The sequence below is a fragment of the Sceloporus occidentalis genome, unplaced genomic scaffold, assembly GCF_023333645.1.
Source record: "Sceloporus occidentalis isolate IW3139 unplaced genomic scaffold, rSceOcc1.0.p SCAF_416, whole genome shotgun sequence".
Classification (NCBI taxonomy): domain Eukaryota; kingdom Metazoa; phylum Chordata; class Lepidosauria; order Squamata; family Phrynosomatidae; genus Sceloporus; species Sceloporus occidentalis.
This window is the reverse complement of record NW_028317396.1, coordinates 231,207-301,501: the sequence shown is the minus strand read 5'-3', so window position 1 is coordinate 301,501 and position 70,295 is coordinate 231,207. Positions and strand designations below refer to the sequence as shown.

Sequence of the window (70,295 nt, the reverse complement as noted above, 5' to 3'; positions counted from 1 at the left end):
CGCCAACATGTCGTCCGGAGTAATTGTATCCACTTATTTTGTTTATTATTTGCAGTCTGAGTACTAAAAGTTTAAGAAATTCTATAATACGTAATACATAAAATGTATAGCATTAACGTATTACGCTTAGTGAAATTATATATATATATATATATATATATATATATATATATATAATATACATACACACACATATATACTTGGTGTAAACTTGCACATACCTGACTTGAGTTAAGCTTTTGGAGCCGATATCCTGGCAGGAATGCTGGATTCCAGCAATTAAATAAGGAATAAACTTGTGGATGGATCCCTTGTCCTGCACAGCACCGGACACACCTTGGGCTACTTTGATTTTATCCGCCTCGCTGTAGAAGATGGGGAAGAGTCCATAAATACTTAGTACTCACTCTGTACCCACACAGGTATTGCGCATGTTAATAGGCTCAGGAGTATACCTGGGGTGAATTTCAGCGGGTGAAGCAGTTACTACCTTAACCAGAAGTTGGGCGTCCGTACTGGTTTTTGAGACGACTCAAACGCTAAAGACTGGAATTCAAGAGCACAAAAGGAGACGCACCTGAAATATCTCTTTTGGCTGCTCACGTTTTTGTCCATGGCGTCCAGAGATCCCATGCCGCGGTATTTCTTTAGTCGGATGCCGTCGGAGAAGAAGTATTCGCCTGGGGCTTCAGAGGTGGCAGCCAGCAGGGAACCCATCATGACTGAAAGCCAAAGACCCATCAAGTTAACATCACACTTAAGAGCTCAAGGGATTATTACAAAGACGCCAGCTGCAGTTGAATTATTGAAATAATAAATATATATTTAAAAGCTTTTCTTGCTGCCGAATCGATGACGGGTTAGATGGTTACCTGTGGAGGCACCGAGGGCCAGGGCTTTCGCGATGTGTCCAACAGACTGAATTCCCCCATCTGCTATCACAGGAACACCAAATCTTCTGGCGTACTCCGAGACTTTGTAGACGGCCGTAGCCTGAGGTCGGCCACATGCCAGCACTGCAGCAGAAACACAAAACAGGACATTTACATCGAGGCAACAAAGCGGCCAACACTCAGCGTAAAAAAAACATAGAAAAAGATAAATTAAGCAGGTATTTTATATCTAAAATTCAGTCCGCCTCTTGGCCTGATGCAGCCGCGCGAACCGGTTTCACGTGTTGCTGGATTTAATTCCAGACAAGTGTTATCGATGTACGCGCGCGATCACAGCCGTCAGGAGGGTGGGTGCTATACCCTGTTATAACGCTATTATAACGGTGTCCCTAAAGGTTACACACACCGTACTCGGGTCACATTTTTGTAATCAGGTGTTAAAAGTTCCGTCATCAATTCTAGGTTTTAAGAACTAGGATCCCGACATTTAAAACACAACTGTGGAAAGTAGATCACGTCTACTCCACGCGGTGCCGGTAGTAACACGCGAAGCACAGATCACGATACCGGTTCCCGCTCGGTGATCAGAACAGAGCACACGAAAAAGGGTATTCAGAACTCCCACAGAGTCTCCAAGAACCGCACGCGATATTACCCACGAGACCCTTACTCACCTTAATAACACATTTAGATCGGTATATACAGGTGTCTTATCTTTGCATATAATGAAAGGTTTCCCTGCAGAAACGCAGTATAACATGCTTTACAAATCAAGGGAAATTATCATACCCTTCCAAAAAAAATGTTTCTTTCTTTTTATTTTCTTTAAATTACGTATATGAGTATACTTTACACAAATACAGATTATATACAGAATTCTTTGCAGTTCCAGAGTTAAAATGACCATTTATAAAGAAGGTCTGGGAAACCAAAAAAAAAAAAGGTTTCCTTCACCATCTCTTTCGCTCCGTTCATTTTGTTGGCCTCTGTTATGGCAAAATCCAACACATCGTCGCGTCGTTCTGGCGCTCTAAGGTCCTGCTGCGATGCTAGCAACAAAAAATGGCCAGTGGGTCTTCAGCGAAAGGCACGTGATGTCCGATGGCGTGAAAAGTAATCGTGATAATTTCCCTTTACGGAAGCACAAAAGAGGTCATGCAGCGTTAGTAATCCAAACACAATCTCAGTGCTCGGTGGCCAAACTCTGGAGCAAAAAACACTGCATATTCCTTGATTTTGGGGCTCCGGGTGGGTGAGCAGGCAAAGATCAAACCACATATCAGTGATAAATAGCCTAAAACTTTAGGACCCCAGAAGGGTCCGTCAGGGCAGTCATTAAAGAGATGGTCTCACTGTTTAAAGGGATTTGACACCAAAAACAAGTGTTTCTATCCCGCTGCCTCAGCAGAACAGCAAGCAGTGTATAGATCAATACAAAGGATCAGTGTGATTTTTACCTGGCATTCTATGTACATTAAATGCTATGCCAGGGGATGCACACCGACATCACAAAGACACAAAACGTAATAAAAATTTGAAGAAAAAAAAATGTTTATGTCGGCTCTTGCTTTGACCTATACATTCACTCGCAACCCTGCTCCAGCAAACTATAGAACGTATTAATGTGATTTACGATGAGCAGCCCTGCTGCGGAGTATAAAGGCTAGAAGTTGACTGAGTTTATATTTAGAGATGTGAAGAGACCAGCCCTTTGTATGAGGATCTGTGGCGGCAGCTGCTGCTCCGGGGTATATCATTTCATAGCGTCATGAATTCCCAGAGGCACGTGCCCAACGCTTAAAACCGTGCACACACGTCCCAAAAAAAGCAGGGTTCAGAACAAAAAAAAAAGACTGAGAAGCTTTGGCATTTTTTAAAGAAATTGAACCTAGTCGATGAAATGCCCACCAATGACTAACAAGAAGTCATACGGTACGTCTGCTGGATTACAACTCTGATCACCCCCGGCCATCAGCTGGTGTGGATGAGCAGTGTTTTTGACTCAAAAAGAGATAAGAGATACACGCAGCAGACATCTCAATCTGGTTATTGTTTGTGATCTGCTGCAGGGGGCTTCATCTGTTCCAGCCAAGGGCCATTTTTAAAAAGGACAAAATAAAGGATAATAGTGTTTCTAAACTAGAAAAAAAATCCCAGTATCCTCTTAAAACATTGGTTTCCGTATGTCAGGCTTGCGGCTGGCCCAACGCCCGTTGCCAGTAAAAGACCTTTTGCTCAGGAGTATTCTAGATCCTATTCTAGATAGGAAACAATTAAGAAGAAAGCCACTAATGAGCAGCTGAGGTTGGTGGGTTTTGTCATCTAGAACCCTGCTTTCGCATTAGGCCGCCCCCCCCCGCCTCCACAAACACGTAGCCGGCTTCCCAAAGCCCCCAAACCCCGAGTGCAATCTACATCTACCGTACTCAGACAAGCAGGACGGCGCGGCCTCTGGGGACATGACTGGGGCATCGTGACTTACTATAACTGCCCGTCACATTAGAAGGGCATTTGGGGCTGTGAGACTTTAGGTCTGGAGGAATCATGGGTGCCGCTAAACGGAAAAATAAAAATAAATAAAATAAAAACATTCATTTAAAAGGCTGCGCCCAGACGCGCTTCCGCAGAGAAGACAGCGATTTCCACACCTTGTCTCTGAAAGACCCCCCCGGACAAACGCTTTTGGATCAAATCAGGGTTTTTTTGGATCATATTGACGCCTATAAAGGCAGGCGTTCCGGCTTTAGAATTTAAACCAACATTTATTACTTTAAATTCTATCTTTCAAAGTAACTTTAAAAGTCAGCTGCCACAATAAAACAATGAGCTGAAATAATCCGAAAATACAGACTTTGAGATGTCTCACCAAAATATGCTTAAAATTTACTGTACAAAACTAGAACGTCGAGCGGAGCTGCGCATTACCTTCCTGCGTTATGCAGATCGAGCCGCTCCCCATCCCCACTCTCAAGGCGTCAGCGCCTGCGTCGATCAGGTTCTTTGCTTGCGCGGCCGTCACCACTGCAAAAAAGGAAACAAAAGGCAGAACTTAGAGGGGAACTTTATTCCTTTATAAAATAAAAAAAAACGCACACAGCTCGTCACTCGGTGTAAATATTTACCCTAAAAGTTTGCATCACGAAAGGTTAGACTAGTGGCAGCCTGTGGCAGGGTCAGCATTATCAGAGCAGTTTCCTGCCATGAAATTCCTTCCTTTCCCCCTCTTTCATTTAAAAGTAAGGGACTATTTTACCATAGAGAAGCTAAGATCTTTATCTCCGAACAACTTAGGTGAGAGATGACTTAAGGGGGAGGAAAATCGTTGGCTGTTCCATAGGTGTAAATCATCTATATAGAACGCACATAACGCGAGTCTTTCTAATAGTAAAGAGCAGAGAGCTGTCGCCTGCCCCGAGTCTGTGTTTGGTACCAGAACGATAGTGGAATTGGACACCAAGAATCGGCTCTGGCTCCGGGTCAAGCGCGCGTCCGTCAGCCATAACCCGCATTCCATTTCCGAGCGTGTGCGTGTCACGGATCGCTATGTCCTTGAACACGGCTCCTATTTATAGCAAGGACTTCCCGTCTCGGCTAACAGTCGTGTAAAATCTTTGCTGCGGTTTAATACGTAATCCCGCATTTACTTTGTTTACTTTTAGACAATTGGAATCACTTCGCGGAAGGAACGATTGGGCTCGCCGCCGCTCCTGCGGACTCCTAAAGACAGCCCCTATCTCAATTCACATTGAATTATTACCATTTCCGGCAATGACCTGCAGATCAGCGTACTTCTCTTTGATGTACTTTATCATGTCTATCTGGAAAATGGAGTTTCCTTGAGAAGAATCCTGAAACGACGTGAAAAGACATACATTTAGTGTACGGATACCACGGACACGGAGCACACGGTCTCAGATTACAGGGTAATGTGATAGCGGGAACACAGATCTGTTATCCTGGCAACTCTGCAAGATTCTCCTCTAAACAGAGTGCGGCTCTCCACGCGTCCCAAACCCGTTCCAAGTATTCTATTTGTAATTTTGCAAGCGTGTGTATAGGTCAAGAGCGGGGGAGGGATAAACCAAAGATTCTGTTCCTTCATAACCTACACATTGTGCTATGGAACGGGGATAAGTCAGGTGGTACCGTGTAATATCTTAAAACGAGATACGCAGTCACCAAAATTAAAACAAGTTTCTCTTGATCTATACATCTATACATAACTCTGTTAATAATATATAAATCATTTGTATAGAAAGTGTTTTGACCACCATTTTTGCACATGAATAGTTACGATGCTCAGAGTAAAGATGACCCCATTAGCAGTTAGTCAAACTCTCATCATCTTTAGCAAACAAGGACACGAATGGCTAATTGGCCAAAAAAAGCAACTGCTCTGGCACGTTAAACATGTATCATCAATATGCATTTTTTTGTCTATTAAAAGCTCTGGAATTGGAACGGAAGCCTTTGTTTCAGTCGATTTTTGAGTCGTAATGCTACTTCTTTAAAATCCGGAGTGCGCTTGTTCAGTGTGAACACCATACTGCGAGTTTAATAGGAATGACAGCAAGTAAAACTCACAAGAACGACAGCATCCACGCCGGACTGCACCAGGAGGTCCAGACGGTACTTGTCATCTTCGTGGGTGCCGATGGCTGCCCCACACAGCAGCTGCTTCTTGGCGTCCTTAGAGGCGAGCGGATAATCCCTGTTTTTCTTCAAATCGGTACGAGCGATAATTGCTACCAGTTCATCGTTCTCATTAACGATGGGTAACTTGCCTTAACAACAAAAATGTCAGTCGGTGTATATAAATATAAATACACACACACACACATATATATATATATATATATATATACAGAAACGCAACTGTTCAAAAGTTTGGGGTCACTCAACTGTTTTCATGAAAAACAAGGACATTTCTGGCTGTAACATAATTACAAAAGGGTGATAAAGGGCCATTGGAACACAGGAGTGATGGGAGTGATAAAGGGCCATTGGCACACAGGAGTGATGGGAGTGATAAAGGGCCTCTGTACGCCTATGAAAAGATTCCATTTTAAAGTCCTCCATTTTCAGATACTAGTCACAATTACAACATTAACCCTGTCTGCGCCGGATTTCTGATCCATTTCATGTTATTTTAAACTACTTGAATTCTACAGGGCCCCAAAAGTTACCTTTTTTACTCCTCTGCAAAATTTCATTGGCTTCTTTCAAAGTGACCCCAGCTGGAGCTACGACAAGATCCTCCCGTCTGGTCATGATCTACAAGGGCGGGGAGAGAAAGTTTCATATAAATTTATAAAACAGAACTACTAAAAATAATAATATAAAAAAACTTTAATTACAAACCGGAAAAAAACACAATTAAAACATTTCACTTACTTCGCTAAGCAGCTGATCGTGTTCCTCGGCTGTTAAGAAATCGATGTCTCTGGATGAAATGATTCCTGCCAGCTTGCTCCCCATCTTCCCATTGTCTGTGATGGGGATCCCACAGAAGCCATGACGGGCTTTGGCCTCAAACACATCTCGGACTCTGTGTTTAGGACTTAAGACCACCGGGTCTGTGATGAATCCCTGCTCGTATTTCTGCGGAGAATTTTTTTTTTAAATGAGTTCCTGGGTTACGTTGGGTTAAGTAGACGGCATCTACCACTTTCTGCGGCAAGAAGAGGGTATTCAATACTCTTACCTTCACTTTCCGAACTTCATTTGCCTGAAATTCCGGAGTGCAGTTATGATGAATAACACCGATACCACCTGTAAGCTAAACGAAAAAGAAACTTCTTTAAGATTTGGACTTGGCAGAAAAAGAGAAAAAAAAAAAAAAGACAATGGGGGGGGGGGTTGCCACTTAAAAAATGATTGACGCACAGCGGCATTCTAAAAACACAGTTTTTATCTTCCTAGAACTTTCTCTATATGACTTTTGCTCGTTTTCAGTAGCGTGGATTCAGGAGTAATTATGAGGATTGTAGAATACAAATTTCCTGCTCAGATGAGTGCAAGGGGAAAATACTTCCCCCATTTGGCTTATTTAAAAAAAACAAACAACCCAAACATTTAGATCCTTTATCTCTTGGTAAATTTAGATACTTGCACAGCACAGAAAAAAAGTAATGTTCCGCTATGTAAAATGATTCCGGTCTGAGGGGCTTGCGATACCCCTTCCAGCAATAAAGGGTCTTACTGACAATCATTCTTCATGTTAAGGTCTTACCGCCATTGCAATGGCCATATTAGCTTCTGATACAGTATCCATCGGGGAGGACACTAACGGGGTCTTTAAGGTTATCTTCTTGGTGAGCGCAGAGGTGAGGTCCTTAAAAACATAGAAATGGGACAAAGCCAATGAATCTGTAAGTAGAAAGTCTCTGTATGGTAAATGGTAATTTCATAAAAAAATATATTTTATTTCTTGTTAGATACAGATTCTCACAAACATACAATCCCTGGAGAAGACATTTTTACAATCTGCTTACAGATACAAACATTTAAAAACTTGTCACCACCAAAGGGAGAGGGGGGGTCAGCTCAGTAAATAATAAAGAAAAAATTCCAGGATAAATATTTTTAACTCACCACTTGATCTGCCGTGAAGTCTATGTACCCGGGGAGAATGAGGAAGTCACTAAATAAACGCAAAAAAAATAAAAGAAAATTAGCATTATTTTTCAGAATTATCAGCATTAAAAAAGTAAACTTGGTGATTAATTTGCGTTGTTGAATTAAATGAATAATACAAAATTTTGAACTTTTTGTCCATACAAGTAGAAAACGTACAGATTAGAAAACGTTTACATGTAATGTTTTTCTACTCACTTATACGCATAGTATAAGCAGAAGGAAGAGGGGGGGGGGGTGATAGAAACATTTAAATGGATTTGAACAAAGTACAGGATGGAACTTCCGATCTCAAAAGAGGAGCAATGTTAGAACAAGAGGATAAAATCTAAACCCAGAGGGTTTGATGGAATATAAGTTTTACTTTACAGAGAGGGTGGTAGATAAATGGAAAAGCCTCCCAGTAGAAGTGGAAGAGGGTAATACAGTGAGGGAATTTAAATATGTACGGGATAGGCATATGGTATGTTTAAGTCACACGCGCTATATTATACGTTATCGTCCGCACAGTGGCCGGAAACAAAGGAATATTATATCCCGATAGGCTTTGAACGATACAGTTTCTGTTATTAGCCCCAAACAATTCCAGGTGTCGGCTCTCTGAAGTACATTCCCTGGCGCGCGTTTAATGTGTGTTTAGAGCCTTTAGTTCCGATTCATGATATTTTACAAACAGAAATCCTAGAATAAATGGATTCATTTTTTAGTTATTTTAAAACGCGCCACAATCGTCTCCGCTCGTATCCATGGAGCGATTGAGTAAAGATCTCTTTTACGGTTTCTTTCTGACGTGCTTTCCTAACCCAGATTAGCGTTTAGCGAAGTCAATTATTTTGTTTCATAGACGTTTTTGTTTTATTATGAAATACTTCCTTTTATTAAAGCAAATCAGGACACCGTCCGAATGTTTAACCCATTAATTCCATGCAGCTAGTGACCTGCTGTGGGCAATATTCCTCGAGTAGTTGATGAATAAAAATATATTAAAGAAAGAAAAAAAAAAAAAGGGATCATTAGATTTTTACTTGGAAAGTAAAATCCTGCTGGGGCAGACAGTCTTGAGTGGGGCTTTTTAACAGCAGGAGGACAGTTTGGGATACGGATACGGTTTGTCAGGCCCGGGACCCAACGTCAGTCACGTAAATTCATCGCATCCCGTGATTCCGCGTGGCTTCTGCAGAACACCGACCTATAGCATTAACTTGTCTAGTTTGATGCCAAAAGTCCATTTATGATTAACGCTCTGCCGGCTTTGTCACCGCTCAGGTGTCATTTTAACAAGAGGACCATTCAGCTGGCAAACGCGGTGGGGGAGACCACATTAGATCTGTCAGAAATCGGTCAGCACCGCAACGCTTTGGGACAGGAAGACAACCAGCGCCCTCCAAATAAAAGAGATTTGAATAAGAAAAACATATGCAAAGTATATGTTAACAGCTATGTAAACCAGGGGTGTAGCGCCCCATTTTAATACTTCATATATTTTACTAGGCATGACAGGAGCCCCCAAAATAGACTTGACACAAGTACTTCCTAGGTCACTGCAGCATACCCATTGTACAGCGCTATGGAATATGATGGCGCTGTATACAACCATATAATATGACACTAAAAGGAATCGCTGCCACACAGTCTTTATTATAAGGAAGTCCCTGAATTAAAATGCTCCATCAAGCAGTGTAAGCAGTTCAGAAAATTCTAGGCGACAGCCTGTGGCAGAGTCAGCAATATCCCCATCCTATCAAAGCTGTCTTAGCCAATCAACGATCAGCCACACACTATGTGAAGATATAATGGGGAGGGATAACTCACTCAGTTATAAAGCGGTTAAAAATCCCTTCACCATGGAGCATCCGTTCGCTTTGGTTTAACAGGACTTCTAATCAGTTATTTGGGGTAAATTAATACAAGATGTAGGATTTGGTAAAGAACAGAGAATTATTGCATTAGACTCCCCTTAAAACCTTTGACGTCACACGGTGTGCAGTTAATATCGGGGTTCAGCTAATCATTCGTGTCCAAAGACAAAGTAACATTAAAGGTCATTTAAATCAAAGTGTCTCCGGCTGGGCAGACGAGCAGATACATTGTAACGGAGTCATAACAGATAGAGCGCTTTATTCAACGGGGCGACAGGTGAAGGTCATGCAGGGAAGGGGCTGAAAATAAGACGGAGGCTAATGATAGCTAATGCAGCAAGCCCTCGTGTCTGCCTGAGATTCAGAGGAGTTGTTGTCCAACAAACCGTAGAGGCGCTGTTGCCCAGCACCGGACACGACGATCTAGAACTATCCTCCAGGAGATGATGCCCCGGGGACGTTTTCCCAGCACCCCCCAACTCACTTGTAGGTGAGTCCTTCGCCGGCCCCGAAGAGCTGCTGAGCTGTAAGACCATCATCAGGGACATAGCTGGTCCCCCCGCTGATCAGGTAATCTGCCATTGGGGAACGCTTTATAAGGAAGCCGGTTGCACGAGGTGAGCGGGCAGGGAGCAGGAGGAAGGCGCCTGATCAGAAAGCACGAGTGTCAGCTTCCTCCCACCCCTGCCGGATCCGAGCCTTCCCCGACAAGAGGCCAAACCTCCCGGCGCGCCTGCCATTTAAAGGGCAAGGAAGCGCCGCCCACGCTGACCTCATAATCTGGCGCCAGCACATGTGCGCGCTCTGGGTGCATGCGCCTGGGGACAGGGGAACTGGGGAAGCAGAAATAGCATCGTTCCAAAGCCAGTAAATGAGTTCGCTTCCCTGATCGCTGGGGGGAAATGGGAATTTCTGCCCTGTCAATGATACCTGTAACTACCTGCATTGATTAAAGGGTCCCAAAGCCCCTACTTATATGCCAACACTCCCTGCTTTCTTTACACGGAACCTGTATACATGCACTGAATATATATATCGTCACCATGTTATTGATCATAAACTGCTTAGGGAGGCATAGCAACATCTTAATGCGTTTTCCAAAGTTAGGCATATTGATTAATAGAAACTCACTCTAAACGTCAATAGTAAGGAACTCGAAATGCAACTTTACTATTCTCTATACTTGATTTATATTTATCATATGAACCTGATGACTTAATCAGAACTGTAAAAACAAATAGTATGCTTAACTTTTACTTCCTCTATTAAAAAAAAAAGTGATTTATAATTATCACAGCACAATCTTTCACTGGTTGACATATTTTAATATGGTGAAATGATCGCACCTGAAAACTCTGCCTCCCTAAAAATCTACACTTTCTTTATACTAAAAGCCAGACAGGGAATTGCAGAAACATTTTCCAATAACATGCCTGGAAAGCGATTCAAAAATGATTTGTCTAAAAAAGGGGACAAAAAGAGATTTGTAATATTTTTTTCCAAAATTCCCTTAAAACGCTTGCTGTTTCTCTACAGGTAATACATTACCTCATTTCTTATGGTTTCTAGTGAGTTAGCTTTTTATAAGTCAGTTCTCCTTATCTCCTGTTGTCTGATAGCAGGCTAGATCCATTTGTCTGCACTTGTCAAGTAGTTGAGAACGATCCACTCTATGGAGTCCGTTCACTGGCGTTAATAAAATAGTTCTCATTTAAACCTCTTTTTAGCTCATAGTGTGAAACATTATAAACTAACATAATTAATGTTTACCGTCAGAGACTTGCTGTCCCTTCCACACTAATTCACATTAAGTGTAAAACGTGAAGTCCTGCAGGAAGGGGGCAAACACTAGGGGCACAAAAACCGTCTACAATAATTCGGAAAGTACACTTAATAGAATATTCCACGAGTGAAACAAAACATGTTCTAATATATAATTATGTCAAAATAAAAATATATGTTAAAATTAGGGTATACAAAAGGGGATCAAAGATTTCTAAAGGATGTTAATACAGACCTATGACCCCAGCTGAATGGATGACAGGTCTGTTTAAGTATAATCGGATATAGAAATTGCACTACTTTGTGCACAGAACAAATATTTTTTTCAGCTTTTCTGGGAGCGCATGATCGGTGCAGATTCACTAATGCGATACAGCTAGAAAAAAAAATATATAATTTTAGCTAAAGTCATCAAAAGATATCAAATCGACTTGGGTTAAAAATGTATTGTATGGATAAGCTGCTTTTTGTCTCTGAAATAGTTTATATCTGTGTGCCAACACAATGCAGACTCGAACACAAAGCTTAAAATGGCTAAATCTATCAGTATATTTGGAAGCCCAAGAAACTGGATGTTTTTGCTCTGTTGAAATAAAAAATAAACCCAAAGTTGTGCCATTATTATTCAGGTAATATTAAATGTGTTATTAAAGGGTTGTCGCATTTTTATAAAATTGTTGCAAGTGTCCCTGAGACAGGTCTGCACAACCAGTGCTGTTTGTCTTCTTAATACCCAACACTTAAAAATTGGTTACGAGCCTGAAATAAAAACACCATTCTCGCATGTTAAAAAGAGGTGCTTGTCATTCTTAATAAAACAAGGAGCATAAGAACAATGGCGAAATATTGAGATATGTGCAGCAGATACACAAGTTTATATTACAGGATATTTACATAGGCTCACATGTCCGCAGTTTAAGGCCTTGACATCTGGGCCACAAAAGAAAACAAAATGCGATATTCAGGTTAACGTGAATCATTGTTTCTGAAACATGTCTATATATTTATATATATATGTAACTGTATAAAACTAGGGAACTGGTAACGAAAAACAGAAGAAAACTTTGTATATATGGTAGCCAAAGAAATGGATAGTTCCCTTCATAGAAAGTCCATTCAATGTTCCTTCAAAGCATATGGAGTCTGCCCAAAAGCTTCTCACTTGTGAAATGTTTCTACCCACCCCCCACGCTTAAAGAATTTAAAAAAGGTCTTCAAGTACCAATTTAGTCTTATAATCTGGAACTCCAAAATCTTTGAATAATTTTTTTTTTTTTTTTTTTTTTTAAGATGCACATTATGGTTGTTTTTCTCTTATACTTTATTTTAAACATAAGAAGCCTAAAAGGGGCTCCATAACTACACCAATAATAATAATTATAATAAAATAAAAAAAAAAAGGTAGGCATCTTCTTTAGTGTAAAAGTCTGTACAGGATTCCTTTTACATATCACATGTGGCTGGAAATAATTTAGTGCATGTTGCTGGCACTTGCAACCACAATGGCTTCTTGGATTTCTCGGATGATCAGAATTCGGGTCAACATCTGTTCCATTTGCTCTCTGCTGATTGGTTGAGTAGAGTACCAGATTGGGCTGTTAGGGGCCACTACGGGCTCTGGGGTTAAGTAAAATGTGTCGTTTCGACCTTTCACACTCTGCGGGCTGAAAAGAAAAAAGAAAATGTAAGACATTGCTATAAGTAGATGTGCTGCAGCCAGACGCTTTGCGTATTCAAGTAACAAAGCATTCTCTAAATTTATTAAATCCAGAAATTTAGGACCGGATAGTGAATTGTCTGTGCAGGTCTGGCAACCAAAAGCATTGGTTTTAACCAAAACCACTAAAGCGTTTTCTGGAGATTTTGACAATATTGGATCCTAATATAGTATACCGAAGTGAAGGAGCTGAAACACAACTCTCCTATCAATTCTCTTTGCAAAGTAAACTACAGAATACCTTACGTACCATTTGAAGAGGTAGAAATCATACAGTTTAATGGGACATCTCAATGGATTTTCCGGATTCTCAGTCTGTTCTGCATACATATCATCTGTGACTGGAATACCTGAAAGATTTGAGGATGACCAAGTCAAAGGAGACATAGTAGGCCTGTTTTACAGATACTTATATAATATTATATATTGATAGGTGGCCATGTATTTATGTCTAATTCACCTCAATCTAAAGTGATCAACCTTTCTTGACATCCTTCATTTATTCTTAAAATCTTCATCCTTCCAACATTAAAAATCTCAGCAATATGCTTTGTTTCAGGGTTTATTATTTGCACCATGAGGAAACCGAACAAACGGCACCATTTGGAATGGTCTGTTTCTTGAACTCCAGAACATCGTAGGAATACATACCTTTCTGCTGCCCTCCTTGAGAAATGCCAAGTGCTTTCAGGTACCGGATACTCGTGCTCTTATCTTTTGGGTTGGAAGGATTCTTTTTTGTTTGCCTTAGTACTTTAGAAAAGGCTAATTTCATGTGCTGGTCGACTGTCTTTAACAAAAAATACCTGTTGGGGCAAACCAATATTACGACAGCTTGTTTGCTGGGTGCATGTAATAGCTTTAATAGTTTAAAAGTCTTAGTAAATGTCATACATAAAGCGTTGTCATTCTACATTTTTAATTATGAGCAACTTACTTTGTGTTAAAAAACATAAGTGTCGTGAGTAGTGTTGCAGGAGAGTGTGCCCCAAGCTGCTTGCACTCCCAGAGCATCTCTTCAGTTACATGACTGGGGATAACGTATCCTGAAAACAAACGCACATACAAGTTTGAATACCACCACGAGCCCCCAGGAACTCCACATTACAAGATTAGTGTCAGAATATATATTTATATATATTTTTTTTAATTGGGCTGGGTTTCGTAATACCTTTTGAAGCAGTATGCTGAAGTATATTTTGGATGCTATGTAAATACATTAAATATATATTGGAGTTTTCATTTTCCGCCTATACTGTTATATTTATGCTTACCAAGAGACGTAACTCGTGGCTGAAAGTTCTTGAGAACTACGTGAAGCCACTCCGAGAACTTCATGTAGTACGTGTCTGAGAATATGTCATCGACTCTTCCGTTCTCAAAAAGGTACTAAAACATAAAGGAAGATTGTGTATATATATATATGTTTGCAACAGTAAGACATTCAATGTAACATTCCTGGTAAGGAGTAACTCTGTTTTAAAACAGTGAGTATCAAAAAGCATGATTGACAAACTCAGTTATAATTGACTTCTATATTGTAAGCAGGCCCATTTTTACCTGATGTATTGTGTTGTCTTAGTCCGTCAATTCTAGTTTAGTCAAACTATTTTGAATCCGTACACAATTTCAAGTTTTTACATCATTGCGCAGAATGAAATCCAATTGTAAGATCCATGCAAAATGTTCACATTCCTTCTTATTTTTGAGAACCCCAGGTCATGCTAACCGGTTTACAAAGATACCCTATCAGATATATCTAGTGACATGATAGAGAGTATGTTTTCTCACCTTTTGAATGCAAAGAAAAATATAATAAAGTATGTCTGGATCATACAGTTCCCCTTCTGAATTCCGACATTCCTTCGTCATGAGACACAATCCATAATTTAATTCAGCAACTGCGGAGGATATCAGATCCTCCTGAAACCGCAGCAACTGACGCCCTGAAACGATAATATTTCCAAGTATAAAGATTGAGATAATTCCCCTCTCAGCTATAATTGACTGCTGCACCCTGATACGGGGACTAACATATCTTAATTTCTACCCAGTGATATATATGGTTTTTTTCATGAGTTACTGATGGTATTGTTTATTAAGGGAAATAATCATACTTCCTATGGGTGCTAATCTGTTGTGAGAATCTTTTTCCAGCTCAGCATTCTTGGTCTGTGCCCAGTTCTTCCACACCTCAAGCCCCTCTTCTGGTTTCAAGGTATTGGGAAGCATTATTTCAGGGGAAGGTTGGGGTTGCTGCTCAACCTCTGTAACCTGAACTGCTTGAGCCTGCGAAGACAGAAAACCAAATACATATAATTTGTGACTCATTACCAGAGAGATATTTTTGCTCTTAAAATATTGCCTGAACTGCATCATAGTCTGGACAACTAATGCTGACCTTGAAAGTATTTTCAACATTTCCCAAATCCCAAACTGGAATGTTTCTGTATGAGTAGAGGGGGATTAATTACCATGTCCGAGTCTAATGTGACAAATCAGTAGAGATATCCCTAAAACCATGAGGTACACAGAAGACTGCACTATTGAGGTTCAACTGGATATTCTAAAATGTAGCTGCTCTTATACTTTGCTTATCGTGCATAATTAGAAAGGTAACAAATACACAAACTGTAGTCAAATCAAAGAACACACTTTGGAGAACCGTTACCAATTAATCTGACTATAATAATCTATAATCTCCCGATAATATAGTGTAAGGGTCAGAAAACCTCATATCTCAGTCATCAAACTATCAAAAGGCACTTGGATTAAAGCCTGTACGCAAGATATTGTTGCTGGACACATTTGTGTGAAAATTAGGAGCCAGACGGGCAAATCTGAGAGCCACCTTGATGTTTTTTTACGTGCCAGGAAGAGATCAATATGAAATGGCACAAAAAGTTAGGAGCCAGTCCTAAAAATCTAAGAGCCATGGATTCATGTCTCCTGGCATTTGTCTTAATTTTTAACTGAATTTGAACATAAGGAAATTACTAAATTAACCATCTTAATATATATAGTCAGTTAAAAGGCTGGGCAGGTATACACTGTATGCATTGCTCCAGGATTTCACGGGAATATTACAGCAAGTAATTAGTACCCAGCGTGCCACCTCGTAATCAGGGCAGGGCAAGCTAAAGACATGATGACATGCATCTTAGCTCGCACCTCCGGGAATCTATTTTCAAGCCCTATATTTGCATAAAATAATAAAGAAAATTCACAAAGGAGAATTACAGAGAACAGATTCAGCCATGTTTATTTGAATATTGGTGAGGGTACCCAAAACAATGGTTTTTTTGAGGGCATTCTAAAATCTACACTATTAGGAGTCACCCAAACGTGCTAAATTTTCATGGCCTTCCCTGTACCTATTTGTCTGTTGCTGGTGGCAAAGTCCCCTGTGCACCTTCAACATACCCCCAACATTTCAGGTGACTAAACCGCAACACCTCTGTTGTGGCGCTGGGTACACTTACATTACCCTTTGCGATGTAGTGAGCCAACGCCATGATACATACTGTGGCGCTCCTTTTCTCTACATTGCGAAGTGGCAATGTGAGCTACAATCAAGGTCTGTGCTGCAACTGCATATCAGCTTATATTAATCAGTAGGACATGAGGCATGCTCCAAGACACAAATGCTGTTACACAGCATGAATGTCATTTGTCAATAACACGTCATTGCAACCTGGCTTGAATTATTAAACACTGTGCCAAATTATTTATTTAAGTAAGCCCAAGGTTTTCCTGAAGATTGTGGAAGCTGAAGTTCTAAAAAAAGTGAAGAGCTATAGGTTTTCTGCCTCGCTACAGGCAGTGATTTTTGCAACACATCCAATCTCAGAGTAGCGTACCCAGTGATGTATTTTGTCACATGTGCACAGAATCAAGGCCAAGAGCAGAAGGCGCAACACAAAGCAGCCTCAATGTAGTTCGGTGTTCACTCTTACAGTACAGGCATTGCTGGAATACAAGGATCCACAACTGCAGAGCTTTAAGAATTTTATATAGCCATGATTCCTAATGTTTTGTGCTATTTTATATTGCTCTTGGTGGGTATTACTTGCCCTCAGACCTAAAAATATCAAGCTGGCTCACAGATTTCTCAGTCCTAACTTCTACAGCCCAAGCATGCACAGCCAGTTTAACAACCGTCATCTCTCTCATGTGACAGGTTACCTGCAACTGCTGCTGATGTTGCTGCTGCTGAACTTGCTCGTGTAATGTTGCCTGCTGCTGTGGGTCCCATATGTGGACAGTCTGTGCTGTATTCTGGTAGGCCCCGGCCACAGCCTGTACTGCCACTGGAATGTGAATATTCCCATTCATGAATTGGGCAGGGAACAGGGAGTTTGCCAAAGTCTGAACCGCCTCCTCATGAGCATTTTTGGCCATTTTGTCTTTGTCATCCTCTAACTTTACAGCTGCCACAGTGGTGGGAGAGCCGGTTACATGGACGGCATTGTAAGCCTCTTGAGGGATAGCGATGTGGGTGATGTTCTGCTGTTGCAGATCACTGCGGGCATTAGCAGAATAAACCGGGATGGTCCATGTCTCTCCTGTTGGGCTTGTAATGGTCCCAGCAGCACCATAAAGGTGAGCACTGTCCACAGTCAGCAAGTCTGGCCTCAGGGACACATAACTTTGCTGCTGCCCCTGGGGAATAGCCAGGACAGCAGCAACTGGTTGGCCTGATATTGCATACGACAAAGTGATGGGCATGTCCACTTTACGTTTCTTAACCGGTTGGAGGACGCTGGAGGAGCTGGATCGACGTTCTCCTTCCCTCGGGGAGCCTTGCTGGGTAGGTGGGGGTGACAGTGCTCCTGTTGCAGATATCTGTATGCCACTGCCAACGGACTGTGATGCAACCAGCTGTGCCTGGATTTGCTGGTGCTGGATATGTTCATCCTGGATGTCGGAAGCCTGGATCTGCTGGCCAGCCTGAACGTGCTGCACTTGGATCTGTAACTGGGAGTTAGAAAGTTGCTGAGAGGGGCTGGGGGTCTGCAGGGACTGAGTCTGTAGTGACTGCGCCGATTGTGGAGTTTGCGACTGTGCAGAGCCCTGGATCGGTACTTGAACTTGGATCGACTGATCATTAGATGTATGAACACTGAGCTGTGGAGAGAGCTGCTGGGGAGACTGTTGTACCTGCACAAAACAAAGCGGCACTTAATAGAATACAGAGCAGATATTTACATCCAGCATTCTGACGCTACCTAGATCTAAAACTCTAAAAACAAAAGCTACATTCTATTGTGTTTAAAGAGGAAACAAAATCCCTTTATGGTGTCACTGCCACAAGACACTGAAAAACTAAGTACAACAGAAGCGGAAATTTCCGAAAAGGAGAAGAAAGAAGAAGGGGAAAAAAGGACAGACAGAACTGGTAATGCTATTAAACACTGAGGACCGACAACGGCAACTCCCCCAGACCAGTAACTTGCTGCAATATTTTCCAAACCTGAAAACGCGTCAGGAATAAACAAGCCCTGTTCCAGGTCACAAAATTAGAATATTTATTCATTAACAAATTAAGGACCGAAACACATTAATGTTAATTTGTATTCTGTCTCGTAAAATGATGAAGCAATTCCTCATTAGGATCTTAAGTTACAGTCCTCGGGCTTCAATGACACACGTAATGTCTGTCTTCATTTGTACTTCAATTTTTACGATTACTGTAATATGAGCTTTATGATATGTTTTCCAGACCCTTTTACGCCACATTGAGCAAATTTGCAGGTTTTCATTATTTTGAACAACATATTGTTATGACAAAAAAAAACAAAAAAACACAATTAACTGCCACTAAATGTATTTAAACAGGATAGTCAACTCTCATCCCCCACCACCTAATTTTAAACATAGAAAAGTAACTATAAGCTGCATTTATTTCTAGGTTTCACCAGACATGTGTCTCTAAGTGACTCAATAAAATATGTTATGATTATAGTATTTATGGTCTGTTTCCTTCCTGATGTCACAGATTCAATCCAACCACAAAATGTAATTGTAATGAGGACATACCACACAGTACACTTGTCTAAAGGCTGAGATATCTACTTCAGGTAAGGATATAGTTTTGGGATCTACGGGGCACCCTCCTGGCTCCACAGAAGGCTGGACTGCGAAAGCCCCCGTCAGAAAGCTAAACCACAGGCCACCCCTAAAATGAAACCCTGAAAAGGATTAGCCTCAGAAACATGGCCAGACTGATCAATGTTTTTCAGAGAGAAAGAAATACCCCATGGGCATAGAAGGAAAATGCCCACGAACCCTTTATGAAAATTTATATAAATACTTAACATATCCCAACAAATGGGGTAATATATAACATGTAACATATAACATGCTTATTTAGCAAATAAAGCAATTTATGTCTACAAACCCCCATTTTCAACACAAATTTTAAAATGTCAACTGGTCATGATTATAAACAGTATTCTTATTTTCATCTTTTTGGGAGCGACCCACATTTGTTTGGGTATACATCAGCACTTCTAGTCTGTACAGGGGAAACTAACCAACAAATCTTCTGAAATACCAGAGTCCTGGGACCCCTCAGGGGAGAGGCTGATTCGATTCAGTTGAGGGCAAGTGCTGAGAGGATTCCAAGGCCTTGTAAGTGCTTCAAGAATCTGAAAGCGACAATGGAAACTCAGCCACTAACATCTCTACTGCATTGAACTAAACAAAAGTAAAACTTTTGGGCATACTAAAATATTCTCACAGAAGTTTGGTGTAAATGTAAGCCCAATCTCCCTCCGATGAGTAATAAAAAAAAAAAAAAGGGCCACGGCTCTGTGTATTATGCCGTTGCGTTACAGAAGTAGAGAAAAAAAAAAAATAAAAAAATCACCGTGCCTTGGCTCATGAAAAAACTATGTTGAAAGTCAAGTGGAAAAATATCATACAGTTCCAACCACAGTCTCCAGGCGGTTTCCATTTCTGTAATGTTTCAGAGAAGCTGATGTATCATCAATTATTTTGTTATTTTAAGTAATAAATAAACAAATAGAAAAAAATAAATTTGACGTCAGCTATACCACTGCTAGCGATGCTGAAGGTGGTCAAATGGAAGCCCTGTGCAGATATAAGCCCTTTGTACCCGACACAGGACCTTACTGTGGTTTAAGTAATAAGAGGGAAAACTGTGCCGGGTAAAAGCCATGTGCAAGTCAGACCTTTAAGATGGTTTTGTGGGCAGCATCCTCTGCATTATATCAATACATATAGTACAACACTGGGCAATGCACATCAGACAGTGATTATCATATTGCTCTGATTTCACTCTATAAACACGAAGGATGGTCAGCTGTACCTGCTGCTGTTGCTGCTGTATCTGCTGCTCCTGCTGTTGCTGCACACTTGAAGTAACCGGACAGGCTAGTTCCAGCAAGGACCCCGCCACTTCGGTGCTGTCTGTATAAATGCAGTTACCCCCCTGCTGATAGACCATAGTCGTGGTGGGAGGCTGATGGAATTCTTGCAACGCATCAGGGCCCTTGGAAGCCAAGGAGTCCAGGAATTCCTTCATCCTGTGCTGGGGAACCGTCCGCGCCTTCATCCGGACATATTCTTCGAACGAAATGGTGTTCTCTAGAGAATTATTCATAGCGTAAAATCTGTACAGAAGAGGAAGATGGGATTTCATGACTGAGATCCTCAATTAACAAATTATCAGATTTCTTAACGAATGACAGCGAAACGCAGAGGAAATTACACATAGAACTCTATATATACACAACATGTCTCTCTAAAACTATGCATAGAATCAGGACGCTATTATTTGGTACTAGCGTGGTTATAAATATCTTAATTTTCCAAGGCAAGAGAGAAAAAAATTATAAAAATCAGCAGATTCTACAGCTAAAAATTGTCAACCAAGATGAAGGGAACTATGTTAACTTATAGTTAACATAATTCCCTACATTTTGGTTGTATAATATAATGTAGCTATAATTTTGTTAAGCAATTATGTGTTTCAAGAATGAGATGTAGCTTAATGCCAGTGTGTTCACAGGTCAGACGAGGTTATGTAGTGTCACAGATAAAAAACAAAACCGATTTAATGTGAACGTTAAGACAATGTATCTGTACTGAATGACATCTGCTGGTTTATGAACGGGTTAACCGTATGTTAGGGACAGCCCGTAGCCTCCTGCTGAACCCGGGGCTCCCTCCTTGTCAGGGAATCCCTTGCCTCAGAGGCGTCTGAGCTCTCAGGAGCGAGTCTGGAGCGCAGGGCCGTTACTACAATGGAGGCTCGTGCACAAAACAGCAGGAAAGGAGGAGGGACCGAGAGCAGCCTGAGCACGCGGGATACACCAGGTACGGGGCCAGATCCCGCAATAACTGCATGTGAAGAGCATGCCAACAAGCTGCACGCCACCTCCTGCTTCAGGTGATGCTTTTGGCACATGTTCCAATACACAATACATTAGCCATGGAATCCAACACAAATATTAATTGATTTATAGAGCGCCATCATATCCCACAGCGCTGTAAGACAGGTAAAGAGGACATAAACAGGGTACAACATGAACATTTTATGAAAAGCTAGAGGGGCCTGCTGAAGGAGCTTACAAACTAGAAGGAATTACACATTAATCTGGCGCATTTAATGTATTCATAGTGTGTATTTTAATGTAACCTGTATACTGAGTGTGTTACTAATGCAGTGGGAAGTTCACTGCCTGGAGCAAATTATACAGGTGTATATAAATGTAATAATATTACATTAATAAGGTGTACACACACAGACAGAATGTACAGACACACAAAATATTAAGTCTTAATACATAAAATACAACTCATGTATAAAGAGATATATATATATATATATATATATATATATATATTAGACACACAATGAGCAACGCGGAGCTGTCACTGACATGTCACGGATCTGTCAGCTCTTATCTCTGTCTGGTGCGCGCTCCCGCTAAACCATTTCTTTCTCTCATTTACCTCAGGGCCCTTCCCACTACTGCGGGAGCGCGCTCCCGGGAAACAGCACTACACGCGGCGGCGCGCCCCCCTACCCCAATCACGTGAACTCGTGGCCTCTGAGAAAGGGGAAACCCGTTTCTTAATACATCTTTGTACAAATATATGTAAAAAAAAAAAATAAAACTGCCCGTGAACGCGCCTCACCCTGGTGACAGCGCAACCCGCATATGGTGGAAGAGACGCCTCCCACCAAACCACAGGGCCAGGAGTCAACCCCCCCCCAAGAAAGAAACATCGGGGGCGCGCTGCAAGTGACGTGTCGCGGACAGGTAAATATCGCGCTTTCCCGCTTTTTCAATAAAGCGGAGTGGGGCGGGGGCGCGCGCACGCTCCCCGTCCCTGTCAGGAGGGAGAGGGCCGGAGCGCGCACGGGACTGATTTTTAAGGGTAATCTCGCTCTCTCCATAAACTACTGGGGAGCCCCCGGTTTCTGTGTCCTGTTCCAAGGGCTGCGGCCTCGCCTGCATCACTCACCCCGTGCTGGCGCTAATGCCGCTGCTCCGCCCGCTCGTCGCCCGCAGGCAAGCTCTCCCCGGTTCGGCCTTGCCGTTTCCTCCGCCACCTCAAACCACGAAAGCCGGATCCTACCGATCTAACTCCGTGTCCGGCTTCGGCTTCCTTGGAGACTTCCTGTTTTCTCTTTATTAACGATTCTTCCTTTTTTTCCTGGATAGATTATTTTCGCCTCACAGCTCCCTGGGCGCCATCTTACATTCAGACACCGTCAGCCAATCGCGGCCCCGTTGCCCAGACTCGCGAGAACCCGTCTGCCAAATCCCGCGAGGCTTGGGGCGGCCCCTGGGTCCACTTAAAGGGGACACACAGCAGTGAGCTGGGCTTCTACTGGAAGGAGGGGGCCGCTCGGGCCTCTATAGCATTTCCTTTATGATCATATTTTGTGTCCTAAAGCTTAAATCATACATTCTGGTCACGTTTGGGGGTCTCTGATGTTTAGGGGAGCTGCAGTTTGTAATGTACACAACATTTTGCCTATACATTTCCCTAGCCTATGTATAGGCAAACAGCTCCCTGAAAACCTTTACTTCTATGCTATTATAACTATCGTTGTGCTCTTATAGAGCGCCAACATAGTCTGTAGCGCTGCAGACAAGGCAAAGAACATTAAAACTGACAACGTACATAATCATCAATAACATGTAACCCATGGAAGACGTACCGATGAAGAGGGCCCTGTTCTTGGGAGCTTACAATCTATTAAATGCCACAGATATGGCTTTTCTAATAAAACAGAATCTTTGGGGCATAAAATCATTTGACGCAGATCTATAGGTTAATGTTAATTCATTTTGTCCCTGATTTTACTATTACGGATGCCGTTGCAAGTAAAGGACCGCTTTAGTACATCCAATTTGAACCTGTTGCCATAACAACTTAAAGCTATCGCTAAAAAAAAACCATTGGAGCTATGGTTTTGATGAGCTCTTTGGTTATAATGCGAGGCGGGTATAAATCCTGTGTTTTTGTAAATTACTCCACTGTGGCCCCAAGCTAATGTCATACATCTGCTTACGGGGGCCGGCGTCCAGCCCAGAGCCCCACCTGGCGGCCAGTCCAGAGCTGTGGGCCTTGCGTTGTGAAATGCGTCGGCGACCAGCCTTCCAGCACAGAATGATGGTGGAGGCTGGCGAAGGTAACTAAACGCGTGAGGTTCATTTGAGTTTAAAGGGTTCTAGTGCACTCCAGGATAAAGCTGCAACAAACTCAATGCATATTTTATTTATCTTACAATACGGCGTGTGACAGATCACCCCTCTGGCCACAATTTAATCAGTATATCGCTCTCCTCTCTCTCCCTCCTATTTCTGTTTCCTCTACCACTGCAAAGCATGTGACTGCCTTTAACCCCTTCAAATCTAGTGCAATCTGTAAAATAGAAGAAGGGACGTGGCCATTGGGACTGTGGGCCTGATTCTGAATTGTGCCACCCCTGGCTTTGCCCCAAAGACTGGCACACAGTGAAATACCCCCCCCTGCCTAGCAATCTGCACTCCCCTGGCACCCAGAGACAGCAGGGACAGGGCAGCTTTAACACATCCATGTGCTGCTTTACTACCTCCCACTAGACACAGCAACACTTCTTCTTAAGGTGGCCCCGAGCATGTGGCTGCACCCAACGCTGCTGGCAGGGGCTGTCCACCTTAAATATAAAGTGGGTCAGGATGATCGCCACGTTGATGAAGGTGTGTGTCACATAAGGAGTCCTCTCACCCTAGAGCTGTGTGATTGTGCGAGGCTGGCACAGAACTCCTCCCGTTCCACCTTAAACACAGACTTGAGTAGCTGGTAAGTCAGAGATCACTTGCTGTGTTTGTATACAATGGGGAAAAATGTGCTGCACTTTAAAGCTACAGAGCCAGGATTTCCCAGTGACCTCCCAGCACCCAGGCTGATCAGAGCATGGGCAGGAAATGGTTACTGCAGACTGAGCACTTAACTCTTCCAGTGCCGAAGGCCTGAGCTATAGGATCAAAACATTCACTTTATTAGACCTTTAAACATACGTGCCATCAGTCCTGTATTTTTTATTTTTTTTTAATACTTTGCTTTACACGTTCGCTGCCAAAGAGATTTGTGAAGATAAATATACGAGATAACATGAATTTTAATATTAGATTAACATATTTCTCTTTTTTTATAAATTAAAACATTTTTTTTACATGTGCCTGTTGTCAAGGTGGTGTACAATTCTATGTATGTGTAAATACATCATCGGGACCGTTTCTGTTCAATAAATATAAAAAAAAAACAGAACCTGCCAGCAAATCGGCCCCCGTCAGTCGTTGGTCTTGTCTTAGATTCAGGAGCCGTATGTTTTCCGACTTCCAACTCATTTCAGGATGTGATTGAAAGAACGGCACCTCGTCTTATTGGAACTCAAGCTGAAGAAAAGATCCTTCCTAGAGTTTACGAGGCATTTCAGGAAGAGCTAAACCGTCCAGAAGCTGCTCGAACTCTCAACACGAACAGGAGAACATGACTCGACGACGCCGGACTCGACGGGATCGTAACCACTGGCGGGATCGGTCAGTTATAGTTTATTAAATGCCATCATGTTGTAACTCAAGACACGGTGAATAGACCGGTCCAACTACACTTATCCTTCTGTTACTTTGTTTCAAAAACGAAATATTATTTATGGTTCATAAAAAATGATGCTGAATCGATACATTTCTCAGTTTATATATTTGATGTCCTGTAAAATAATTATGCTGCTGTTGATACGGCTGAGAACGATTCTACATTAAGTGAAGCGCATGAGAGCTTCCGGTCTTCCCGTGGCAGGTTCACGCGTTGCCCCCGTGGTTTGTAGGCAGACTCCTAGCTTGAATTGGGGTTAAAGTGTCACAAAGCGAGATCCCAAAAAAGCCAAAGCACCTTCTATGAAAATTATATATATCATATATATATATATGTGAAGCCCAAAGGCCGTTCGTGTTCGGTGATGTGGGAACTGGTGTTTGAGCCCTTTTTTTTGCCATGATTAACCCTTTTAAATGATTTTGTAATTACTTCAGGGGTAAGGGAAAGCAGTCAAAGTAGGCTATTTATCAGATAGCAGCATCTCATCTAACGATAAGAAGTAACTGATCGACAACCGGAAAGGCCCGGCATAAAAAAAAAAAACAAAGGATGAAAAGTGGACAAAGTAACACGGGAACGGCTGCTGAAATCCCAAGAAACACTTTACGTTTCAAACTTTGAGTCGACTTCTTCCGGTGGAGATCCGGACATCACCTCCATGGTCCGACGTAACATCGGTGACCTAAAGGTATCGTGAGTGCGTAACTGGGAGAAGGCGAGTTACATCAATCTATTTACGGCTTCGAGAGCCAATTGTTTAGAATGTGAAAACGCATCATACTCTATGTAATACAACAACAACCCCGGTTACCTAGTGGTTAATCAGGCGCAGAAAAGGCCAACGGCTGGGGAACGGTTGTTAATTCCGCTTACTTCCCGAGACAGGGCTACAGCGACGGCTGATTTTACGGAACTTCTCAAAAGCGGTTTAATGGTCAGGACTCGGCGCCTGTATACACGCAATAAAAAGCCAGTATTTTATCGCAAATTAAACAACCGTCAGCCCCTGTCTGCTTCCAATGAGGTTTCAGATTATTAGGGGCTCATTTGGGATATATACACGAACTTCTCCACCACAATGAATTAAGAAAGTGCTTTTTAATATAACAATCCCCTGGAGGGGATCAGACATAATACTGATGTGTTTACGTCGCTGGTTAAATGACGTCTTCATGGCCTCTTGCCACATTTTATCCAAGGAGTGAGCGAAAGCAATCGGATTAAATAAATGCATCGTTTATTATTTTCCATTGAACGCAAGAGAAAAATGACGTTCTCAAACAAGCCCTTTTTTGGGGTTTAAGGCAAGCGGCTGATTTTGGGTTTCCATGAAGCGTCTTTTGCGTACTTCTGATTTAATGCTTTTAGTGCCAGAGGGGTGTGCGTATCTCTCTCTGGCACTCAAGGGCAACAAGTCTTAGCTGCCCCCTGAGGTGACGGGGCAGACAGGAAGGTGGCTCTGGCATTCTTCACACCTTCCCCGGGTCTTCCTTCAACGTCACGGTCCTGTTGAATACAATCTGTAAAACAAAAAACAGGCCAGGTTTAAGTAAACAGCAAGAACCAGGACTATCCAAAAGGCCCTAATAAAAACAACTTCACTGTAGGGACTGGCGAAGGAGGATTAACATTCGGGACCTCAGAGACCACTATCTGAAAAAGAGACCTATGAGGTTGGAAAGCTAATGGAGCTTCACGCCTTTTTCTACGCTGGCCCAATAAAAGATATCACCTTCATTTAAGACTCGTGCCATCATGCCATGCGCTATTCTGAGATCAAGAGAACCAGACTGAAACCATACATCCAGCTCAACCCCATCTGCAAAAGTTAGTTGGGATCAGCGAGTAACAGACGAGTCTGCGGCTTTAAGGAATTGGAATCCTGCTGCACACTTTCCCAGTTTGATATAAAAGTCTGACCTTTCATTACCACGGAAAATCTTAAATGATTTACCATGAAAGGATTAGCATGAGATTAGAATCTACAGCCCAAGACACTTTGTCCGCATTAAACTAACGGCGACCAAGAACAGATCTGAAATCTCAGCTTCTGAAGGCCGTTGAGCCGCAAACCTACGGGGCCAGAAAGCGGAAGAAGTGTAGAAACGCGATCCGTGAAGCAGAGAACACACTGACCTTGTCCTGAGCGCTGTCTGGATCTACAGAGAAATAGCCGATTCTCTCAAACTGGAATTTATCAAAGACGGCCGCGTTCTTCACAGATTGATCCACAAAGGCATTCGGGATCGTCGTCATGGAATTCTACGGGAAAACAAAATGAGAATTAAAAACGTGGGTTCTGGAGTCCCTTTACAGAGAGGCATGAACTTTGCGTTATACGGGGCCGACTCATGCAGAAGAAACTAACCAAGATTGGCCCTTGTCAAGGCATAGAGTTTTATCAGGGTATTTGGTTTATTCACCAGACAAGAAGACCTTCATCTGAGATATATATATATATATATATATATATATATATTATATACACCACCCCAACAGGGCTTTATCTGAGATATAAAGATATAGATATACATATTTATATATATATATATTATTATCTAGCCTTACTGACATGTTTACCAATTCTATAGAACACCAAAGTTCTCAGAACATAGGGGAATATAATAACTTACAGGGTTCAAATCACTTAAAAATCCTCCAGGTACTTCAGAAGGATCCTCTGGGCTTTTGTGAAGGAATCTGGAAGGAGACACGTTTGTGTTATCAGGGTAGGAGGCTTCTGAGAAATATTTTAAAGGTCATACTTTTCATACTGCGGAGCTGCAAAACGGCACAACGAATTCTGGTGAATCAGTTCTATAATTAAAATAGATGCCGGAGTAAATTAAAAAGGAACTTATTAGGATTTTACTGTCTTTATAAACTCAGCCGTGGTTTTAAGAAAGGAAGCAGACGAGTCGTGTGATGGGCTGATAGGGGGCAACAAACAGGAGCAGCGTAGCCATGAGATGTATATTTCTGCAGACTCTATACCATGCTGTCACGTAGTTCTCATGCGTGTTGCGAATGCCATGATGAGTCTGCGAGAGCTGAGCGACACTCAGGACAGGGAGTTTTCCCCCACGTCATAGTTTGCGGTTGCGCGGCGGATACTCACAGTCTATCGTACAGACGCACTTCGCACCGCAGGGGGTCGGAGACCCAGTGTATAAAGGCTTTGGGCTTCTCTGCAGCTTCGGATTTCGTGCAAGTGACTTCCAGCTCCACAACGTTACCGCTTTGGTCCTACGGCAAAGAAAAGTGCAGACATGCGTGACAGAGGCCCAAGAGCAAGCATGCAACATATTCAACCACAGCATTAAATGGACAGTAGGGGGTAGCTGGATTAGACACTAATATACGTCTAGCACCAAGAGCAGAGAAGGCGATGCTCCATTCATAATGGAAGACTTCCAACATGGGGGGGCATGAACGGCGATCCCCTGCGTCGTTCACAGCGATCCAGTCTGCCGCTGCTGATCACACCGCCGCTTTCTTCAAGACGTTCCATGACCTCACGATAGGTTTTTGGGCAACATTTTTAATGACGGCTTGGAACACCATGAGCGTTTTAACAGGTTAATAATAAAAACTATAAAAACTTGCGCCACACCAGATACTAAGGACTTTGTATTCTAGTTTCAGCTCTCAGTAATGACCTAGAAACGCTCCTCCGTGTCGGTTAGCAGATGCTATTAAGTAGGACAGTCTGCAGTCTTACCTTCACGATGTTCTGCACGGAGATGACATACCCAGCATGGCGAAGACCGACAGGCTGATCCGGGGTGAGACGCTTGTATCCTTTCTCCATCACCTACGGATACAGTTATTGTTCACGTGTCTTCATTTAAAATAAACAGAACGTGGGGGGGCGCTGCATGTCTAATTAGGCTGATCATCGGCATCTAAAACGCTCACCTCTCTGAAGTCGGTTTGCTCGATATACAGAGTGGAAGAGAACGGAACCGTGTGGAATCCTTTCGATTCATCTGCTGGGAAATTTGGTACAGAGACGTCAATTGCCTGTTGGGATACATAGAAAGTCTGGGTTTAACGACCACCAAAGTCCACACATGGCTTTACTTTCTTTTTTAACCAGACACGGGGGGCACGACATTAAAACCAACTCTGTACCTTATGGGGAAACTCACCTTTTCTGCGGGGAAATTGGTTATGGTGACCTTCAGAGGTTCCAAGACAGCCATGATTCGGGGGGCTTTTTCATTTAGTACCTCTCTGACACACGCCTCCAGCAAGTGTGGCTCCATTGTAGTCTGGGCGACCGTCACCCCAACCTACGAGCAGATAGACGGGCATTAGTAAAAGCCATTTGTGTGAGCAAAGTCCTCATAACGCGAGTATCGGGGAATGTGTGAGCTTACTGATCGCGGTTACTTAAGAGTCCCGGCACTCTGGAAACTCGCTGACCCTTTCTAGCACCGCTTGTCTCTGCAGCTACACGGACCAACCGCGGAGGGGTTTCAGAGATGCAAAACAATTCGCCACACTTTACAAAACTATCGTAACGTTGATTTCGGAAAGCTTTCAGCCTACAGCGTTACACGGCGTTGGTCAGACTCGTTATAAGAAGTCAGACACCTGAGGGAAGTTCTTACCCTCGCACAGAAGTTGTTTATGGCTTCAGGTGGAAATCCTCTCCGTCTCAGAGCAGTTAACGTGAAGAGGCGAGGGTCGTCCCAGTCCCTAAAGTAGAACAACATCATTATTAAAACGCTTGGCAGACGTGCAGGTTCCGAGAAGGTTAACGTAAGGACGCATCATAAAAAAAAAACATGCAATAATGCATTATTTAATTATTATTTCTATATAAATCTCAGTGTCCGTTGTGTCATTTAAGATCTACGCGTACACTCAACGCTTCTGTTTAACAACTTAAGTTTTAAATTCCCAGCTCAACTAGGCATTCTTGATGCCGAACAAGAAGAACATGAATGCACAGGCAAAGCCCATCACATATTGAGCTTCTGTGGATTGTAAAACACACCGAAGTCTTCTAGATTGGCAAAAACTGAGTGCATACCCCAGCTTGAGTTATAAGAAGTTCCGTGTTTTAGAATGGTAAGAAAAACGGAAATTTTTTACTCACCGTAAATTCCTTTTTCCTTAATACAGTGGCAGTACGAGTGGGTAAAGTCCTTTCCATAGGGACAAGCTGAATCTAAAGAAATAAAAACAATTAAATGCCCCGGAGCCCCTCCTCCTTACCCATAAAGCCGGGGCCGACCGGAGGAAGCCAGTAAGTAACAAGACAGACACAAAATTGCTTGCCAAAAAAATAATTTATTCTATCATAAGAAGGGAGGGAAACCAGTACTGCCACTGTATTAAGGAAAAAGGAATTTACGGTGAGTACAAAATTTCCGTTTTTCCTGGCATACAGAGGCAGTACGAGTGGGATGTAGCAAGATCCCAGAACTGGGGGGGCACATATCAGGAGACCACCGCCTGGAGCACCTTACGCCCAAAATCCGCCGCAGAGGAGGAGAAGATGTCTAGCCGATAATGGTGAATGAAGGTGGAGAATGAGGACCAGGTAGCAGCCTTACAAATGTCCTCAGGCGAAGCTGCAGCCTTTTCTGCCCAGGAGGCCGCCATGGCCCTTGTGGAATGGGCCCTAATGGGCCATTGTAGAGTGAGACCAGAGGAGTGGTAGGCCATACGGATGGCGTCCACCAGCCATCTGGAAATAGAAGATTTGGAGGCCGCTCTACCGGCAGACCGCCCAAAAAAATTGACAAAAAGATGGTCTGAGGAACGGATGGAGGAGGTCCGAGCAATATTAATCTCCAAAGCCCTTTTGACGTCTAACGTGTGCCAAACCAATTCCTCAGGAGAGGAAGGACACGGAAAAAAAGTAGGAAGAACCAAGGGCTGACTAATACTGGTCCTGGAAATTACTTTAGGGAGAAACGAAGGTTTAACATGTAGAACAACTATATCATCATGAAAAACTGTGAACTCCGGAGAGGAAGACAGAGCCTGGATCTCCCCAACTCTCCTAGCCGAGGTAATAGCCACAAGAAAAACCGTTTTCAGCGAGAGAAGCTTCATGGATACTTCCTCCAGAGGTTCTAAGGGCAGTGAACATAAAGCCCGAAGCACAACGGAAAGATCCCATGATGGAAACAAAGACCTCCTAGGAGGACGTCGAATAGTGGCGGCCTTAAAGAATGTGAGAGGCCAGATCAGAAAGAAAAAAATGACTAAGGGACGAGATTTGCCCTTTAAGGGTCGAGACACTAAGGCCCAAAGACAGACCCTCCTGTAAAAAACGAATGACGGAGTTGATGGACGGAGGAAAAATCGTAAGGTGCCTGGTGGAGCACCACAGGAGGAATTTGGTCCACACCCGGAAATAAATCCTGGACGTTGAACTTCTGACCGATGTCAACAAAAAGTCTGAGATGTCGTCGTCCAAACCTTGGTTACTCAATATCAGCCTTGCAACAGCCAGGCTGTCAGACGGAACACCTGAAGAAGTTCCGGGCGAAGGTTGACGTTCTCCAGAAGCTGTGGTGAAATTGGCAGCTCCCAATAGGTGATGGTCAACTGCTTGAGGAGGACAAACCAACACCTGTTGGGCCAGTACGGAAGGATGGCCAAGACCCTGGCCTTGTCGTAGCGAACTTTTAGAAGGACGCGAGGAATCAAAGCCACTGGCGGGAAGATGTAGGCCAACCGGAAATTCCAAACCATGGAAAGACCGTCCAGAAAATGAGGCAAATCCCATCTGTTGAGGGACGCGAACACCGGGACCTTGTGGTTTTTTCGAGTCGCCATCAAATCCACATCCGGGAGACCGAAGCGTGCCACCAAAGTGGAGAAGGTTTGTGGGGTCAAGGACCATTCTGTCTGTGACCATTTTGCCCTGCTTAAATCGTCCACGATTAAATTGTAGCGGCCTCTGATATGGGTTGCTGAAATATCCGTCAAATGAAGTTGGGACCACTCCATAATTACTGCACACAGGATCTGAAGACTCCGTGTCCGCGTTCCACCTTGTTTGTTGAGATATGCGACGGCCGTTGCGTTGTCTGATTGGATTTTTACCGCCTGACCCTCTATGAAGGGCCTGAAGGCCAGGAGAGCCTGAAGAACTGCCTTTAGCTCTTGGAAATTTGATGAGCGGACAGCATCTACTGGAGCCCAATCTCCCCTTCGAAAAAGGGAACCCAAATGGGCTCCCCATCCTCGGCCGGAGGCATCTGTGGTGATAATTATCCAATTTCTGGGTCGGAAAGAAAGCCCTCTGCCGAGATGGGACGACTGTTTCCACCAATTCAATTGGGAGAGGACCTGGGCACTTATTGCGAAGGAAGTGTCTAGATCTTCTTCTTGCTTGGACCAGTTTGAGAGAATCTGCCACTGCAAGGGACGAAGCTGACACCTTGACCAAGGTACCGCCGGGATGGCAGCGGTTAGCAGACCCAGGACGCTCATAGCCTTCCTGACAGAGCAAGTTGGACCTCTTTGCAGTGTTGAGATCTCTTGTTTTATCTTGAGCCGCTTGGAACGCGGGAGATAAACGCAAAGGGACATGGAGTCCACCAAAAACCCTAAGAAAAGAGTCCTGGAAGCAGGAATGAGGCAAGATTTTTGCTTGTTTATTAACCAGCCGTGTTGTTCCAGGAACTTCATAGTTGTGGAAAGGTCTAATAAAAGCTTCTCCAGGGAGGACGCCATGATAAGCCAATCGTCCAGGTAAGGAATGATCGAAATATTCTGTTCTCTGAGGTGAGCTGTCAAAGGACAAAGGATCTTTGTGAAAACCCTTGGGGCTGATGCCAGACCGAATGGAAGGGCCTTGAATTGAAAATGATGCACCCTCTGATTGACCCGCAAGGCAAACCTCAGAAACTTCCTGGACGCCTCGGCTATCGGGACATGAAGATATGCGTCTTTCAGGTCTAAGGTGACCATAAAATCTCCCTCCTTTAGCACCTGTGTGACTGAGGTGATACTCTCCATCCGAAAATGCTGGTAGGGGATACAGCGGTTTACAGACTTTAGGTCCAGAACCGGACGCAGGGAGCCATCCGGCTTCGGCACTAGAAACAACCGGGAATAGACTCCTTTGAATTTTTGGTGAACAGGAACCTTTTCTATAACTCCCTTTCCCAAAAGCTTCATGCTTTCTGAAAAAAGCGTCAAATTCTTTTTTACCAAGGGGTAAGACAAAATCAGGAACTGGTGGACCGGGGGAGGAAAAAACTCTATCCTGTAACCCTCCGAAACAATCCGACGAATCCACGGATTTTGGGTGGTCTGCTCTAGTGGATTGGAAAAAGGGCCTCGGGTTCCTATATGGATATCTGCGGTTCCACCTTGGTCTTCTATCCTGAGGTAAGGCTCTTTTCGTATCCGAAATCTGCTTAATAAGATCTTCCAAAGGAGCACCAAACAACTTCTTACTCTCTAAAGGTAAGTCACAGAGCGCAGATTTAGAAGCGGAATCAGCCGTCCAGGACCGTAACCACAGGGCTCTGCGAGATACCGAAGACAAAGCCATGTTCTTGGCTGATAGCTTAAGGGATTCCTGAGCCGAATCCACAAAAAAACTGTTAGAAAGCTTTAAGTTCTTAAACAGCCTATTAATCTCAGAATCAGAATCATCCGCAAGACGATCTTGCAACACTTGAAGCCAAATGTGCTGGGCCCTAGCCACTGCTGCACCGGACACCGCCACTTTACATTGGGCTCCTGCCGCCTGGAAAATACGCCTGCATGAAGTCTCTGCCCTCCTGTCCATAGGGTCTTTGAACCCAGACACCTCACCAATAGGGAGAGTAGTCTTTTTGGAGAGTTGTGCCACTTGTACGTCCACTTTGGGGGGATCCTCCCAGGAATATTCCCCTTGAAGCCTGAACAGCTGCTTAAATTGCTTTGAAATAAAAGCTCGCCTTCCAGGGTGCTTCCATTCCCTGGCAATAAGGTCATCCACCTTAGGAAGTACAGGAAAACCTTTAACTCTTCCTACATCATCTTCTAGGAGCATACGAGTCACCTCTTTGGTGAACTTGCGCAGGTCATGGGAGGGAAAAACCATTTCATCCTCCGAACTATCACTTGATGATGAATTAGAGGACCTGGAAATCTCACCCGAGGAAAGGTCTGATTGAGAGAAAGATCTCGATCTTTTGCGCTTGTGTGTAGAACCAATCTTGACCTGAGTTTGAGCTGCCGAGAATTGAAAAGCCTCAAATGTCTGAGCCAAATTTTCCTGAAACCACCCAAGGAAAGATTGCAGGTCTTTACGCTTCTCAGAAGCAAGCTGTTCAGCAGAGCAGGCGTTGCACAATTTTTTTCTGCAGCCATCAGGCAGTGGAGTAGAACACTCAGAACATGTTAAATGTTTAGCTTTGGAAGTGGCTTTTTTGGGAGCGGAAGCAGGTCTTTTATCCTTATCCGGATTCTCTGATGGGACCGGACTAGACATCTGATAAAAAGAAAAAAAGCGTATTAAAAGAAATTTTTTTTTTTTATTTTTTTTTAGGAGGGAAGAGGATAGGAAAAAGCCAAGATAAAGAAATATCTTACCTTAACCACCTCTGAACCGTGTGGGGGGGCTGGTGACACGGCTGCACTGTACTGACGAAAGCTCCAGCAGTCAGACAGGCAAAGCGCTTATCTGCAATTTTTAAAATTGCCGCCCTCCGGAAGATCCGACTCGCGCATGCTCAGTAGAGCGATCGGATCTTCAGTGGAACGCAACGACACCCGGGCGTGCGTTCCACCAGACTGCGCATGCTCCCACTTCCTAGTACACAAAAGGAAGACAAAAATACATCCTCCGTAACGCGAACCGCTACGGAGGGAAGACCTCTCTCTGCTCACCACCCGGGGAGCAATCGGAGGCTCACGAAACCCCCAGGCAGCAACCCGTGCGCCTCACCAGCAACTGAAGATGCCGGACTCCTGTCCGGACCGACGATTCAACCTGTCCGTCCCTGAAAGGGACAAGAAAAGAACTGGCTTCCTCCGGTCGGCCCCGGCTTTATGGGTAAGGAGGAGGGGCTCCGGGGCATTTAATTGTTTTTATTTCTTTAGATTCAGCTTGTCCCTACGGAAAGGACATTACCCACTCGTACTGCCACTGTATGCCAGGAAAACTATATATTTATTATGTATGTTTGTTTGTGTGGTGTGATCAGAGTCGTGTTCCCATTAACGAGAACGGTCTCCTTTTATCTTGTCGCACCTGACAGCCCCCGTTTCCACCAGCTTGATGATCTTCCGCTTTGACACCACCGTATAGTGCAGGTTGAGACGTCCGTATTCCCACTGCACGGGGCAGTAAACATCGAGCGCATTGCAGAGCCAGAAATACGACGACCGCCTGCGGAGACAAACGTGTCCCCGTAACAAAGGCAACGTAAGAAATGCACCCCCCCCCCAAGCGCGGATCTGCCCCCCCATCCTACAGCGTTAAGTTATTCTCACCTGGCCTGGAACTCCTTGGTGCACAAAGAATGCGTAATGTGTTCAATCGAATCACACAGGCAGTGGGTATAGTCATAGGTGGGGTATATACACCTGCAAAGAGAATTCCGAAAAACACACTTTATACAGAGATCCGACTCATTTATTGCCAAACGCAACCAACAGGAATAATATTAGTATAGCAAACACCCCAAAACCCAAAAAGTCTGTGCGAGACGTGAAATAGAACAGAAGGCGCGGGAAGTCTCTGCTCTTTGGAAATCTCAGACACTTTGCTCTGGCATCTCTTCTTGTCTCGGAATCTATGAAAGGAGGATTCCGAGGGGTTTCAGAAATGCCGAAAAGAATTGATGAGCCAGACATTAAATATCTCGCAGGCTGTAGGAAGCCGTTTAGCCGATGGGTTGATACTAAATGTGCGCAGGAAAAAACGGCACCAAGTTACGCAGAACAAGAGGGACTGGCAGATGTTTTATTTTCTGGACTATATCGGACTCCAGCCTCAGTAATTAAAGCTCCAGGTGAATCCGCCATTGGTGATGTGACTCGAGTACCTACCATTTGTCTCCAGAGCGATGGTGAGGGGTATATTTGATCCGATACGCAACTGGATCCATCTTCCCGTCTTCCATAACCAACTTCATCCTCAGGGTGACCTCGCCCTCCGCAAACTTGCCCTTTTTCATGCCCTGTAGAGAATATGCCGAGATCAGCAGGGGTGGGAATCGGGGTATCCAGGGGTTTGGGACAGGCTTTCTACAGCTTGGTCGCTAGAAGCTTAGGGACCGTATAGCCAATAAATAGGAATCTTGCCTCAAACAGATTTAGGGATTCTTCAATCGGCCGATCCCTCCATGGAGAAGGTGGTGGGTTGTGACCTTTAATTTCTTCCACTTTCTGATGACACACGTAGGCATGACCCCTGGAACAAGCCAAGCAACGGGTTAAATCAGGCACGTCTCATTTCTGTATTATAGACCCCGTTACAGGAGTTTATCCTCACTCACTACCGGCTTCACATCTCAAAGATGAGCCTCTGAGTCAAAGCTGCGAGTTACAGGGTCAGGGGCTTACTAAGGCAAACTATATTCATTCCACTTAAGCGTTCTTATTCAAGTCCCGCTCATGTCTGTGGCATAAAAAGCCCTAAAAGACCCCAAAGGGACAATTGCAGCGTAGCAGCAATACCCGTAACTCTGAGTCTTTTTCAAAAACACTTCTTCCTGGGTCTCAATTTTACAAAAAAACGGAAGATGTGCGAGATGTGAAATAGAGCGACGGGTACCGACAGTCTCCGCTCTTTGGAAACCTCACGGGTTCGCTCTGGCATCTCTTCTTGTCTCGGAATCTACTGCAGAAAAGAGTCCGAGGGGTTTCAGAAATGCCCGTAAAAAAAAAAAACAACAACAATGGGAGGAACCGTAAGAGTAGACCGGATTGGCACGTTTTTGGGGGCAAAAATAGGCAATTAGCAAAGATGATCACATAACAGTTACTTGTACTTACGCTCTAACTATTAAAGTTCTAAACTGTATAGAGTTGGGGGGATTAGCTGTTTTAGGGGCTTACCGAACCACGTCACAGACTCCCCATGTCAGGTTTGACACAGGGGTTCCCTGCTGGGACAGAGAGAAGATGATCCAAACACGAGCAAACTTATTTTGGGGCATTAGTAATCCCTTAACCCCGTTAAACACAACCGACATTCCCTAAGAACCTCATGCAGTCCCGCGAGGCTCAGATTTCTCTATACCACAAGAGGACTTTTCACCTTTTAACGAGCTCCACGGCCCACTCGTACAGCTGGTCGAAATTATCAGAGGCGTGCGTCACCGCGAAAGGCTTGTATCCTGTGATGGCAGAGAAAAAAAAGTTTAAATTTAACCCCCCCAAGAATATAGAAAAGTTATTTCAATACGGATATCGGCTTCCCGGCACGTAAATCACACGCGGGAAGACATATCCAGCTTCCTTAAGCGTTCTTAATCAAGTCCCGCTCATATCTATGGCATAAAAAGGCAACGAAAAGCCCTAACAGACCCCAAAAGGACAATCGCAGCGTAGCAGCAATACCCGGAACTCCGAGTCTTTTTCAAAAAAACGGAAGATGTGCGAGATGTGAAATAGAGCGACGGGTACCGACAGTCTCCGCTCTTTGGAAACCTCACGGGTACCGACAGTCTCCGCTCTTTGGAAACCTCACAGGTTCGCTCTGGCATCTCTTCTTGTCTCGGAATCTACTGCAGAAAAGAGTCCGAGGGGTTTCAGAAATGCCCGTAAAAAAAAAATAACTTAACAATGGGAGGAACCGTAAGAGTAGATCGGATTGGCAGGTTTTTGGGGGCAAAAATAGGCAATTAGCAAAGATGATAACATAAGTTACTTACACTCTAATTATTAAAACATGATAGTTACTGTGTAAACTGTAAAGAGTTGGGGGGATTAGCAGTTTTGTTATTGAGGATGTTGGACAAAGTCCCAGAATAAACTCACGGCGGCTGGGACTTCCAGCTTAAGTGATTTAGCGACAGCAACAAAAGGGACGACTAGCCCACATATAGCCCACCCATGCTATAGATTTCAAAGCTTGGCGCTTTATTGACGAGAGGAGAGACTGCATGGTGCCAACATAGGCCTCAAAGTCACTTGGGCTACAAAAGAGCCACATTTGCACCCAACAAGGTGGTCCTGAAACCCCCCATATTGGTTTTTTTTTTCTAAGGCTTCTCGTTAGATTAAGCAGCATACCCAGCCACTCGACCATGTCCTTGATGGCGGTGAAATACTTCTCCTCCTCCTTCTCCGGGTTGGTGTCGTCGTACCGCAAAAAGCAGATGCCGTTGTTTGCCTGCCAAGAGATATCAAAGCGTAGCGACCGGCTATTAGATGCGAGGTCTTGGGGCGCGGGAAGTAAATTGCACTCACACCCAACTCTGGTGACCAAGTGTCACAAAAAGCAGGGTAAGCAGTCTATGAAAATGAAATAATTATATTTTTTAAAGGAATTATCCAAGCGTGGTCTTTATTAGGAGACGTTATAGGACAAGCAAGTTTGTAAACCGCGTTTATTGGCTCACTACCGATGGACAGTCTTCTAGGGGTTCATTTTTGGTGCGTTTACAAGAAATCCTTACCTTGGCATAACCAAAGTTGAAGTTGATGGCTTTGGCGTGGCCGATGTGCAGAATGCCGTTTGGCTCCGGAGGAAAGCGAGTTCTCACCTGGAAACACAAAGCATTTGGTTATTAGCTACAAAACACTACGGAGCCGGAGGATATCGGGGGCGAGGGGCTACATTTTGGGTTCCTTTGGACACAAAGTCTTGTCCTGACTGGGCCCCCCCGTGTATCTACAAAACTGGTCCAAAGGAGGTATGTTAGGCTGTGTATATGAAACGCGTCGGTATATGAAATAGTCTGCAGCAATTCATCCTATTATTTAACCCCTTAAAGGACAACGGGTTGTCCTTAAACCCATTAAAAAACAATGCATTGTGAACCCGCACATGTCGTGGAGTAGACTGCGTGTACCGAGATGCCATGTTTATGCGCTGATGAAGAACCCACGTGGGCCGAAACTCTGGCAATATAATATACAGTAGAACGTCCCCCCCCCCCCCGTGGAGCGCATGGAACCTTTTCCATTCCAGCGTACGGCACGCATTCACACCATGGGCGCTCCTACCTGCCCCCCCGTGATCTCCAGATGCTTCTTGAGTAGCTGCATGGTGTTCGGGGTCACAATGTATCCCTCGGTCTTATAATTTTCACCTGCGGAAGGAATAGGGTTAATCGGTGCCGTGATGACAGAATCCTCAGATGGCTGAATGTATCTCTGTAAAGTTTAAAAAAAGATGGTATTTTCCAGCCGTGTACCCTTTACAGAAATGCAGTTACTATGGCAACAGCCTGTCAATGCCTGCTTTTGTGTCAGATGACATTTAAGTGTTCCCAGCAAAAAAAAAATGCACGGGGCGAACTTTAAACGTGATTGAAGATTTATTTCTGAGAAGGGTAAGGGCTTTCAACAGATCCATAATAAAATAGTCACAAGTGTTAAATTCAGCAGAGTAAGTGGAGCACAGTAAGTATACACACAATGTTTCCTCCCCGTACCTGGTTTATGGAATTTCAAGGCCTCTCCTCTTAGCTGCTCCATCAAAGATTTGGATTCTAACTTTACAACATCTAAAAAAAAAACAAACAAAAAAAAAGAAAATCAAATACACAACAAAGTGAGATTACAGAGTATACAACCAAATAAAAACATGCATTTGAATTGCTTGCGATGGATAATGTGTGCGATTGCTTGCTCAAAAAACAAACTTGCCTAATGTGTCAACCCATGAGCCAAGCGACACAAAATGGATCAGAAATCCAGCGCAGACGGGGTTAATGTTGTAAATGACTATTGTAGCTGGAAACAGCTGATTTTTATTGGAATCTCTTCATAGATGTACAGAGGCCCTTTATCACTCCCATCACTCCTGTGTTCCAATGGCCCTTTATCACTCCCATCACTCCTGTGTTCCAATGGCCCTTTATCACTCCCATCACTCCTGTGTTCCAATGGCCCTTTATCACTCCCATCACTCCTGTGTTCCAATGGCCCTTCATCACTCCCATCACTCCTGTGTTCCAATGGCCCTTTATCACTCCCATCACTCCTGTGTTCCAATGGCCCTTTATCACTCCCATCACTCCTGTGTTCCAATGGCCCTTTATCACTCCCATCACTCCTGTGTTCCAATGGCCCTTTATCACGTTTAAGTTTAAAAGGCTAATTGATGGTTAGAAAACTCCTTGTTTTCCATGGAAACAGCTGAGTGACCCCAAACCTTTGAATGGCAGCGCATGTTGGCGTGTGATACGTGTAGGTCCGGCGTGCTGCCACTAGGTGGTGATATTTAGCCAGAGCTCTTAATCCATCATTCCTCCTATTTATCCTTTTAAGCTGATTTTCCAGGAAAAGGGACTCTAATCTTCCCTCCAGACTTCTAGGAATCTCCTGCGGATCATGCGGGTTCCGTCATCGCTCAGCCGGAGCGCCGAGGCGTTTGCACGGGAAGCTTCTAAACCGTTTGTTTCACCAAGCATCAGTCCGACGTTTTATTTTGAAAACTTAATGCAACTCATCTTCCCGCAGGCAGAATCCGAACGCCGCACGCAGGGGCCACGGCTCGGAATAAGCGCTCTGTTTTCAGTATTATTTGCAAATATAAATTTAAACGCTAATTGTGTAGCTTCGTGGCAAATAAACAATAAGAACCAAAACCATATTCAGCTCATCGAGACTGCGGGCCGCAAATCGTTTGAGGAGGAATCAAACCCGATGGGGGGGGGCAGTTCTGTTTAGCCGGGGAACTAGAAACAGCGATAGTTAAATTATTTACTTTTCTTACATAGATATTCCGCATTCATCCATACGGATCGGCCCCCGTCTAGTCTGCCCGTTTCTCGTGCTGTAACGACTCAAACCTTAATCAGTCGTTGGTCTCATCTTAGGTTCGGGAGCCGTATGCCGATCCCATGCATGTTTAATACCCTCACTGTATTACCCTCTACCACTTCTGCCGGGAGGCCGTTCCACTTACTACCCATCTACCACCCTCTCATTTGTGAAATACACCCCCCTGATCACTAGAGATGTCCCTCCCATCCGACACAAACAGTCCACGTTTTTATTATAAGGCCCTGTCCGATGAACGGTCCGACAGTATACACCGCTTGACGGCATTAGAATACGAATCGCAGATGCAGTACGGCTTTATCACCCTTTCATGTCTTTGGTCGTTCGCGGGGGGGGGGGGGTAACCGGGGGGGGTATAGAGTTCTCAAACGGTGAAGAGACAGCTGCTCTTCGTGATAATACAGAACACATTGCTTACTGACGCACATTGCCTGGCTACACGCTAGCGAGGAGGGCTGTAACCCTCCAGGGTCCGGACGGGAGGTGGGGGGTCTCGCACGCCGAGGCTTATTCACGTCATTAAAGGGAGAGCCGGCACGAGAGTTTGGCCAGCCCTGTATAATGTATAGTTAAATCGGTGAGATTTCTTCTTGCACATTGTATTATGCATCATGCAGGGCCAGCTTAACCTTCCCTGCTGGAGAAAGCTGCCAGCGGTCGCCCTTCATACCGAACAGTGAAAACCACAACTCTCCCTTTAGCGCGGGGGATCTCCAAACCCCGGCCCTCCAGCTGCTGCAGGACTACATCTCCCACGATCCTCAGCCAGCCTCTTAGTGGAAGGCTCCTCATGGGAGATGTAGTCCTGCAACAGCCGGAGATACCTGCTTTAGTGAATAGACTCCATTGTGATCTGCGAAAAGCCGCCAGACAGAAGAGGAGTGAAACGGTTCTCTTTCTCCAGTTTGTATATTTTTTAACTGAAAAGAAGACTTCAGAGTCCTCATTGCAGCGACGGCAGCCGATCCCCCCGGGTTTGTGCTGTAAAGCGGTTTGGGGTCACGTCGCTAAATACAAAAGGCTTCCTATCCCGGGATTGTCTCGTGTAAACGGCCCAAGGTTTGGAATAACATTTTGGAGCATGCATCCCACAACAAGCGTTTGAACCACGGGGGCCGTGAAAGCCGGTCATTAGCCTACAAAAACACACTGGCGGCTACGGAGCCCCCCCCCGGCAGCACAATTAAGAAAGAACAATCCGGGGCTTGTGAGCTCCACACAGCGGCGATTCTTTCTGTAAAGCTCGCGGCGTCTGTCTCTCCCCCGCCAGACGCACCGGCGGACTAATAAGCATCGCGCATGGATTCCATGAATACACGCAGCAAGCAAAGCGCACGCACAGCCGCGACTGTCTCACGAGGGGGGGGGGGGGCAAATATCCCTGCGGATGATGGGAATTGTAGTCTCGAGAAAAACTGCACCAGAATAAAACCCGGCAAAAACAGGAAAGCAGGAGGTCAGCAGATGGAGAGATAAGAGGAGAAGGAAGACTTAAAGCGCTGGAATCCGGGGAGGAAGTTATGAGATCTGACGAACGGGCAATAGGGGGGTCTGCACATAGTGGACCCCCAGAGCGGCACGGAACCCCCACTGGACATGTAGTGACTATATTACCAGTTTGGGACAGCCTCGTCTGTTTTGTGGAATAGTCCCCTGAACGCAAATGCAAATTAACTGCATCGATGTGAAATTAATTTGCATACGGGGACACACAAGTCATCAGAAAAAGGGAGCAATTGGTTTTAGAACATCTCTGAGTGCGTTTAATACTCTGTTCAGCGCTTAGATGATCTGTCACAAGCCCCCCCCAGCGCAATCACGTTTATAATCGCCTGAACCTTAGAGAGGCGTTAACCCCTCCAATACCAAACAACAATATATTCAGTCCCCCAGTAACACGAGTCTGCTCGGATAGAACGATTTCTCTTACCAGCCCTCGCTGTGATGCCCCCAAAATGCGTGCGCTCGGGGCTAAAAACGAAGAACCTGTTATTTCATCTCTCCCTATTTGTGATTGTATCCAGAAAAAGCACTGCCCCCCCCCCCCCCCCCCATATGTCCGGACAGCAAGCAATTCATGGATTTTTAATATTTTTATCCAGTGATATCTGTAGCCCCCACAGTGCAGCACCCAGAGCACGCACCTCGGGCTCTAAAAAAAAAAAATAAATAAATAAAAACTGTCGCCCCCACATATCAGACCCCCATCTCCTGACTGCTGCCCCGTGTGCCAAAATATTTCCTACTTTTTCTGTGCACGGCAATGGACTAATGAGAGTACGGTTTCTACAATTTTTATATATATATATATATATATATATATATATATACACATATATATATATATATATATATATATATAATAAAAATAAATATAAACACACACATATACAGACACTTATTTATTTATTTTTAATACACACAGCATTTCAATGCTCCCCCGATTGAACCAAGTGTCCTATTTTCGCCGGCACGCGTGTTTTGCGATGACGTCTCGCTGCAGGTAAGGCTGGTCCCAGAAAGCAGGGGCTGCGGGTGATTTCGGCGTCGGCCGGACAGACAGAGCTTTGTGTGTCTTCCACCCGCTCCGCCGATCTGCAACTTCTCAGAACTGACAATGTTTGGGTTTTGGCTGAGCCTTTCCAAGAAAGCCAACAGAGCCGTATAGAAAACTGACCGTCGGCGCTGATCTGCCCCCCCGGTCGCCCCCCCCCCCCAGCCCCGGCTCAATCATCTCCTTTCTCCCAGTTCCTAGAAAATGTGCAGCCGATCGCGTTTCGGAGGCCAGACGCTTCGGCTCAAAACGCCACCAGGAATTTAAATTGTTAGAGGGGAGGTTTTAAGGAGGATCGTCCAAGAGCATTGTTACCGGCTCAAATTCACACTCCACAGCCACTCAGCACTGGTGGTACTGGTAACCATTATATATATATATATATATATATACATATATACACACACATACTGTACACACACACACACACACTAAATAAAAATTCTACTCTATTGCAACAATGTCCCCAAGCTTACGTACGCTGTAAGAGTAACGTTTTAAGTCTTGCAAGAATCTTTTATCTGCCCCGGTTGTACGGAAGGGAGGTTTGTTAGCGGAATACAAAAGACAAAAGTAAAGAAAAAACATTCCCCCCCCCCCCACCAGCTGGGATTTAACACACCGCATGTGGTGCAGATTACATCTCCTCTACTTATAACCTAATGGCAGTCAACGGGTTAAAGGCCACAAAGCGCACCGTAACGTAAGTAACCTGCAGCTACTCGTTTGCTTCCGTTAAGCGTCGCTAATCACACGAAACTCTGCCGGGGCTACTAAGTCAGGAACCTCGGCTCGCGGGTTCTTATATGAAAGCTGAAGCGTTAACAGTCTGACAGGAGGTTTAAGAAAACGACTTCTCATTTGGGATCTTATCCGATAAACGGCGGCTCGGTAAGAGCTTGGTGCCTCTTTGCTTTTGGGTGGCTGTGCGCAAGGGGCTGTCCAGCAGGGCCAGTGGTATGATATAAGCGGTATATAACCAGGAGGGGGCGCCGGAGAAACACGGCTGATTAAAGTTGGGGTCTTATCTGAAGTCCCGTGTTTCTCGCTCCCTAGGGGCGCTACAAACCCTGGAGCCCAGACCCCCGGCTTCCATATTATCCAATGACTACCACGGCAGAGCACGTGCGATAATCAAGTATAACTCGGGGGGGGGGGGGGGGGGGCAGGCCAGGGGGTCCCTCAAATACTCCACGTGGCTGTCAGGGGTCCAACCAGACAGCAGACCCCTAAAAATTAATGCCTGAAACACAATGGTAAATCCCCCCAAAATTTAAAAAGATGGTGTGCCCCCCCCCCCGCCCCCCATTGTTCTTCACTGTGGAATTCTGGAAATATTACGTTCCCGTCGCACGCGGCACAATTAGCCGTTTATACCAGAAGGCAGCGCCTCGCTGTAAAATTATTAAAAAAGTGGGGAAAAAAGAAAAACTCTGAATCAATAAAGCAGTCTTTTTTTTCCGCGCAGGGAACGCTCCCAGCTGGCGGAACGCGGCGTCTTAATGTCACCTTCTAGAACCTCAAGAGAAAGATCTTCAGACTCCGCGGAAAATGGGACATTCTGTTAACAGCTCCGTTCTAATTGCTAATTTTTTTTTCCCCCCCCGACGCCGCCGACAGAAGAAAACAGGGAAAAATTAGGAGTGGTGGCGGTGGGGGAATATTAACCCCTCGGCTGCTGCCACCGTTTCAGCGGCAAAGGGGGTTAAAAAAAAGAAATTGGATGGTTGTGAGCCGAACAGTCGGTTATTGCCAGAAGCTTCCAAAATAAAAGGCTAATGGCAGCCGGGTATTAACGCCGTCACAGGATTCCCGACCCTCGTCGTCTGCGTTAACACCTCATCAGACACGTTTTTCCGGGAACTCATCGGCTTTCTCCAAGCCGCTCGTACTTTTTATTTTTAACTCTAACAGCCGCAAAGAGGAGCCTGCGCGACTTTAACAAGTAAACCCGCGGGGGAAACCCCAATTCACAGCTCCGCCGCCAGATTGACTGATTAAATAGAACCTCAAATTTTATGTGAAAAGTACATAAATTCCATTTAAAGGGGATTTGTTACTTTTTTTTTTAATCCCACATTTTATGGTTCAATGTCCCAAATGCCCCCACGTAACGGTGTTTACAGACCGACACAAACACGTACATTAGGAACCCCCCGTATGGGTATACCATGGGGGCTGCCATATTAACTTTCAAATGATTTTGGAATGCTAGAAGTTGGGAAGGCGACCGCCCCCCCCCCCTCCCCTTAAACGTTGGAGACGGAGAATAATATAAATCCGCGCCGCACCCTAACACGTTTCGCTATTATATGAAGAAGCGCGCGGCCGCGTCTCCCTCCTGGCAACTAAGAAAGACAGACTGGCACCTAAAGACGTCTGCGTTTGTTATTCGGACATTGTACGCTGACGTGTATACGGTTATAGCTCCGCAGCAACAAATAATAAAAAAAAAATGGCAGCGCCAGCCCAAAACGTCGAAATATAAGCCAAGTTCCATAACAGAGAAATATTTTGGAACTCCTACACATTGGCTCCCTTATATAAGATCAATTTAAGTTTATTTCAGATTTTTTATATTATATATATATATATATATATATATATATATATATATATATATATATATATATATCTGCTGATATATATATATAAATAAATATAACTACACACACAAATATATATAATTCCCGTACGTACATGCCAGGTTTGTTTTTTGCTTCTCGTAAGGACAGAAAGTAGTATCCGAAGGGCTGGTTCTGCGGTTGCCACAGACTTCTTTTCAGGTCATCGCTCTACAGGCAGGTCAGACACGCGGCTGATACGATCAGGTCGGAGAACGCACGCCGCAGGTCGGCGTAAACACGACAAACGAAACATCGAACAACAAGAAAGCACAGAAAGCACTCACCGTTCACAGTCACTTCAGCTTTTTTCTCGGTTTCTGGTACTTTCTGCTTCGCAACCTAAAAAGTGCAAATCACAGAGATATGACCAGAGTACCCTGCCTGTTAGGATTATAGATACACGATTTCGGGATTCAAAAAAGGCAAAAAACTAAGTTTTAGTGCAAATAACAAAAACAAATTCCGTAAGTTATCCAGGGAGTCTATTCACGGAATGTAATTGTTAAAAGGGTTAATTCCAAGTAAAGGCACGGTACGCAGGGCCGGCGTATTGCTACAGGGGCCATTCCTCATCTGATTTGCTACCTTGCTTGATGGCATCGGTCCTACGGTCATTAGACCACTCTGCATGGGAGGGCATTTTGCAGCAGTCGTAAAGAGATCCTGTCCGTTTAAAGTCTATTCACATAATGGGTTGGTTGTTATCAAGCGAGATAGATGTGGCAACTTGGCCAGTGAATCCCGACTTCTACTCCAGTTATACATCGGGGTGCATTCATTAAAGTGGAACTCCCTGGTCAGCACTATGGACCACCCTGCAGGCTGAATTGGCCATAAACAATGCATTAATGTGGGGGAATATCACAGTATATCATACATCTCTGTGTATTATAACAGGCCAGGTCAGTGGTCCTCGCAAGCGAAGCTCACCGGCGTCGGCCCTTCATAATACAGAGCAATATCGGAGTTGAAACTAGAAATCTGCAAAGCCCTTCTACAAACTCATAAACCCCAACGGAGCAATAATTGGGGAGTCCAAAACTTTCACCCAATTAGAAGGCCAGATGCTTGTCGAGAAATACGCATACGTGTCTTGTTCTGATGCACTACTGGTCAACACACAGTTTTGTTTCTTAAAGGGGACACGACCCTTTGAAAGTAACAGACTGTCCGTCTCCAGGTAAGAATGTCCAACTACTGGACGCGCGCATACAATGGACAAAAGGTCCGCCGACAGGTCACGAAGCAGACGTCACTCGTTCTGCCAGAAGGAACAAACGCACAAATACCTTGGGTTTCTTTTCTAGATCGGCTTCTGTCTTGGGGCCAAGTAAGTGTAAAACCTGAGTGGAAAAACAAGCAAAGGTTATCTCAGACTCCATGAGATGCGCTCCCTGATCACGAATCCCTCCAGCATTAAAATGTCTCTCTCTACAGTGTGTGTATATTTATATATATATATATATATATATATTACATATACACACACACTGTATGTCGTTTCTTTAAAGGTTCCAGCTCTCAACAACTCATCTCGGCTAGACACCAGGTAGGGCTTCTTTACAATAAAAGGTACGGAATTCACTACCAAGAGAGGCGGTTATACAATGGTTACCCAAAAAGGGGTCTGGATATAATTTATATATATCTATAATAAACATAAGTAGCTTCCTGATCCAAGGAGAAATCAGATTACCTTTTGGAGTCGAGAAAGAAACCCCCCCCCCCAAAAAAAGTCAAAATACGAAAAAAAATGCTTAATTGGCAGGAATTTTTGCCTTCTTTTGGAACAATAGCAGGAAAGATCAGTAGACGAGTTGAACTTGGACCTAAGTAGTTCTTCAACCTGATCACATACAAACACAGAATGAATGGTCCAGTCACCTGCATGTCTACTTCATTCTTGATAATCTTCCCGTCGGCCCACTTCAATTTATTTCTTGCTTCACCTTTGAAAGTAAAAAACACATACAGTCAATGGAAAAGAATTAAAATAGTGTGGGCCATGCGTAGTTCATTGTATTTATTTAGAAACTGCAGATCACTCATATGATGTACGAGTACCACGTGTTGTAACACAAACGCATTGTGGGTTACACTCCATAGCAGACAAAGGTCCATGGCTCACCATGGACCATACCAAGGGAGCAACAGAGGGGGAGGCTCCTGCTGGCCGTTCACTGTAGGATTAGTACTTGGTCCTTACTGAAAGGGCACTAGAACCCAGAGACTGGCTGCACTGCTTACCCATTAGCAATCCCATGTTAAAGCGATATCGCTCCTCCAGCAGCTGGGCTTTACATTTCTGGATCACAGCTTCCACCTGGAAGGACATGGGAATCATTGCATAGAAGCGAAGGTGCGCAGAGATGATTTAGCATTAAAGATAAGCATGATCATTCGCAAATATACCCAGTGTTCCGTCTACGGTGATCAGATGCCGAAGTATTGTAGCTCTAAGAGCCTGCAGTTTTACTACGGAAATGATACTATATGCCTTTTTATTTCTTTCAGGACTGGAGTCACCTCAGAAGAAGCACCCGTGATATATTGGGCTTTGTGTCTTCCAGCTCACAGAGTACAGATAGTATGTATCGTGCAGGTTGTACAAAAAATTGAATTTGATCCTTTGAGTGCCAGAGACCCTCCATGGGTCTGCAACGCGGTCCTTTTATTAAGCTGACGGAGGCTGTTGCACCTTTATCTGGCGTTCAGGAGTAGTGGCGGCCACTAGTGACCAAGAACGGAATAGCAAGATAAGCACAACAATACTCACAGCCTCTTCAATTTGCTCCGGGGTCACAATTACCCCAACGCCACATTCTTTTTCAAAATCGGCAACATCGATGGGGTCCACAGGATGGGCCTTCACGTAATCAAGAGCAGCTGGAAACAGTCATCGGAGAATTAGGAGCTCTAGGAGAATTGGACATTAACCAAGAAAATACCCCAAAAAATCTCACGGATTTAACTAAGAAATACACAGGCAAGAGACGCTCGGAGGGGCCGTTCAGAAAGCATAGCCAAGTGTTTTGACTCTCTAATGTTTTACGTCAGTGATGATCCCCGTGTTCTATCCAGAGAATATTTACTGAATTCCATTACAAAGCAGACTTTATACACATCTGCAGCAAGCCTTCTAAGGGTTGGTATATCGACCTATGGTGTTCTATAACAGATGTAATAATATATATATAATACGATAGAAATAAACCATCAGTATAGATACTGTATTCATTTTAACAGTGCTGACAGATCCCCGTCGAGGGGCTGACGAGGAGGAATTACCGTTGAGTTGCAGGTCTGTGTTAATCTTCTTATTGGCGATATATCCAACCAGAAAGCTCAGCCTCTTTGTATCCTTCAGCCGAGATGACACGCTGTAGAGCAGGGTGCCTGTCACCTTGTCAACAGAAGGGCCGGAAACGGCGTGGGTCTGCCAAAAAAAATAAACAGTATTTATTCTCTATCTGTTGGAAAAAAACACTAATAAATGGGTTAGTATTCTGGAAAAATAAAAAATTTAAAGAGCAAAATTAAACAGTGCTTATAGCGCTGCCGCTGCGCAGTAAAAACGATCTCTATATTATACGGGCAGAACTTTGGTGTAGGGTTCTAAAATATCCAGTTTAAAGCTTTATTGGAAAATCATTTGCACATTATGTAGAATTACCTTTTTTTGATCATTTCATTCATTGAGAAATAAAAAAAAAAATATCGTAATAAAAGTATTTTTTATACTTTTATTACAAGAAGAAAAAAAAAAAACAGAAAAAGAAATTTAACCTCGCAGAGGCATGGAGAAAAAGGCATGGATTCAGCCACTTGGGGGCGCTATTGCTACACGAGTGCCAAGCCATCCCAACCAGCAGCGGGTTTCGCCATTAAAAATAAGCATTGTTATGGAGATGAGAATATGTTGATTTGGTGGGACTATCGCTTTAAACGCTGGATCGCTGTCAGGCATTACAATCCGTGGTTATATCGCAGTCGGCACATACGGTGGGGGAATGGAATTAGTTTACATTTAATAAGCAGTTTTAGAAATGCCTGTGAAATTTCTGGAAATTTTGAAGCCATGGAAAAAAACAAAAAGACACCAAACAGGTTTTTTTCCGTAAAAAATGGAAAGTTTCTGAATGTTTTTTTTTTTTTTTTTAAATAATGCAGATGGAATAGTTTTACAAATGTTAAATTATTTTGTTACACTGGGAACATGAAATGTATCCAGCTTGAAATAAAAGTACAGCTTATTCAGTAAATAATAAATTCAATTTGCTTTTTTGTTGCAAACGGAACAACAAGGTTTCTATATGTTAAGAACATTTCAACTATTCATGAGATCCAGTAACCCCTCGTTTCCCTCAAATGCAACAAAATAAATGAAGAAACCATCAAAAATCCAAAAGATCTCTAATACTCCATGGATTGGACGGGAATCGTCCAATCAGATTTGCACCTTCGCACCAATTGCACATAAAGGTCTCCATGTAACGTAGTTTGAATGCCATCTTATAACCATATTATTTATTATTGTAAAAGAAGATATTCCACATTCCATTTAGTTCGAATTGATCTGGAAATAATCATAGGGGGTGATCAGAGCCGGCGTCGTATTATTCAATATTCTACCTGGAATTTTAAAATTTAAAATTATTTAACTAAAACAAGACGTTTAATTTGTAGGCGATACGAGATCATATCGCAACGTTAGATGATGTCAGAAAGGAGAGGGTTAAATCCTCGAGGGGGGCTGTAATCGGAGCTTCTCTCCCCGACAAGTTATGAATAGTTTGCCATTTGCTTCTTACGTCATTGGAAGTCTCTGGTTATGTGCCGGTGATTGAATGCCCCAGCCGGGGTAGCCGACAGTCAGCGCAATAAGAAAGCCTAAATTGGGCTCCAACAATACGGAAAGAACTCCAGATAGTGAAAGGAATCGGATTTATCCGTCATGGAGACACCCAGCATGCACGAGCCAACTCTCACGATTTCAAAGCCCAGTCCCTACAAGGACACAGATTAACCGATGGCTAGTAAATCATGAACGTTAAAACGGGACATCCCACGGAAACAATATTTTTTTTGCTTGGCATTACCCCAACCACTGTATACAGAGATATAACCCCACCCCCTCCCAGGGCTGTATACAAAGATATAACCCCGCCCCCTCCCAGGGCTGTATACAGAGATATAACCCCGCCCCCTCCCAGGGCTGTATACAAAGATATAACCCCGCCCCTCCCAGGGCTCTATACAGAGATATAACCCGCCCCCTCCCAGGGCTGTATACAGAGATATAACCCCGCCCCCTCCCAGGGCTGTATACAGAGATATAACCCTGCCCCCTCCCAGGGCTGTATACAGAGATATAACCCCTGCTACTCCCAGGGCTGTATACAGAGATATAACCCCTGCTACTCCCAGGGCTGTATACAGAGATATAACCCCTGCTCCTCCCAGGGCTGTATACAGAGATATAACCCTGCCCCCTCCCAAGGCTGTATACAGAGATATAACCCCGCCCCCTCCCAAGGCTATATACAGAGATATAACCCCGCCCCCTCCCAAGGCTATATACAGAGATATAACCCCGCCCCCTCCCAAGGCTATATACAGAGATATAACCCCACCCACTACCAAGGCTAGATATAATCTCGCCCCCCCCCAGGCTGTATACAGTGATATAAACTCCCTAGTGCAGACCCGGAGGCTGCCATTGTCAGGCATGTGATATTTTGGGTGAATTTCCTGGCTTATGGGAATGCTAATGAAGTCTGTGACTCCATAGACTTATTAGTCAGAGTGTCAGGCTGGGTAGTTAAGACCGAGCTATTCTACTATTTCCCCACAGGCAGTATGAAAAGGAGACCCCCGTTTGGGGTCAGACGTTAAATGTCGTACCGGTAGACTGTACACTAAAAACCCGTTGTCTCTGAGTTAGTTATGTATGAAAGTCGGGGACTTTCTGGATTTGCTGCAATTAATAGAAGCTGCGCTAACCGGCTTTATCTGTCTCCTAAAACTCAACTCATTAGTGACTTGACGGCTGAAAGGCTCTGCAGAGTGTTTGCGAGCGAAACCATCTTCAGATTTGTTAGCCTGTCGTGCCACTGGCTCGATCTCGGACCCTGCCTCTATGGAGCCCGTGCGTGCGCACCCCGGACCATGCCTCCATGGAGCCACGTGCATGCGCACCCTTGAAAGCGCTGCCGCCTGCAAATCATTAAACGGGATTCTAGTGATTCCGCGGCCGGCCCGACAGCCAACAAACCGGCTTCAAGTTCAAAAACACCACTGGGAACGAAACAAACGTCTAAGAAGTATCAAAAACAACAAGCAGATAAAAGCCGAGGAGGGAACGGGGCCGCGAGGCGATGAATGGGCGCTAATCCCGACGCGTGCGTTTACCTCGCATCCCAGCGACGCAGGCGATAATTAAATTCTTTGTGCGCTTAAGCCGGGGCGGAAATAAGGAGCGTCACTCACCCCTCGTTAAGTGAAACCGGTTCTGCAGAACATTCGCTAATCTGGCGAAACCTACAGAACGAGCGTTTTGGGGAGGATACTGGGTTTCTGGTGAGAGTATATCTTATGTAATCATTATATGCTGTAGGTGTCCCACTCCCATCATCCTCGTATATAAACGGGACACGTACGCCGGGGACACGGCTCGGTATCCAACGTGTACGTTCTGCACCAGTTTTTAAGCAAACGTTACAGAATAGAGTTTAAAGGGACACTCCAGCCATCCAACCCACAATATCTGAGCTGTCCCTTTAAACTTTTGTGACGCCCCCCTTGCAAAAGCATAAGGGGGGGATTCTCCAGAATCCCCCCATATCCAATGGTGTAGTTATCTCGGGTGCTGCCCTAGCACTTACCCAGGTCAGCCCCCCTCCCCGGCCGCTGTCCTCACGTTGATATATGACATCATACCCCAGCGCTCTGCGTCTTGCATCCCATGGAGGTTGTGCTGACTCCGCAAAGCCCCCCCCATAGTGTAAATGGTCCGGTCTGGGACATCAGAGATTTACCTTGTTACCGGCCCATTGAGTCATTGAGACACACGACGACACCACACGCCAGCGCACACGCGTGTGCTCTAGCCTAATGAGACCCTCCGTGCCCCCCCCCCCCGTGCATACAGCGCTCCTACTGCTTTCCTGCCACTGGCTGCTTTAAGTGACAATTAGTCCAAGGTTCAGAAAGTAAAAATGTGCATTGGCACAGAAAGAGTTTTAGTCGTCGTGTCCCGGTTTGACCGGCCTGAAAGAAGATCATAATTATTGATCATTACAGGATGCGGCTAATGCAGTAATAAAAACACAATAAAAAGTGATAAAAAATAAAGAGGAAAAAATTCTACGAGTAGAACGGACGGGAAACGAGTTCAAATGGGGGGATGCGTCAAAATGTGATCCGCGGCACAAGCAACAATAAAGTGGACTTGTTACTTTTTTCAACAACATTTCTTTGGCTGATTACGTGCAAGAGGGTGGTAGGTGAGTGGAACAGCCTCCCAGCAGAAGTGGTAGAGGCTAGCACAGTGAGGGGATTTAAACATGCATGGGATAGACATACTGCTACTGAATCTAAGACGAGACCAACAACTGATTAAGGTTTCAGGCTTTACAGCTGGAGAAACGGGCAACTAGACGGGGGGCCGAATGGGGCCGATCTGCTTGCGGGTTCTATGTAGAACAGAAATACGTTTCTAGGCTTCTACATTTGATAGAACAGCCTATGCGGGGAAATGAATGATCGAAACACCCCAAATAAGCTGGAGGTCGCCCCCGGTTCAGGTTCCGAGAGGTTACTGCGTTTCTAGGATCCCCCGACCCGCAGGTTGTGCTTTAAAAATAACCAATCACATTACAGCAAATGCAGACTGCATATACTGCTCTGCGGAATATGTTGGCACTTTTTAAAGAAACAAATTATATAAATTGTCCTTGAAGGACAGAGGGTGCAGGGAGCTCAGTGACCCCCAAAGACTAAGGACAGGGGGTGCAGGGAGCTCAGTGCCCCCCAAAGACTAAGGACAAGGGGTGCAGGGAGCTCAGTGCCTCCCAAAGACTAAGGACATGGGGTGCAGTTCCCCCCCCAAAGACAGGGGGTGCAGGGCCTCCCCCAAAGACAGGGGGTGCAGGGCCTCCCCCAAAGACTAAGGACATGGGGTGCAGGGAGGTCAGGGCCCCCCAAAGACTAAAGACAGAGGGTGCAGGGAGCTCAGTGCCCCCAAAAGACTAAAGGACCCCGCAGGGAGCTCAGTGCCCACCACATAGCGCGGACGGGGGGTAGAGATAGGCCCGTTCTTACAATCTCCGGGTGAGCGCCCCGGTCTCAGTACCTGGAGGATGGCTTCCCGAAGTGTTTGGCTAAGAGCTTCATTCTTTAACGTTTCTCGAGCTTTCTGTTCACTTAGTCCGATAGCCGTGAAAAGAGAAACCGATTCATCCGCCATATTGGAACCGGGAGAAAGAGGGAGAGGGGAAAGCGGCCAACCATGGGCGGAACACGGAAGTCAACGTTTCGCCTATCACATTAAAGCTAGCGTACAGCGTTAGCCAATGGTAGCATCCCATGACGCCCAGAGGACACTATTAAGCCAATCATGTAATAGAACTATGGTCCAGTGGGCGGATCCTGGATTGCATCAGTCAGCGCCCAGCTTCGTACACGTGGGTGTGAGCCTCCTGCTGAGTGACAGGAAGAGGGGTGATAAGGCCATTCTGCAGCCGGTTTTATAGTAACCTGTGGCTGCCATACACAGGCCTAATTACTAGCTGTATAAATATTATTTATGACGCAATAACTTACAGCTGTATACTGTCACAGATTTACAAAGGCAGTCTTTGGGTTTTGACACTGATCATACAGGCTCCATCACGATCATGCTTATATAAAGAGCAGAAAATGCTTCTTTAAATTAATGGTGTAACTAATAACTATATTCTGGGTACCGGTCAGTGCATACATTGCAGGCGTGACATACATTAGAGGGATAAACATGGAACGCAATCATGTTCATCTAAATAAATTTATATACTTATTAGAAAGAGCTTAATAAAGTAACCTGCGGCCGGGGGCCTTAAAGTGGCGGAGCCACCTCGTCATCGCTGCCGCGCCCTGCTAAAACTTCATTTTTCAGAAGATAATTCTGGCGCCTGGCACTTTTTCAGCAGATTTATCAGTTTATAGCAGAACGCGGATACATTACATTGCTAAAAATCGCAAATGTAAGAACACCAAAACCGTACATATCAGAGGGCAAACATCATGGAAGGCCGCATGGCGCCAGCAGATTCTGTAGCGCTGTTGAAATGGGGGGGGGGCTTAAATATTTAACAGACAATTTCAAATTGATTATAACATTAACATAAATCAAGGTATACTGGTACAGAAGGGGAAGAGGGCGCTGGTCTTGTGAGCTTACAATCTATTGGTTGGTTGAGGGGGAAGTGAGACTGTTTGGGTGCCATCTTTAAACATCCTCCTGGGACTTTTTCCACCCCGCAATAGACATTATGAAACCACTAGACGTTTCTGATACCATATGATGGGTCAGAAGCTAAAGGGGCAACTTTCCAAGGGGGGGGGGGGCGTTAGTTGGGGCATCACGAATCAGTATGAAAAATACATTTTACGTGGTTGCTCTGTGTTTTTTTTCCTTAGTTGCTCCGTGGGTGACGGGCTGCCGGCGCCTTTGAGGATGGAACAGACAACCATCTCTTTTACATAATTTAACCAAACAAAAAAAGTGTGGAATCATCACCTGAGCTTTTAATATCAATAATTAACCAGCAGAAAACAATTCTTAGAACCAGAACGACCAGGAACGGCATCTCCAGAACACACGCATCGCTGCCCAAAACATCAACAGCACGGAACGCAACGCCGTCCCGCTGCCCCGTCCTGCATGGGTTACCCGGGACTTTTCCATCTGCTGTATTCTGTACTCGGCTCGCGGAACGGGCTCCATCCGCATGCGTAGCAGAAAAAAGTCACTCTAGATTAGGGTATTCTCTTATTTTACAGAATGAAATCACTTCCAGGGTCATACCCCAGATACAGAAAATCAGAATAACGCACGTGATCAGCCAAACGAGCAAAAATTATACTGTATACAGTAATAACCCCCAGCGCTGTATACAGTAATAACCCCCAGCGCTGTATACAGTAATAACCCGCAGTGCTGTATACAGTAATAACCCCCAGCGCTGTATACAGTAAGAACCCTCAGTGCTGTATACAGTAATATAACCCCCAGCACTGTATACAGTAATATAACCCCCAGCGCTGTATACAGTAATATAACCCCCAGTGCTGTATACAGTAATATAACCCCCCAGTGCTGTATACAGTAATAACCTGCAGTGCTGTATACAGTAATATAACCCCCAGTGCTGTATACAGTAATATAACCCCCAGCGCTGTATACAGTAATATAACCCCCAGTGCTGTATACAGTAATATAACCCCCCAGTGCTGTATACAGTAATAACCCGCAGTGCTGTATACAGTAATATAACCCCCAGCGCTGTATACAGTAATATAACCCCCCAGCGCTGTATACAGTAATAATCCGCAGCGCTGTATACAGTAATATAAACCCCAGCACTGTATACAGTAATAACCCCCAGTGCTGTATACAGTAATGTCGGTTGGCATTAACAAAAACCTACTTTTATCTCATTTTGCCCCAATAAACTCCCTTTATCTGCAGACTTGGAGCCGCCGTTGCTGTCAGTCATGTGATATTTTGGGTGACTTTTCCTCCTCAAACACAACACTGAGCTGATGCTTTATGGCAATGCTAATGAAGTCCGTTCCTCCATATCCTTTCATTAGTCAGAGAGTCAGGCTGGGTGATTAGGACAGGGTCATTCCATTATTTCCCTCAGTGTGATAAGAAGGAGGAGATAACACAGCGAGAACTTTCACCTAAAGAAAACAGCGAGAGAGTAATGTGACACGATGAGCAAACATCTCATTTTCTTCTTTCCACAATACTTTTGAGAACCTTTGAACATCACAGCAACATTGAAGAATCTGCTGCTAGAACAACCTATCAGTGCTCCTTACTTGTGTCATGTGACTGCAACTAGAATTAATGTGGCACATAAAAAATATTAACCCCTTAAGGACAATGCACGGCCCCTAAACCCATTGAAAACAATGCATTTTGAGCCTTGTACATGTACCGGCTTTGTCATTAAGGGGTTAACATGCAAAAATATAACAGTGGTTTGTTCCTAATGCTATAGTTCCTAGATTGTAAGCTTCTGAGCCGGGGCGCTCTTTACCTAATGTATCGGTTTGTATTTGGTTAGTCGGTCAGTTCTGGTTTTGTCAGACCCTTTGAATGTATGGACCGCAGAAATTGTTAGCGCTATATAAATTAAAGATAATAATAATAATAAACACAATAATAATAATGGTCATTCCCCCCGGTCCCTTCTGACAAGCATTTGAATGAATGAATTAAATGCGTATATGTGGGTGAATTAATAGCGTGCATCTTACCAGTCATTGGATAGATTGGTCTGTCTATGAACACATGATTTGCCAAGAGATGGTGAGCCTCGTTTGATGTGAGATGGCGATTTATATTGTAATTAAGTGGATTGGGTTGACCGATATATGAGTAATACAGTAATGGTGTCTAGTGCTGAGAGCATACATATCGATCTACAGAAGCTGGACAGAACTGGCTGTAATGAGCCATCAGAAACCATTATCAGCGAGCCTTCCTGAGAAAGAACATCAATGATTGCTGGTTATTTCAATGTCAGCCTTCTCCAGGAAAGACAATAGTAAGATTGCGGTCTCGTAGGTAACGGAACCTTAGAAGATAAGATGTTCCGTCCTCACACCGTCAGAACAAAGCGTTAGAATGAGATCTTCTAGTAAATTATCTGGATCAGAGCAGGATATTTTAGCAGCTGCTCGCTGGAGATGTTGTGTGTTCTTGGAATCTCGTAGATGCAAAAAGCAACCTTTTGGGTCTGTGTTTGGTTAAAGGGCCACCATGAAGGTGCCTGAGATATCTCCTTAGTCAAAGATCTTAAAGGTCACCACTTTGGTCGATGGACATCATTTTTATCAAGATACACAAAAGTGTCAATCATGTGTCTTGGAGAAAAGCTGACCTCACGTTTGCGATATTGGCCCCCACGTCATGTTTTGTGACATGGAGCTTCGCTGTGTCATTCTCGGTGGTTCCACCTAATTAACTACGTTAATCTCGGCCAACTGATGTTCCGGTTCACTTAATCTGAAAAACCAGTAGCCTTTTCAGAAATGCTCTTTGTCTTATTATTTTTTTTTTTTTTTTGTGAATGCCGCATCCCTTTATTAGCAAAACTTAACATTTGTCTCACTATCATGGAGTATAAACAATAACTCAAACTGCATTTCTCTAATTGAGCTCTGTTAACAATTAAAAAGTCTTTTACAACACAAAACATTATAAACTATTTTACAAAAAAATGAATAAAGGAAGGGGATCCTCACACCACAATATATGTTAAAATGAAAATGGGCCTTAAACTTACTGTCTTATTATTTTAAGCATGGGGGTTAACAGCTCAGAGTCTTGTAATCTGAAGGGATAAATGGGAACAGAAGAAAACAAAAAAACAACAAAAATAACAGATGGACCATCCAACTGGATTTGTTGCAATTTGTCCGTGAAACCTGGTCTTTGAGGTTTGAGAAATTTGTGGTTGCCGGTGGCCGGGCGCCAACCGCATAGTCCTAGTCGGTGTTTGTGGACATATTATTGGTGAATATTCCAGGGGAGCTTTTAAATCCAGAAGACATATGTACCCCTACCCCTCGTGAATGGAGATGCCAAGGAGGTAGAGTGTCACTTAAACTGACAGCGCTACCGTGAATGCGCATAATTCTGCGCACGTGCAGAACGTATTCGGAATGAAATCGGCACTGCGGGATTGTGGTCCCGAATCCCGCCGTCCCACCGAGAAGCGGGACAAAGGTAGAGCTCGATGGGACAGCAGTATAGAGTGGTTAAATCAGGACTGTCTTGCTCAAAGTGGGACAGTTGGGAGGCATGCTTCTTTACCCGCGTCCCCAGCTCCTGTCCCTTGCAGGAGATGCGTCTGGCCAAACACACCTAATGCTGAGACGCCACAGACGCAAGGAACTTACCTCCAGCATTAGAATTCCAGAGGGTCTAAGGAGACCACCGGTGGACACGTTTGGTGCTCCCACTGATTTCCATGGGAACGCTTTCCTGCTCAATAATTAACTGCCTTCCACAGCCAAAGCGCAGGGAAGGCGTTATGTTGTATTTGTGTAAAAAAAAAATTATTTCTTGTATGTATTTACAAAATTTTTTATATATTTTTTCTGTAAATAAGAAAAAAAGAGGGGTTTTTTTTCACCAATTGCCTTTTTTTATTTTTTTTTCTATACTGAAGGTGTTTTTGTATCCTCCAGTTGCTTTAATGGTGGTTAGGAATCTGTTGGCAGTCTATAAATGAAATGTAATATATCGTATATCATTATTCAGATTCTGCCGACGTGCTTTTTCCTCCAAGGGGCCCGGCAGCTTATTGTGGGAGTGCTAAAAGCGAAGCCCCCCGATCCATGGATCTGTCTGATATGAGGCTTTCATCCCTTGAGCCCTTTCCTAATAGCCACTCAAGTTGTGGACCCAAGAAAAAGACAGATGTTCTGTGAACGAGACTGACACGAAAAGGAAATATCAGCAAGACGAAAGATCCATTAAGATCAATAATGCATCTTCAAACTCCATTTCCTGCGAACCCAGCTGGAGATGTCCCCCGGGAGCCAGAAACGTTCGAATGATCTCTCGATAGAAAACAAATTCGACTGGAAGGGTAGCAGAAGAAACGCATGAAGAGAGGACACGGGAGATGAAGATTTATCTGATGGGAGAGAGATATGCGATGAATAATTATTCCGCCATACGATTAACGTTAAGAACGTTGATGGAACGTTGGCTCGGCAGACGACGGAAACAATAAGTTAAAAAAAAGTAAAAATTGGGGAACAAAAACTAATGATTTTTTTTTTTCCCAGGGGTTTCTTAAGTATATTCAGGCTCGGACACATGGCATGTGTCAAGGTGCAATGAGGGCTGTGAACACACGGCAAGTGAAAGAGTGTGCGGCCGTGCGGATCCAGCCGGTGGCGGCACGCTTATACCATTAGGCTAGGTACATTTACCTGGAATATCGGATTCTGTTCATACCATTTTTTTAATTCTCTGGAATGGGAATCTCTTTTTAGTCCGCGAAGAACACCCATTAAAATCTGATCTCAGTGCTTGGCCACGCTAGAAGAAACTCTCATTAAGTAGGACCTTGCACATCCACGGGTTTCACGGAATTAGCGCGTCGGTAGAACACAAACAGAAGGAGACACAGTTCAGGAGAACTGGTGACTCATCTGTTGACTGGCTCACCTGTGTTAAATCAAGCATCCCTAAATGCTTTTAATTGGTATTTGGGATCCTCGGTGACTCGGTAGAGCTCCTGATGACTCTGAACTGGATTTTCTGGCAGTTGTAAAGGGAATAATAGATTACGAGAAGCATATCTGTTTCAGAATACATGTCAGATAGACCCACTGTTTGCCCACGGGTTGACCTCTTCTTCAGTTGACCCTGTAAGCCATCATCGCACAGCTGGTCATGGTGCTATAAGCTTGTCTCATCGTGTGCTCATCATTCATACATCCAAGACTAAAGCATATTTTTTTTTTTATAAAATGCGAGCTCGCTTGGCTGTGATTCATCCTTCTCGTAAAGAATGAGTAACTACGCTTTGTCATCCCTTTTTACTGCATAACCTTTTAGGGCTCTTCGAATCCTGTGATCTCTTTATATCCGATACACAAAGCGATGGAGCATGGAAACACGAGATAGATCTTAAAGGGACAGCAAAGAACCAAATGCCAACCTCAACAATATATTTATTTAATATGTGGATAAAACTTTCTGTTTAAAATTTCATTTATTTCAAATCTTTGTGGCTTGGGATAGAAAGAAAGAGTTTCCCAAGCAATCTTGAGCAAGTTTGTATCTCACAGGCATCCTGATGGCCAGACCCATATATATGCTTAACTTTTAACTTGTGTTTCTGTGTTTTTAGAAAAGAAATCAGCAGTGGAGATGTGACTCTATCATATCAGTAATATATAATTGTTCAAATATATTTTATCCTATTTTTTATAGATAAGTGCTGCCTAGATCTTGGTTTTGAGGTCGTCTGAAGGACAGTCTGCATAGTTGCTGATCTACTAAGATAGAAAAAAGCCTTTTAACAAGTTTCAAAGTCCAACTTAGTCCTCCTAGCCAGTGAAGCTCAACTATGCCAGAGCCCGGAGAGTCCTCGAAAATGCATTCAGAGTTTCCACATGTCGTTCAACCCAAAGACAATTTGGGCAACACTTGTGAAGCAAGTACGTTGGTACCAAAGGGTTACCTGCCTCGGACACGGTGCATATATACCGTATTGGCTCGGATATAGGCCGCCCCCGTATATAGGCCGCACCCTAAAAGTTTGGTGCTTTTTTAAAGAAAAAGTTTTTTTCTTTAAAAAAGCACCAAAAAAACATGCTGCCACTCTGTCTCCCCCCCCGAGATATTCTGCCACTGTCCTCCCTCCCCGAGATATGCTGCCACTCTGTCTCCCCCCCCGAGATATTCTGCCACTCTCCCCCCCCGAGATATGCTGCCACTGTCCTCCCTCCCCGAGATATGCTGCCACTCTCCCCCCCCGAGATATGCTGCCACTGTCCTCCCTCCCCGAGATATGCTGCCACTCTCCCCCCCCGAGATATGCTGCCACTGTCCTCCCTCCCCGAGATATGCTGCCACTGTCCCCCCCCCCGAGATATGCTGCCACTGTCCTCCTCCCTCCCCGAGATATGCTGCCACTGTCCCCCCCCCCGAGATATGCTTTCACTGTCCTCCTCCCCCGCCCCCCCGACTTACCGGAGCAGACTCCCGGGTGTCTTGCGGGGCCGGCGGGGGACATCTACGCAATACGCGTATACAACTTCCGGTGTTCCGCGAAGGTGTGTACGCGTATTGCGTAGATGTCCCCCGCCGGCCCCGCAAGACACCCGGGAGTCTGCTCCGGTAACTCGGGGGGGAGGGCAGAGGTAAAACGCATCGTGCGGACGGTCCGCGCGATGCGCTCAGACAACCTCCCGTGCCGGCACCCCCCCCGTGGAAAGTGCTGGCAGGGGAGGCTGTCTGAGCGTATCGGGGAGTAGGATACGGGTCCCCTGCACCGCTGCGGGGGATCTGTATCCTAACCCCGCTGCCTGCCCGGCGCCCGGGACTGCATGTCCCGGGCGTCGGGCGCTAGACCCCGAATATAGGCCGCACCCCCACTTTAAGGACTTAAAGTGGGGGAAAAAAGTGTGGCCTATATTCGAGCCAATACGGTATATATATGAATTCTGAAACTGTTATTGATGACTCAGGGTGTCTCATTTTACTTGTTTTCCAAAACATTCTGCAGAGAATCCCGGTGACTCAGATGTTATCTACAGAACGTAAGGAAAGGCATCATTCTCAGTGATAAAGAGAAGAATTATTCTTCATGTTCTGTGTGGTTCCTACTACGATAAATCCGTCTGAATAGTCTGCTTTGCTTTTTAGACAACATATATTCATGGAACTCATTGAAAGTAAAAAGTTTTTTTGTGCTGGAATATGGATAGTTTTGAGATATCCTGACATTTGATTTTTTTCAAAAAATTTGTTCATTAATATTTAAACATTCCATATTTTACTTAAGGTGTGACTTCCCTATAACAATTAATTCCCTATAATAATTAAAGGGGTGATTATTTGTTCCTACAGATACTAGTTATTAGTATGGGACAAGATGCAAGGGAGTAATGCAGAGGTCTAGGTCATCCTCACTGTGGTGGGATCATATCCAGATCTCCAGGTCATCCTCACCGTGGTGGGATCGTGCGTAAATCTCCAGGTTACCCTCACCGTGGTGGGATCATATGCAGATCTCCAGAGGTCATCCTGACTGTGGTGGGATCCTATGCAGATCTCCAGATCATCCTCACCGTGGTAGGATCGTATACAGATCTCCAGAGGTCATCCTCACCGTGGTGGGATCGTATGCAGATCTCCAGAGGTCATTCTCATTGTGGTGGGATCCTATGCAGATCTCCAGAGGTCATCCTCACCGTGGTGGGATCGTATGCAGATCTCCAGAGGTCATTCTCATCGTGGTGGGATCATATGCAGATCTCCAGAGGTCATTCTCTTCATGGTGGGATCATATGCAGATCTCCAGAGGTCACCCCGACCGCGGTAGGGATCATAAGCAGATCTCCAGGTTACCCTTACCATGGAGGGATCGTGTATACATCAATAATATCTAGGTGTCTTCATTCCCCGTTGGACATCCCCTAGCACAGTTCATACCTCCCCGATACTGCCATTTTTCTAACACCTCTTAACCATCCAAAACATAATAATTTATACTAATAATACCAAGTGCTAAACATTAATTGAAAAGGATACTGCACCTCAACAAATAATTTGAAGCCGGTTTAACCGCTATAAACCAGCAATGACCATAAAATAAATCTCCATCAACCGATTTTCCTTTTAACAGCATCCGTAAAAATCGAAATTATTAAACTTTGCTGAAAATGATAAATGCTTCCTTCTAAAAATCTGGCAAGCTGTTAAAGCATGCGGTCCTTTAACTCCCCCGCTTACCATTCTCCCCGGGCAATTTGTTTTTTCTCTCTCTTTCTGTCTGCTCAGGAAGTGTTGACTAATTTCAGCTGAATTATTGATTTGCTTCCCTCCTGGACCACTTAGCACAGGCTGTTCTCTCAAAAGGTTGTAGGATGTGTCTGCTTTCCTTGGAAGAAAGAAACATGTATACCCATTCACATATGTAATTATAAATATATTATATAGGTGTATTTTTCCTTGTGTGTTTGTCTTCAGAATGCATTCTCACATATCCTCTATTTTAAGCTTCGTGTGATACAACCAAAGTTTCAGGAAAGGAACCAAGATTGTCGGTAAGAGGAACGGTGCGGTAACCTCTGTATGCTTCAGACAACCACTTGGGGTGACGGTGGTGGTCATCTTACCCCCCAAACTATATTGTTCCTGCTCATAGGGTCACTTTGCACCAAAAAGCAACGGTGGTCTTCAAGCTTAGAATTAGGTTCCTGGCTTGGGTGATACAAGCAACACTTGGCAGCGTCCAGTTTTGGACATGGGTTCTTCTTCCAGAAGGCTGTTCTCAAGGTGCGGCCATGATTACAGTCTTTAGGATTCATAAATTTATAACCCTTGTGGTCTTCTCCACTGGGAATGCGAGCGGCCAACTCACAGGCCATCGACAATAACAACACAAACCCAAAAGGACTAGACATAGGTCAAAAGATGCAGTTCAACTACTGGAGATGCCCAGGTTAGCCTTCATGTTGGGTTCCTCGACAGGCATAGACATCTGTAAAAAGCGCTTGGAGGTCTATGGTTTCAAGATGAAGATCAAATGGTCTTAAGCGCAAGGAGGTAAAAGATTTTTAAAAAAGGAGCCCTCGGTTGACATTTAGGAATGCAACATTCTAGAATGTTTAGCTAAAACCCATCTTTCATACTGTGCGGCTTGGTCATTATTCCAGTTTCAAATGTAGCCACCTCTCTGTTCCAAGCCCCCAATCACCGTCTCTCATTCTACAACTCAAAACGCTCACCACATGATGTAGGTACGCAGTTTACTCATACTCCGAATTATGAAACTCGATAGAGGAGGCAAAATACATAAGGATTTTTTTTAGAAATGTTTTTATTAAGAAATCGATAAAACTAACACTTAAATAAAACTGAAAAAAAGGCAACAATTTTATCTTCAGAATGTAACAAAGATTTTATAAATACCGTTCAGTTCATATTTCAAATGGAAGAAAAAAAATAAAAATATATATATATATAAATTAAAAAAAGTCAGGAACAAACATGGTGTTATTTGTTAAATTAAATAAATTAGGACATGACCAGTGAACACTGTAGGTACATTGTACCCCAGATAAACCTTTAACCCTTTTGTTACAAGAGGGGGCTCCAAATGCACTTAATGTTGCATACAGTGTGGGAATGATTAGTTAAGTTACTATCAACCGCTGCATCTCATAAACAGCTGATAAAACAGGTTCATTATATGCCGGGAAGAACAAAAAAACCCAATGGCCCTTTCATCACTTTAAGACAAGGGTATTTAAAACGGTCCAGTCTGAACATTTCATTAACCCAATGCTGCATTTTTAACTTATCTGCCAATATCACACACAGCTTCTATTTAAATTAGTAATTGATATGGAGAAAAAAAAATAAAATAAAAATAAAAACACAACAGCACTGATAACATTCATTGTAAACCAGTTTTGAAAACACAGTTGCTACTAGGTGAAATAAGGACACATCCGTTTAACCAGAGAAAGGCGTCTATGGAGTACATGTTTAACCAGCATTCCTGGACAATACAAGTTCAACCAGTAATACCAGTGTCACACCAGTTTCCCTGAAGAGGGCTTGCCTTAACCCCTGCCGCTCGGTCGCAGACCCTTCCCCACACCCAGCAGCAAGAACATTAATGCATACGCAGCACCTTCAAACATCCGAGACATTCGGTTTTACAAGAATGTCAAACTAAAAAATGAAGATAAAAAGACAGTCGAGCTGCTGGAGATGGGGTGGGGGGGGGGTTAGGGAATTTGTCTTATGGCTTTAGTTTTCTTTTATATTAACAGATAGGATGCATGTTGAGAAAGGGATCATCCCTCCCATACTGGCAGTACGTGAATGCACATTCAAGACGGTCAAGTATCTGAAGATGTTTAGAACTAAAAAAAGAACTCTGCGGAATACAGAGATGTGGGTACAATGTGTTTCTTGATTGCTAGTAGAACATCGCGGACGGGCAAGCCCCTTTCGCTCTCCAACACTTTCCACGTGAGTCTATTTCAGGGGCCTCGTTCAAGAAGTCCACGGTCTGAGGTCTCCTTTCTTAGATCCCTTTGAGGTATGCTGTAATGGGACAGCGCCATCTGCCCCCTGGGGAATCCAAGCCTCCAGACGCACAGTTCCACGCTAACCCATCCATACGAGGGCTGAGCAACATTTTTTTCCCTTGTGTCACTCAAAGAGTGTCATTTTTTTTTAGGATCACAGACTCTCCTGGCTCGTACTGCTTGGCTCTTTGTCTAGTTTTCTTGATACTTTGTTTTTGTCTTTTTGATCAAGTAACTTTTCTTGGGACATCCATGGATGCGACAGAATCTGTTCCAGGGATGGCCTGTCTGAAGGCCTCTTGGACAGACACCACTCAATAAGGTGTTGACATTCTGCAAGAAGCCAAGAAAAGAATATCAGCAGGTGGTCTCTCAACATACAACCAAACCATAAAATTGGACCATGATGGACCATCATTTCGACTTTTGGCGGTTTTCCTCAAGCAACCACTAACAAAATGTAAAGGAGTTTTAGGTCTACACACTCTGTCCAAGCCATTTTGCTTGCTTCACACACACGCTAACACGGCAATGCGGAAGCAATCTTACCTCTGGAAACCCTGCAGCGATACTGGATCTTGCCCCTCAAGATCTCGTCATCATGTTCGAAGGGAATGTCCCCGCAGACCATGTCATAAAGCAGGATGCCAAGAGACCACACAGTAGCAGAGCAGCCGTGATACCGGTGAAAGCGAATCCATTCTGGTGGACTGTACACTCTAGTACCTGCAGAAGAAAAAAGGATTCACAAGGAGATTTAGAAGATGTGGTTCCACCTTCGTCTTCTAAAAATTGTAAAACAGTTACATGGGGTTATTATAGAAGTCAATAAAACCACAACTAACCATCAAAGTCCGTGTAAACTGCTTCGCGCAGTAAGGCGCCTGACCCAAAGTCTATCAGCTTCAGCTCGGCAGTCCTGAGATCAACCAGAATGTTCTCGTCTTTGATATCTCGATGGACGACGTCGCAGGAGTGACAATGCTGGACTGCCTCTACCACCTGCCGAAAAAACTTAGAGGCCAGTTCCTCGCCCAGAGCTCCTCTCTCGGTGATGAAGTCAAAAAGGTCCTGTACAGGTTCTGGTCGCTCCATAATGATGATGAAGCCGTCGGGTCTCTCGTACCAATCCAGTAGTTGGATGACCCCTCGGCAACCAGTGGACACCTTCTTCAAGAGGTAGATTTCCAAAGGAACCAGAGTTCCATTCTGTTACAAGATGATAACAATGTTACCAAGCTGATCAGCACAGAACATTCCACAGACAACAACCCCCCACGCTGACCATTTACATCACATGCCCACTTCAAAGGGCCACCATCTAAACCCCCAACTATCACCGCCCAACCGAATAAGATAGAAGCATTAATAGATTCTCACCATATGCTTTAACTCGCCAATCCGATCTCTGGCCACATGTTTAATTGCCACCTGCAACAACAAAAAAGTGACCAAATTTAATAAAAGTTCAAATTTCGCAACATTCTTGACTTAAAAGTTAGTTAATATCCACGCAGACCGCTGATGTACGAACTAAAAGGGAACCTCCTTGTTACATACTATCCAATTAAAGTTATTACTTCATCAAAGGCAAACCGTGCCGGATGAGGGACAGAAGACAGACCCATCATGCAGAAGATTGAGAGACGATTAAATCCATACTTACAGGTAAGTTATCAGCAATCCTCACTCCGGAATACACGGTGCCAAAACCGCCCGTTCCAATAACCGGTCCCACTCGGTAGCAGCTCTCAAACGGTTCCTTCACTATAAAGAGAAGAACGTTAACAGGTTAATCTCCGATTGCCACCACGGAAAAGGATCTCGATCAAAAGACAGGCTTTCCCTAATACCTGGAATAATATTTAAGGCAGACACCGCAAGGATATTCATGTTTGCAGGCGAGGTAATGAATCATCTCGCACGGGTCTAGTTACGAGAAGAGAGGGTCACGCAGACCCCCATACCATGCTCGCAATTCGTTTGATGATCTCAGAAGGCAGGAGTATTACTCATTGTGATGCGTTTATCGAAGGTATATGATCCGTGACTCATGATGCAGAAGAAAAAAGCCTTTTGCTCTGAAATGGTCATTTAACTTTTTTTTTTTTCATGCTGGGGGGGGGTAGTGTTGGTAAGCGATGTATGAGATGGGAGCCTCCCTGCAGAGCACGCAAACCTATTTCCAGCTCTGCGGGTATCCCGGGGAAACCCCTCCCTCAGGAGGAGACCACCCCACCGGCTGCGCCTCCCACCCACGCAATCCATGCTGCAGCCTCCGCAAAGCCCTGCACATCCCCCCCCGCAAATCAATGGATGCAGCGTCGCTGCAGCAGGTAGAGCCCTGATAGCAACCTATGCATGCAAAGAGGCACTCGGGAGCATAAACAGCAGGGACGGGCAACACCGGGAAACAAAGGCTCTTCTGCAATTTCAAGATGAAATTACAACAATATACATAGAAGGCAGATCGGCCCCATTCAACTGATCAACCCATTATCCCTGCCATAAAGACTCAAACATTAATCAGCCTTTGGTCTCGTCTTAGATTCAGGAGCCATATGCCTATTCCATGCATGTTTAAATTCCCCACTGTATTAGCCTTCACCACTTCTGCTGGGAAGCTGTTCCACGTATCTACCTCTCTCAGTGTACTAAAACTATCCTTCGTTCCATCTAAGCCTCTGACCCTGTAGTTTTATATTATGTCCTCTTCTTCCAACATCTCCTCTCCTAACGTTAATTATGCACAGATCACAGCGATCACGTTTTGCCTTCCCTGCACATGCAGCACGGGAACACCAAATCCATTCGCTGCAAGCGCTAAAAATAAATCCGAGGAGCGCGGCATACGCTGTAGCGTCGCGCAATAGGGTTAACATTGAATTAAGCCGCTGTAACCCAGCCTAGTTACCTCCAGAGGGAGTCCCCTGCGCTGCAGCTGCGGGGAAGCCGGATGATGAGGGAGCAGCCGTAGGAGAATGCCGGTAATAACATCCAAGCGCCATGTGAGGCTCCGGGAAGCGTGACTGGGCAGCTAGCAACATTATTCTCTTCGCGTTGGTTAGTTGCTTGGTTTTATCCCCAAAATGCCGCGTGCAGATCGCTCCGTGTCGCCTGCCCCACGCGTGCAGCAATAGCCGGCAGAATAACGAGCTCCACGTGTGGGCTACACACTTAGAAATTATCTATTTCTCTCTATGTATATGAGCAGACCAATCAGCGCGTAGAATCGGTTTCGGGTAAGTACGGCTTCAGCCAATAGAAATGTCCCTCCGGAGCTCTATTCGCGCGCTAAAGGGGGCAGAGTCTCTCTGGTAGCCAATCATAACGAAGCGAGGACAAGTCATTTAAATGCAAAGGAGGGGGCAGGGCTAATAGTATTCAGCTATTGTCTTTTATTCAGAGCTGGACCCGCCTTTTTAAACAGTACTAAACAATGTGAGGTGTTGTGTGTTTTTTTTTTGGATTGTACCACATGCGTTGGGGGTGGTTTTATTTCACTAAATGGTAATTAAGTAACTAATCACGTGAATTGGTTTCTGTGTGTTTACAGATTGTGTTTTTATAACACATCAGTTTGCACTTTTCCAAACCAAAAGTCACTCGATTCCTGGAATCATGTACAGGCATAATGGAGTAACCCCCCCCATTACACATTCCTATAGGGTGAGAATGGGTTTTAAGAGAAGGCGCCAAATGTAGGATCACATGGTCTGATTACCCACACACAGGGAGGGTGTACAGGGGTCTGGGCTGGGTGGTCCATGAGACCTTAAATAACCTCTCATACAGACAGTAACCCAGCATTCTATTCTCGTTTCTTTCCATTATAAAATAAAACATGTATCATATGTAACAAGCGGCACGTATGACTTTACAGATATATTCCATATCCACATGAAATTATATTTAATAAATAAATATAATTATCTGATATAATATATAATAAATTATATCTATATTTCTTCTAGGTTTTCCAGTAACCGTTTCTCACGGGAATACAATTTCAAAGGCGATGTGGATCCTCAGGAGAGATTAATGGGAGCCCTGACAGGTTCTATTAGTTACTGATTTAGCGGTAAAAGAAAACCTGAACCCGTG

The 70,295-nt window shown here is 44.2% G+C and overlaps 4 protein-coding genes and 3 non-coding genes across 13 annotated transcripts in view; all 7 read right to left on the bottom strand.

Annotated features, from left to right (window-relative positions):
- LOC149272814 (inosine-5'-monophosphate dehydrogenase 2) overlaps positions 1–9,979 on the bottom strand; it is a 10,572-nt gene extending 593 nt beyond the window's left edge. The window contains exons 1-13 of one of the 5 annotated variants that reach the window (XM_089506695.1): positions 9,873–9,970; positions 7,488–7,536; positions 7,126–7,227; positions 6,598–6,672; positions 6,288–6,494; positions 6,080–6,167; positions 5,478–5,677; positions 4,651–4,741; positions 3,819–3,914; positions 3,376–3,447; positions 873–1,016; positions 578–722; positions 222–365 (exon numbers count right to left, since the gene is read on the bottom strand). In XM_089506695.1, coding sequence (XP_089362821.1) covers positions 222–365; positions 578–722; positions 873–1,016; positions 3,376–3,447; positions 3,819–3,914; positions 4,651–4,741; positions 5,478–5,677; positions 6,080–6,167; positions 6,288–6,494; positions 6,598–6,672; positions 7,126–7,227; positions 7,488–7,536; positions 9,873–9,970 — 1,511 coding nt within the window. Of the gene's footprint in view, positions 1–221; positions 366–577; positions 723–872; positions 1,017–3,375; positions 3,448–3,818; positions 3,915–4,650; positions 4,742–5,477; positions 5,678–6,079; positions 6,168–6,287; positions 6,495–6,597; positions 6,673–7,125; positions 7,228–7,487; positions 7,537–9,872 lie in introns of all 5 variants that reach the window. The other 4 variants (XM_089506699.1, XM_089506697.1, XM_089506696.1 and 1 more) reach the window with 4 other exon arrangements.
- A 2,662-nt stretch (positions 9,980–12,641) lies between these two features.
- Positions 12,642–20,514, bottom strand: LOC149272813 (transcriptional regulator QRICH1-like). The gene is made up of 9 exons (XM_089506705.1): positions 20,200–20,514; positions 17,046–18,047; positions 15,005–15,176; positions 14,679–14,833; positions 14,162–14,276; positions 13,825–13,933; positions 13,539–13,693; positions 13,138–13,228; positions 12,642–12,834 (listed from the first exon to the last, which is right to left on the bottom strand). Exons 1-9 carry the CDS (start codon positions 20,512–20,514, stop codon positions 12,642–12,644), a joined length of 2,307 nt encoding a protein of 768 aa, XP_089362831.1.
- Positions 20,515–26,482: 5,968 nt separating this feature from the next.
- Positions 26,483–54,591, bottom strand: LOC149272809 (glutamine--tRNA ligase-like). 3 transcript variants are annotated; one of them, XM_089506703.1, is made up of 25 exons: positions 54,478–54,591; positions 49,413–49,560; positions 48,901–49,010; positions 48,372–48,447; positions 48,009–48,073; positions 47,414–47,467; positions 46,405–46,463; positions 41,700–41,713; positions 39,590–39,646; positions 39,159–39,244; positions 38,609–38,695; positions 38,223–38,322; positions 37,246–37,324; positions 36,288–36,396; positions 36,033–36,163; positions 35,475–35,567; positions 35,233–35,370; positions 29,630–29,717; positions 29,165–29,308; positions 28,932–29,036; positions 28,735–28,827; positions 28,132–28,259; positions 27,647–27,713; positions 27,150–27,275; positions 26,483–26,533 (listed from the first exon to the last, which is right to left on the bottom strand). In XM_089506703.1, the coding sequence occupies exons 1-25, from the start codon at positions 54,589–54,591 to the stop codon at positions 26,483–26,485; spliced, it is 2,322 nt and encodes a 773-aa protein (XP_089362829.1). The 3 variants fall into 3 exon arrangements, with proteins under 3 accessions (XP_089362829.1, XP_089362830.1, XP_089362828.1); XM_089506704.1 differs by lacking the exon at positions 41,700–41,713 and adding an exon at positions 41,663–41,669 and having other exon boundaries at positions 39,590–39,650; XM_089506702.1 differs by lacking the exon at positions 41,700–41,713 and having other exon boundaries at positions 39,590–39,661; positions 46,409–46,463.
- On the bottom strand, positions 35,678–35,814 carry LOC149272812 (small nucleolar RNA SNORA14). Its single transcript, XR_016279533.1, has one exon. It is a non-coding gene; the product is annotated as a small nucleolar RNA SNORA14 (small nucleolar RNA).
- On the bottom strand, positions 36,726–36,861 carry LOC149272811 (small nucleolar RNA SNORA14). Its single transcript, XR_016279532.1, has one exon. It is a non-coding gene; the product is annotated as a small nucleolar RNA SNORA14 (small nucleolar RNA).
- LOC149272810 (small nucleolar RNA SNORA14) lies at positions 37,580–37,750 on the bottom strand. Its single transcript, XR_016279534.1, has one exon. It is a non-coding gene; the product is annotated as a small nucleolar RNA SNORA14 (small nucleolar RNA).
- Positions 54,592–66,345: 11,754 nt separating the features above from the next.
- Positions 66,346–70,295, bottom strand: part of LOC149272808 (serine/threonine-protein kinase pim-1-like) — a 6,689-nt gene continuing 2,739 nt past the window's right edge. Inside the window, exons 2-6 of the mRNA XM_089506701.1 lie at positions 67,858–67,958; positions 67,572–67,622; positions 67,037–67,400; positions 66,741–66,917; positions 66,346–66,524 (exon numbers count right to left, since the gene is read on the bottom strand). Coding sequence (XP_089362827.1) covers positions 66,346–66,524; positions 66,741–66,917; positions 67,037–67,400; positions 67,572–67,622; positions 67,858–67,958 — 872 coding nt within the window. The remainder of the gene's footprint in view (positions 66,525–66,740; positions 66,918–67,036; positions 67,401–67,571; positions 67,623–67,857; positions 67,959–70,295) is intronic.

Bases quoted from the DNA above. Each gene is read 5' to 3' on its own strand.
- LOC149272813 (XM_089506705.1), bottom strand. From the start codon at position 20,514: ATGAATAATTCTCTAGAGAACACCATTTCGTTCGAAGAATATGTCCGG. The intron at 15,177-17,045 runs GTTGTTAAACTG...CTGTCTTCGCAG, and splicing joins GTCACATGAGAGAGATGACG to GCTCAAGCAGTTCAGGTTAC. The intron at 13,229-13,538 runs GTATGTATTCCT...CAGGTATTCCAG, and splicing joins TCAAGGAGGGCAGCAGAAAG to TCACAGATGATATGTATGCA.
- LOC149272809 (XM_089506703.1), bottom strand. From the start codon at position 54,591: ATGGCGGATGAATCGGTTTCTCTTTTCACGGCTATCGGACTAAGTGAA. The intron at 37,325-38,222 runs GTATGCTGCTTA...CTGCCATCACAG, and splicing joins GGACATGGTCGAGTGGCTGG to GATACAAGCCTTTCGCGGTG. The intron at 29,309-29,629 runs GTAAGAACTTCC...ATCTGCTCGTAG, and splicing joins TAAACAACTTCTGTGCGAGG to GTTGGGGTGACGGTCGCCCA.